Here is a 71,532-nt window from a genome sequence, read left to right on the forward strand (position 1 = left end):
GCACGGAGTGCACCAGGCTCCCAGGGCCCCTGGCTGGGGTCTGCAGCCCCGCACACCCGGAGGCTGATTCCCTGGGAGTCCAGCAGCTGCCTCACACACGTAGCTTCCCTAGCGCTCTCCTCCCCAGCAGAAACGTGTGCAGCTGGTTGGGGCCTGCCCCTGCGTCCCTGGGCTCCCGCCCACAGCCCCAGCTCAGGGCAAGCAGCCCCTGAGCCAAGACCTGCAGGAGGCGCAGAGCGCCCCCACCTGGAAGCCGAGTGAACAGCTGGCGGGGATCCGAGCCTCCTCGAGGGAAGAAGAGGCAGCCCAGCCTCGTTTGGCTCAAGCCCTACTTGGCTGGAGCCGAGTGCGCCTCCAGGACGGCAGAGCTCCAGCTCTGCTCAGAGGCCCGATCTGGCAGAGTTGCTGGCGCGAGGCTGCTCTTCCCAGGGCGAGCCTTGCCCAGACTTGCCTCGCTGCTAGGCTTCCTGCCCAGGAAGGAGCCGGCTGCGCGAGGCTGGGAGACGCCACTGGCGCCTTTCTGGCCTCAGCTCCGCTCCTGCCTTGCCTTTGCACCTAGGCCCCAGGCGTCCATTGGGAGGGCTTAGGGGCCGGTGGCTTGCACACTGCCAAGGGCTCCAGCAGGAAGAGCTCTGTGCGAAGGAAGGGAAGGGCTAGTGCAGGGCTCCTCCAGCGGTTGCTGGGCTGCCCAGACTCAGCGCCGCACGGAGTGCAAAAGGCTCCCAGGGTCCCTGGCTGGGGTCTGCTGCCCCGCACACCCCGACGCTGACTCCCTGGCCCCCAGCAGCTGCCTCACACACGTAGCTTCCCTAGCGCTCTCCTCCCCAGGCGAGACGTGTGCAGCTGGTTGGGGCCTGCCCCTGCGTGCCTGGGCTCCCGCCCACAGCCCCAGCTCAGGGCAAGCAGCCCCTGAGCCAAGAGCTGCAGGAGGCTCAGAGCGCCGCCACCTGGTAGCTGAGTGAAGAGCTGGCGGGGAGGCGAGCCTCCTCGAGGGAAGAAGAGGCCGTCCAGCCTCCTTTGATTCAAGCCCTACTTGGCTGGAGCCGAGTGTGCCTCCAGGACGGCAGGGCTCCAGCTCTGCTCAGAGGCCCGATCTGGCAGAGTTGCTGGCGCGAGGCTGCTCTGCCCTGGGCGAGCCTTGCCCAGACTTACCTCACTGCTAGGCTTCCTGCCCAGGAAGGAGCCGGCTGCGTGAGCCTGGGAGACGCCACTGGCGCCTTCCTGACCTCAGCTCCGCATCTGCCTTGCCTTTGAACCTAGACCCCAGGCGTCCGTGGGTAATGCTTAGGGGCCGGTGGCTTGCATACTGCCAAGAGCTCAGGCAGGGCGAGCTCTGTGAGAGGGAAGGGAAGGGCAAGTGCAGGGATCCTCCAGCGGTTGCTTGGTCGCCGAGACTCAGCGCCGCACGAAGAAACGCACCTCCCAGGGCCACTGGCTGGGGTCTCCATCCCGGCATACCTGGAGGCTGACTCCGTGGGTGCCGATCAGCTGCCTCTCACATGTCGTTCCCTTGCGCTCTCTTCCCCAGCAGAGAAGTGTGCAGCAGTTTGGGGTATGCCCCTGCGTGTCTTGACTCCCGCCCACAGCCCCAGCTCAGGGCAAGCAGCCCCTGAGCCAAGACCTGCAGGAGGCACAGAGCTTCCGCGCCTGGAAGCCGAAGGAAGAGCATTCAAGGTGGCAAGCCTCCTCGAGGTAAGAAGAGGCAGCCCAGCCACGTGCGGCTCAAGCCCTGCTTGGCTGGATCTGAGCGCGCCTCCAGTATGGCAGATCTCCAGCTCTGCTCAGAGGCCCGATCTGGCAGAGTTCCTGGTCTGAGGCTGCTCTGCCCTGGCCGAGCCTTGCCCTGACTTGCCTGGCTGCTAGGCTTCCTGCCATGGAAGGAGCAGGCTCCTTGAGCCTGGGAGATGCCACTGTCGCCTTCCTGGCCTCAGCTCTGCTCCTGCCTTGCCTTTGCACCAGGCGTCCTTGGGGATGGCTTAGGGGCCGGTGGGTTGCACACTGCCAAGGGCTCCAGCAGGGAGAGCTCTGTCAGAGGCAAGGGAAGGGCAAGTGCAGGTCTCCTCCAGCGGTTGCTTGACAGCCCAGACTCAGCGCCGCACGGTGAGCACCAGGCTCCTTGGACCCCTGGCGGGGCTCTGGAGCCCCGCACACCTCGAGTCTGACTCCGTGGGCGCCCAGTAGCTGCCTCACACACGTAGGTTCCCTAGCGCTCTCCTCTCCAGCAGAGACGTGTGCAGGTGGTTGGGTCCTGCACCTGTGTGTCTGGGCTCCTGCCCACAGCCCCAGCTCAGGGGAAGCAGCCCCTGATCCTAGACCGTAAGGAGGGGCAGGGAGCCGGCGCCTGGAAGCCGAGTGAACAGCATGCGGGAATCGAGCTTCCTAGGGGGAAGACGAAGCAGCCCAGCCGCCTTAGGCTGCAAGCCCTGCTTGGGCGGAGTCGAGTGCGCCTCCAGGATGGCAGAGCTCCAGCTCTGCTCAGAGGCCCGATCTGGCAGAGTTCCTGGTGCGAGGCTGCTCTGCCCTGGGCGAACCTTGCCCAGACTTGCCTCGCTGCTAGGCTTCCTACCCAGGAAGGAGCAGCCTTTGCAAAGTTGGGAGACGCCACTGGCGCCTTCCTGGCCTCAGCTCCACTCCTGTATTGCCTTTGCACCTAGGCCCCAGGCGTCCTTTGGGAGGCCTTAGGGGCCGGTGGGTTCCACACTGCCAAGGGCTCCCATAGTGAGAGGTCTGTTCAAGGGAAGGGATGGGTATATTTGGAGTACAATCCTGTATCAGATGTGAGGCCCACACCTTCACCCTGAACGCTCACTCTGAACCCTCACCCCGAACCCTTACCCTCACCCACGCCCTCACCCTGAACCCTCACCCTCACCCTCTCCCTGAACCCTCACCCTCACCCTCTCCCTGAACCCTCACCCTCACCCTCTCCCTGAATCCTCACCCTCATCCTGAATCCTAACCCTCACCCTGAATCCTTACCCTCACCCTCATCCTGAACCCTCACACCTCACCCCTCACCCTAACAAGTTTGGAGGGCTGTTCCACGAACTCTAACCTTTACCCTACCCTAACCGGACCCCCATCCACATCCTAACCCTAACCCACATCATAGTCACGCCCTCAGCCCTATACTTACCCTTGAAGTACCTACCCGCATCTTCTTCATTTTTGACACTTCCCATGCATAACAAAAGACGAGGTTGTAAGGTTTCAAACATGGATCCAAGACCCATTATCCACATAAAAGGGATATAAATACTATGATCACATCATTTAAATCTCTTGCATCACCAAAATACCTCTCCACCACTTATCCAGTCGCCATTGATGGATCACATCTATCTCATACATTTTATAACTTAGCAATCAAATACGCACCAGGACTCTGGGTAATTATAGAGACAAGATTTATTTATACCATAAATATTTCAACAAATTCCACTTTCTACGATGAGTTCAATCTTCACAAAAGTAGGATGAACAGCACCTGTTTCCACTAGGATCCATAGAGCGTGAAAATCTTAATGATGACCACCAGAAAGGTCAGCACGGTTGATATCACAGATTTTTCAGTGTTCCAATACAAGTTCTACCCAAATCCATAAAGAAAGACATACGCATAGGAAACTACAAATTGAAAGCAAGTCTATTGAGATAAATATTGGACATCAATTGTATGAATCTTTAAGGCATAACTGCAGACATTCTTCAGACATTCTTCAAATTCATAGAATGACAACAAAGTATGGCTACGTACAATCCATTCGGTTTTATGAACCACTCATGAATAACCTCACAAGCCATTTGAAACCAGATGACAATTTCAAATAGCTTTGATCTACAAACAAGGCTGTGAGACAGAAAGTTAAAATCGAAATACATGAAGTAAATCCTCAATAGATATGAAAACATCCCATGGTAGTGAAGTCAATTAGCATTAGTTATTAGGGCTTTCATGCACAGACTCATCTCTGATCGATGTGATCCCAATTCATATTTGGCAAAAAATACGAAAGCTGATCTTAACAGTCATATTATTTTTCTTTGTACCCCTAAAAAGAAAAATGAACATGAAAAACTAAATTAAGCTTGGAGGCTCACATTTCCCAATCGGTATACAAAGCAACAGCATGTCAAACTTTCTAATTCACATATGCATTTAAATGAAATTGGATGAAATACCCCTAAATAAACACATACTTCTATGCCCAATGTTTCACAAGGCAGAAAACGCTCAATGAATGAAACTGAGAGGGTAACAGCCAGGAAGGCCAGGGGTCTCCAAAGGGAGGAAATGGGGTGCAAGTGTCAGACAGTTGTTATCTGTCACTTCCGAGGCAGGAGGAAACAAGCTGTTATCTTTTTTCCCCTTCTTGATACAAATTTAAACAGAGATTTTCTCTTACAATTCTGTGTTGCTATAATGACACCTGGTTCCGCCTGAACTTCACTTTTCTCATACTTTGAGCTGACCAAGGCATTTTTCTCATGGAAAGGTTTGCCTTAAGCTATGTGAATGTACTATGTATTTACCCTAGACTCTATCTTCAAGTAGGTTCTGCCTAAAGGCTCAGAACTGACTTGACAAACCAATATGCTTTACTCATACATGGCTCTCCTGATCTATGTGAATGAAGCTATCCATTTGCTCATATCAATCGTTTTATGGCCCAGGATGACTCACCTGGTGCCACGGTCATCTCCATATATCTTGTGGGTGAGGGGTCTGCTGCCATTCCTTTCTCTAATGAGTAGACTGCTAGTAGCTAGATAACATCCAGCCAAAGATGAGTAGGGGGGCACTCTTTCTGCCCCCTTCTGATGTCTATGTCAGAAGCTTTCTCTCTTTTATACTTTAATAAAACGTTGGGACACAAAAGCTCTGACTGATCAACCCTCATCACTGGCCCCGGGTTGAATTCTTCCTCTAAGGAGCCCAAGAATTCAAGCATCTTTCATGGTTAGACAACAACCTTTCCAAACAATGGTCTTTTCAAAAAAAAAAATGATGATAAGTGATGAGTATGCATATGTCTACGAATGAAATGGGACCTATATGTCAAACCACATAAAAATATATCTTCCCTCAACATACATATAACACAACCAGGCCTTCACATGCATCGATTCTCCAACTATCAAGTCATACAAATATGGATGTAAAATATCACAATACATTCCAAAGTTTAAAAGTGATGGATATTGACTTTCGCCCGCTGGTGCTTCTTTTTATGTCATCTCCATTATATTAGCTATGACAACGAATCATGTGCTGTGCGAAGTCACTTACATTGTGTCCAACTCCTTGGGATCATATGGACTAGGCCCCACCAGGCTCCTCTCTCCATGAGATTCTCTAGGCAAAGATACTGGAGGGGGTTGCCATGCTCTCCCTCAGGAGATCTTCCTGCCCCAGGGATGGAATCCATACCTCCCATGTCTCCTGCATGGGTATGTTCTGCATGTTCTTTACCACTAGAACCACCTGGGAAGCCCCAAGACACATGAACATCAGTGGATTTGGGGATCCACGGGGCATATACAGAACCATTCCTCCAACAAAACTGAAGAATGACTTTAAAATCTCAAACAAAACATGAGTATATGTGTTCACAAACTTCATGGAGCAAGGGTTTCTTCGATCTGAAAACTGGCATCGATGAAGGACTGTGTGAAGAATACTTCAAAGTCTATTTGGCAAACACAGCCTACGTTGGCTATATTTAGTCCTCAGTTGAATGGAATGTCATGAGTACTGGTCATTTCAAATAAGTAGCCTATGACGCTGTTTACACTTATTGGGACGCGTGGTATACCACATTCACACATTTCAGTAGCATTGGTGCAAAAACGATACATTTCTCAGGGGAAGCTTCTACATGGACTCCTGGGATCAGAGCTCTAACTCATACACACATACTTTTCCTTTTAAAATGATCCTGCATGATAAGCAAACAAAACACTGGATGAACACCTAGACGGTGAGCTCTGTACTAAATGATTTTAAAGCCAGTAGATGGAATGAGCTGATGAGGAAGACTACAAACGAGTCATCTTCTTCAACTTGGTCAAACCGCTCATAGTCATACAAGTGAATGAAAAGTTGAGCCTGTTGTCATTAAATCTGTTTAAAAGAAATAGAATAATAAAACAAATTAGTAACTCTTATTTTCTTAATAAACATTGTATTATTTCTGCACAGCTTTGTTACTGGCATGAATAGAATATCTACAATAATAACTTGTCACAGTGAAATGGATTCACATTCGATATCGATTCACATCTATAATTGATGCCATAGCTGTTTGATACTATTGCTTGAATGAATGCAACTTATGTGACTTCACAAACTACAAACACGACTAACATAATAGGTATTAAAAAACCTTGAGTGACATGAGCGTGAAGACTTAGTAGAGTTGCTCTCAAGAATAATGATACTATTATTCGCTCTAGCCATAGTACTGGAATCTGTACATTAACACCCCTGCAAAACAAAAGGAAAGGATAGAATAATAATAAAGGAACTTCATAACTATATTCCTACTGTAAACATTCAACACTATGTTTTCTTTTAAACTGACTTTCATATTTGGTCTACTGTAACCTCTTCTGTGTTCATTTTATGCTAAACTTATTGCTAACAGTAAAATTACCATACGAGCTCTAATTAATTTTTTTTTTTACTTGCAAAGCTACTGATAGAACCAAAGGCCAATATCTACATCAAACAGGAGAAACGGAATGGAAACTGTAAACAATTTTATGGAAGAACATTTCCGTGCTCCTATTCAGTCAAATGGGCATTCAAAAGGATGTGATTTTTCTGAAAGTTTATTTCAGAAACTTGGAATTGGATGACTGCAAACAATAAAACTAACAATATATTGATACATAATATTAATAATATACAGTGGGTCATTCTTTTTTTATTCTGCCACAGCTAACAGACAGAAAGTCAGTTGTCATAACTACTACTAACATAAGACCCTCACCGATAAGTGAAGATATATAGGAAAATCCATAATAGCTCTAAAAACCATCAAAGATAAAATGGTAATTAAAAAATACACTGACAGTTTAGCTGGTATAAGAAACAGGATGATTATGAAAGCAAAGCCAACAATCATGGATAGGCCATGGAAGCCCGTGGCTGTCACCAGTGTTGACTTATATCCTTCATCTGAGGTTGTTAAAAGCGCTTGGTAAAATCCAGAGGTTTGCAGCAGTGGTAACCTCCTGAACAGACTGAAATAAAAAGGGTTTCCAGAATATCCTGATGATTTCCATCTACTAGGCTGTGATGAGCTCAAGCAATGCATACTCCAGAGGACAGAAGACAGACAGGTTGGGAACACGTCTACTGCACTTACGGAGAAAGGGAATGTTGCTGCTCAGCCTAGTACAAGTGTAGAAGCAACACCTTGGTGATTCGACCTTTAAAGACTCGATACATATGAGAACGACTGGTATGAATAAACCTTCAGAAGTGCTTTCTCAGACCTCCTCCCATCATAAGCACAAGCATAATGAAAACACTGAGTTTTCATGGTCTCACCCAAAATAAGACTCACTTATGGCTTTGCTTTGAGAATAGTTGAACTACTCATTGTTCAAGAGAAATGATCCTTTCTTCTCTGAAGATTTGTGAATCATTCACAGGGTGTGGTGAATAAACTACTTAAGGGTCTAATACATAAAAATGCAATAGGCTAAGCACAGAGATGTTTTTCTCCCTTTCTCAAAGGATGGAATGGAACATTTTGTATTTGCACTGATTTTATGTCTTGACTTCATGTACAATTATATACTGATTTTTTTAGTTGACATACAATAGGACTAAAAATATTGATATAATACTGATAACTCATGTTGGTATGTGTGGTTGTCACATAGGATTCACAGGAGATTTAAATTCACAGTTGTCAACGTAAAGGATGAATGCTATTTAGCTTCTTCGTGAATCTAGACCACGAATGAAGAGTTTTCCTCAACATATTTCACTGAGAGAAATACAAGGATGATAGGCATAATACTATGCTTCGACTCATGGATATCTAAGCATTGCTCACAATACAGATCTGATTTTCAACATCAGGGTTCTTTCAGTGTCCTTGAACAGCATTTGTTTTTCTGTATACAGAAGAAAAAACTCATGAGTATCAAACTGGTTCACATAAAACATGTGTATGAATTGTTATCTTCCTGAACCAGGGATCAAACCCACATCACTTCCCCCTCCTGCACTGGTAGGCAGATTTTTTATTTATCAACTGTGCCACCTAGGAATCGACATACATTTCAAGGACCACTGCCATCAGCTTCTACTGTTCATGACCAAAGTAGGAGAAACAACATTGGAAGAAGTACTCATAAGGGTACTCATAGGAAGTACTCATAAGTCAAGGAACTGTTATACTGGGTACTCTCGTTGTTACTGGGACAAGTCAGTTCCTCCGATGATGATGGGTATAACTGAAAAATTATTACAAATGCATGGGCTGCGATGTCTACGTGATAAATGTGTTCCTCTTATACTATTGCTTCAGGGATGCCTACTTCAGCATGAAGGAATGCACTTCAAGGGATGCCCGCTATTCCAGCTCAAGCAACAGATAGTGAAGTGCAGATCATTGTCCTTTGTTGAAAATAATCAGCACTTTGTCAACATAGGGAACATGCCAGAGGAACCCTTGGGATGGAACTCTAAAAACAGGTTGGGCCCTCTTTTTGCCAAGCCCTGCGATAAAATACAAATCAGAAAAAGAAAAATAGCATCGGTTTTGTCAGGACTTCCTCATCTTTTCTTTCTTGGTAGCAGGAAGCAGACATTGAGGCCAGAGGACTGCAGGATTTCATTGTGAACTAACGTTGGGTGGGGTGGAAGCTCATCACTCTAGTAAGAATGTGGTTCAAAAAAATGGAATTTCATTCACTTCATGGACATAGAGTTCTATAATCCTTCATTAAGGAATTCAATAAGCTATATTTCCTTACACCTTCACAATCTCTTGGTTTACGAGAACATCAATTGCTAGTCCAGCACTTATACAATGAGTGTTACAGGTAGTATGAATGTATAAATGATGATGAGCAATGACAGGAAGTTTATTTAATCTCTGTTTGAATTCTTGATTTTTTATATAATTTTTTATAATATCCTTACAGATGTGAATATTTTACTGACATGTATAAATACACGTTGAGTAGTGCTATGATAACTCATAGTGTTGGCACAATAAATATCATGGTTACTATGTGCTTTTCATATATTCCTTTTGAGATTCTCTTCCATTATACATTATCATAAGATATTTAATAGTTTCCTAAACTGTACAGTAGGTCCTTGTGGCTTCTTTTATATATAGTAATGTACTTGTTAATAATTCAAACAAAAACTGGTACACAAATACTCATAGTGACATTCACAATAGCTCAAAGGTAGAACTCATTCAAGTGTCCGTTGGTGGGAGACTGAATATGCAACACAAGGTATATTCAGAAGCTTGAACGGTATTCCACCATACGAAAAAGTACATTAAATGGTGCTGCCACTCTGCAAGACATTACAGAAATGACTCCAAAACAAACACATGGAATAAATACATAGTTCGATTCCAATTCAAGCTATGTACCCAAAAGGATTGGGAAAGGGGGCTGAAAAAATGGATACTTCTTCCGTCATACTCACAACAGCATGATTCACACTGGCAAACAAACAGAAGTGATCTAAGTGTCCATGGCAGCCAATTCCATAAACAAACTGTGGTATACACACAATGGAATCTGATTCGGCCCTTCAAAGTCAGTAATTCTGACAATGCGACAATGTGGACAAACCTTATGGTCATTAGATCATGTGAAATAAACCAGACCAAGAAAAGACAAACGTTCTGTGATTCCACTCATATGAGATATCCAAACAAGTCAAATCTGTCAGAAATAGCAGAGAGTGATTCCGACCGATCGAAAAGAGTTCATGTTTCATGGACCTCAGTTTCCCTTGGAAAAACTGACTTCCCGTGATATCTCCAAAACCAATTAGACAAATAATTGGAAGCTATATCCAGTCAAATGAATGTAGACATAATGTTATATACAGTGTACACCAAACTCACTCAAACTTCTTAACAGACAAAAGGCAAAACTGTATCTATGGTACCTCAGCTTAGCTTAAAACTGTATCTACAGTACCTCACTTCTGCTTATAAAATTTAACAACAACAACAACAACACACTAAAGTCTATCCAAAAAAGGATATAAAACATATATAACATTAACTTTAAAGAATTAGACATTTAAACTGTGAAAAACCTTATTCACAAAACTTAAACACAAGCCACAGGAAAATATATTTATAAAATACATATCTGATAAAGGATTGTACTCCAAATATACCAAAAAATCTAGAACAATCTCATAAAAAATGTATACACCTAAACACCTGTCCTACAAAAATATAAAGATAGTAAATAAGCCTATCAAAAAGACTCAAAATCACATATCATTAGGAAATTACAAACTAAAATAACAGTGAGGTAGCACTGCACACCTATTAGATCCAGTAAACTCAAAAAAAAAAAACGGGGGTAGGGCACAACTTCTCCGGTGGCTCAGTGGTAAAGAATCTGCCTGACAATGCAAGACACTCTAGTTTGATCCCTTACCCCAGAAGATCCCACATGCCACAGAGAAACATAGCTGGATTTTTCCACAGCTAAACAAAGCTCACCTGTGACCTGAATACTATATGGCTAGCACTTACTAAACAGCTTTGAAAACGTCCAGACAAAAAGTATCACATGATTATATACAACAGCTCTACTTGTAATAACTAAAAACTTTCAAATATCAGGATGTCTTCAGTAGATGACAGTGTAAACAAATGGGGATACATCCAAAGTGAAGGGGAGCAAATGCTACCACAAAATATACCACCTCAGCATGATAATTAGTGGGACCCAATTAACTTTTTTTTTTAGAGGACACATGATCATCTCTGAAACCCAAGTTCAAGACAGCTCTTCTGTGAGTCACATTTACCAGAGAAATCTCATTTCAAAGGAATCCTCTCTATATGCCAGATAGAAGGATGAGACACAGTCTTTTGAAACTCTTTTTTCTTTTCTATCGATAGGGAAAGCTAAGCCGTAAATCTGCACAACAACCATACCCTTCCTTTCCTTTGGTTGTATCTGTAAAATATTTGTTTCTTTTTTAATTTGGCTGCGCCAGGTCAACCTTCATTGAGGTAAGCCAGATATTTAGCTACAACATGCAAATTCTCCTTGGTGGCATGGGAGATCTAGCTCTTGGATCAGGGAATGAACCTGGGCCTCCTTCTTTGGGAGTGTCCAGTCTCAGCCACTGGACCACCAGAAAGTGCCTGTTTTGTTTTCAGATGAAGATGGAATCTAAGGTGATATCTTGGGCCATTTCAGTCACTGACTCAGTTTCCTGAGTTTCTCCAAAGCACGCACAAGGTGCACATTATTAAACTGGTTTGCAAAACAAGAAAAGGTTGTCTGCTACAACACTGTATGCTTACAAATATCTAAATGGTAAATGGCATATTATTTATTTTTAATTACTATGGGGGGGGGGGAAGAATGCAGGATTCATACATGTTACCACATGAATAAATATTAAAACCATCTTCAGTGAAAAAGAAATCCACATCGAAAAGGCCACCCAGAACCCTTATTCACCATGTCTGCTTTCAATCCATCAAGTTTGTCCAAATAACTGAAAATCTCAGTAACACTCTAAATAAAGAAAAAAGGATGAAGATGGAAACAAAAGATATATTCATACACTTGAACAATTGCTAAAAGTGGAAGTGGGGCAGTGGATTACATTATAATGTAGGTACCATATGATTTCCTGATTTTGGAGATTATGTGCTGGTTCTGCAGAAGGTACCCATTTTGGATAAAACACATAGAGTATTTTAGATGATGTGGCAAATGCTAGCACTTGTTCCCATTGCTAGGCATTTTCTGTACATTTTAAATGACTGGAAAGTATACTAGGTTTCAAAACAACCATGTCAATACCACAAAAGAAATTTAGCGCAGACAGGCAGGAAACTTTCTGATACAGGCCAAGACTTACCCAGATGAAGTTCAAGGGAAGCTGGGATGCTCACTGCCCGTGAAGGAGTCCACGTGGAATGAAGAAGTAGTGTGGGAAGTCTATTAGTAACCACCATGTCTTGGGTCCTCTGGATGACCTACTGCAGGAGAAACAGATCTTACAGATAAAATGTTCCACATCACTTCACAAAAAGTTGTTAGACTACATTCAGTAAAGCTGAATCATTTTGGATTAATTTACAATCATAAAATACTACCCTTTACAGTCCAAAAATCACTTGCATTTCTATACACTAATAACAATCAGGAAAAAAATATTAAGAAAATTCCACTTAAATAAAACATCTAGCAACAAACTTAATCAAGAACATAAAAAACCAGTAGTCAGAAAACTAGAAGGCACTGATAAAGAAACCAAAGAAAATACAAACACACAGAAAATTATTCCACGCTCATGCACTGGAACAATGAGGAATTAAAAGGTCCATTCCAACCAAAGTCATCAACAAATACACGGACTGCAATCACAAAATAATATTCAATGGCATTTTTCACAGAAATAGAAATATTCCTAATATTAGGCTGCTACTGTTGAACAGGACCTTAAACGGCCAAAAAGACTCTGAGAAAGAGGAACACAGCTGGAGGCATCTTCCTATCCCTCTTCAAACTACATCACGGAGCTGTAGTGACCACCACAGTGAGGAACTGGCAGGAACACAGACACATGGACTCCAGGAGAGAATAGAGAGCCCAGAAACGAACCCACCTGTACATGGTCAGTTCCTGAAAATCAAACCAGGAACGAGCGAAGAGGAAAGGACAGTCTTCTCAAGAAACAGTGACAGGAAAATGGCCACCTACACGGAAGAACATCAGTGTTCATCCTCTACATCATCTAACGCAAATCTAACTGAAAACCCACCGCTTTGCACACGGAGCTCTTTCCCCCTGAGTCCTCTGAGATGGACCTCCAGTCAGCCCTCAGCTGGACACAGGAAACGTCTACTCCATCCTCATTTTTCGCTCTTGCAGCGCCTCCCTGCTGGTGGGCACTGAGGCAACCCTGCTCCTCTCAGCCTGGATGCAGCCCTGTTATCCAGAAGCCTGAGCCCTGATGGTCCTGAGGAGACAAAGCTCCCGCCAGCTGCTCACGGAGCAGAGTCTAAAGGCAAAGCGTCCTGCGCCCGCGGGTCAGAGGGGCCTTTGGCGCCCCCTGCGGGCCACAAGAGAAGAGCGGGCAGCCCGGTGCTCACAGACCTCAGAGGGCTCACCCAGAAGCAGCTCTGCTGTGAGCACTCAGACTGGAAGCCCAAACTGAAATGGAGCAGAATAGCTCCATGACCCTCCGCAAAACATGGCTAAGGAACAATCAGAGCCTGCATGGAATGCAGCCATAAAAAGGAACACATTTGAGTTTGTTCTAATAAAGGGGAGGGAAGTCAGTCAAAGAGAGAAAAACATGGAATCTAGAAGGATGGTACTGACGAGTCTGTTCACAGAGCAGCAATGGAGGTGCAGACATAGAGAACAGACTTACAGACGAGGGTGGGGAACAAGAGGGAGAGGGTGAGATGAATGGAGAGAGCAGCATGGATGCAGGTACACCTACATTTGTAAATAGACAACCAATGGGAATTTGCTGTATGATTCAGGGAACTCAAACTGGGGCTCAGTAGTAACCTGGAGAGGTGGGAATGCGTGCGAGGTGGGAGGGAGATTCAAGAGCAAGAGGACATAGGTACACCTATGGTTAATTCATGTGGATGTATGACAAATCAAACCAGTATTGTAAAGCAATGATCAATCAACTAAAAGAAATAACTTTAAAAAAATATGAACATAAACACAAACTTTGCAACAAGGTAACTCCATTTAAAAAACTATAGAATTTTAGAAAACTGCAAAAGTTCTACATGACCGTTGGTCTGGTGATCAGGTCTAACATACACAAAACAAGCCAACTTACCAAATTATGAATATAAATTATTTAAAACATTGCCTTTTATCATTTCATACATTTACCCTGTGGAGGACCTTACTCGAGAGAACCAAAAACAAACTGTTAAATGAACCACGGACCACCCACCCTGGCCAGGCAACAGAGAAAAGAAAACACTTGCAGGAATCATCTTACAACAGGAGGTCCTGGGAAGGAACAAGGAACGAACAAGCTACCACCAACCAGAATTCTGGAGAGGTCAGGAGATGGGAGGCTCCAGTTCAGAGGTCCTACCAACCTCCCAGGATCCACTTCGCTGGAATCCATCTCAGCTGAGTGATGCGTGTGCCCCCAAGAAGGATCCCAATTCAGAATGCCTGGCAAGAGACAAACCAGAAATGAGCCCGATGACCATAAAACCTGAGACTGTGAGCCACGTGACAGAGTGGTTCTCTCCGTTTCCCTCACCCTCCTGCCCTCCACCCTGGCAGCCCTTCCCAATAAAGCCTCTCGCTTGGACAGCACTCCTCTCCTCAGACAACTCATTGCCCAGTGTCAGACAAGAACTCACTCTCAAGCCCTGAAAGGGATCCCCCTTCCTTCATCAAAAGCAATATCCAGGAGAAAATATCTTCAAAACGCTATCTTGCAGAGAAGGAAATCAGAGAAGGCAATGGCAGCCCACTCCAGTACCATTGCCTGGAGAATCCCACGGACAGAGGAGCCTGGTAGGCTGCAACCCCGGGGTCACTAAGAGACGGACACGACTTCACTGAGTGGCTTCACTTTCACTTTTCACTTTCATGCACTGGAGAAGGACATGGCAACCCACTCCAGTGTTCTTGCCTGGAGAATCCCAGGGACAGAGGAGCCTGGTAGGCTGCTGTCTATGGGGTCGCGCAGAGTCAGGCACGACTGAAGCGACGCAGCAGCAGCAGCAGCAGCAGCAGCAGCAGCAGCAGCAGCAGCAGAGAAGGAAATGGCACCACCTGCAGTACTCTGGTCTCAGAAATCCCAGGGACAGAGGAGCTTGGTGGGCTACAGTCCAAAAGCAGGGCATTTCTGATGGGAGGAAACAGTCCCAGGGAAGCTGAGCTGCTCACCAAAGGCCCCAGAGCTTTGGATAGCACACCAGAGCTGGGGCTGAGGATTCCCAGCTGCCATGCCTCTTGATCCTGGCCTCTTTCACTAGATACATGTGTGGAAAACTAGTCTAAAATATGCCCTGGTGGTTCCATAGTAAAGAATCCACCCCCCGGTGCTGGAGATGCATGTGCGATCCCTAGGATGGGAAGATCCCACATCCTATGGAGCCCGTGTGCCACAACAGCCGAGCGAGCCTGTGCTCTAGATCCTGGAAGCCACGATGCCGAGTTCACATGCTGCAGCCACTGAAGCCCGTGAGCCTGTGCCCCTCAACAAGAGGAGACACTGCAGTGAGAAGCCTGCAAACCACTAGTTATGGCCCATGCTCACCAAAACTAGAGAAAAGCCCACACACAAAGAGGCAACACAGCCAACAATCAATAAAACTGTTTTCCTAAAACAATGCATATCTGACAAAGAAACTGTATTCGAATTGTCCAAGAACACTAGAGCAAACAAGCCCATTCATAATTGGTAGCGACTGAAATAGACACCTGGCCACTGAGGGTATACTGATAGTAAACTATCATACAAAAACATACTCAAGATACTGGTGCAATGCATGCAGAGCCCCCTTTGAAAGACAATCTGACAGTTTTTTTTTCAGTAACCACGTGGGACAAGCACTGAATTCTGTGTATGACAAGCGGTGGAAGCCAGGTATCTTACCATTGGAATGCAAAGTTACAGATAAACAAAAGGAAACGTTACAATGTCCATGTCGTGGTGGATCAGGTTGGAGACATCACAAATTACCTTTAACTGAATATGTTCAAAGGTGAGCTGGAATACATGGATATATATATATATATCCATGTATTGTCAGCTGAGCATATTGAGCTCCTACATGTATGTTTTAAATATCATTCTCTAATAAAAGGGAACAGGAAACATCTCCAATGGCCCGGTGGTAAAGAATCTGCCTACCGATGCAGGGAACACGGGTTCAATTCCTGTGTAGGAGATTCCACACGCCCAGGGGCAACGAAGCCCTTGAACAGCTCTTGAAGTTTGCATGCTCCAGAGCCCAAGTTCTGCAAACAGAGAAAGCACTGCAATGAGAAGCCATGGCACAGCAACTAGAGGGTAGCCTCTGCTCACTACAACTAGACAAACGAGCAATAAAGACCCAGCACAGTCAAAAATAATGTAATGTTTAAAAAAAGGACAGTTCTTTGAAGAAATGACTGAGACTAGGGGTGAGACTGTAAATATATGAGACAGGGTCATCTTAAATTATGAGAAATTAAAGAAACTAAAGACAACTATCAAGCTGTCCAAACTGATACAAATGAATGATGACACAGTGTTATCTGTATACACCAGCAAATAACAATCTGAAAAGGAATTTAAACAAACGATTCCCTTTCAGTCATGTCAACATTAATAAAAGACTTTGCTATGGACAGAATGAGGATAACAAGACTGGCACACTGGAAATGATACATGATTGCTGAAAAATACCCTAAAGACATGGACAGATATGCCATAGCGATGAAAAGGCTTCAGTTGGCAATACCATGGAATGCATCTTCAATCTGAAATGAAGATTCAATATGAATTTCAAAAGGCTGAAAGGTGGTTGCTAAACCACAAAAGATGCCAGCATTCTTGGACTCCAGAGGAGAATTCAATCCAGGGCAAGTGACGAAGCTTGATGGCTCAGAGGTTTTCTGTTAAAAAGTTTTATTAAAATATAAAAGAGATCGAGAGAGCTGCTGACGTAGACAGTAAAAGGGGGAAGAGTACCCCCTGCTAGTCTTTAGCCAGATGTTATAGAGCCACTAGCAGTCTGCTAATGAAAGAAAGACAATGTGTCAGAGAATGGCACCAGGCCCCTCACCCACAGCATGCATTGAGATAACATTGGCAGCAGATGAGTCATCCCAGGCCATAAAATGATGGACATGAATCTTGAAGAAAGGCAGATTTCCAAGCAAATATATAGTTTCATTCACATAGATTAAGAGAACAAGGTATGAGTAAAACATACTGGTTTGTCAAGTTTTTTCTGAGCCTTTAGGGGAAACTGACCTGAAGACAGAGCCTTGGGTAAATACATAGTACATTAGCATACCTTAAGACAAACATTTCCATAAGAAAAATGCATTGCTTAGTTCAAGGTTTGAGGAAAGTTAAATTCAGGTGGAGCCAGGAGTGGTCATGGCAACACAGAAATTTCTGAGAAACCTTTTAAATTTGTATCAAGATGGAGAAAAAAAAATGCAGCACTCTTTTGTCTCCTCCGGCCTCTTAAGAGAGAGAAAAAAACGTCTGACACTTGCAGTCTATTTTCTCTGTCTGGAGACCCCTGGCCTTCCTGCCTGTTATCCTCTCCAGGCCTGTAGGAAGCAATACACTAGGCTGCTTGGGAAAACCGCGCGGGTCTGAGCTTTATGCAAAGGGGTAAAGCAGTAAAACCCTTGGCCCCAAAGGCGAGGCTTTTCTGCGACCGCCATTTTAGTCGGCTCCGAGACTGCAAACAAAGAGGGCAGAATACATGGTTCCCTGCTCCGCCCAGTCCGAGTTCCCTTACCTGTGGCCCACAGCCCTGCGCTCTGCTCGCTGGATGCCAATCGACGGGGACCCAGGAGCCCACGAAACGAGCATTCCCAGCTGCAATGGCGAGCCCTGAGAGCCCTGGCCCCCGACGCGCCGCCATGTTCATCCCGCCCCAGACCCGCTCACGTGAGCCGCGCTCCTGACCAGCCGCCCAGGCTCGCCCCGCCCCCGACGCGCTCACGGTGCGCCCCACCCCCACGCCCCCTTCCAGGACAGGCCCGCGGGACCGCGACTGCCTCCAGGTGAAACACAAGGACAAGCAAATCCACCCCACCGAGACAATCCAAGCTTTTTCTCAGCTGATCTGTCTATGATTTAGGGATAAAACTATGACTATAGAAAGCAAAGATGACCTAGGACAGCCATGATAGTCTATAGAGCCAGACCCTGGCGGGCAGAGGCTTGAAGAGGGTCCGGGAGCTCTGTCAGAACAGCAAGCCTCTGTAGCGTAGCGGTTAGGTGCGCTGGTGAGCAGGCAGACGATGGTCTGTAAGTCAGGAGTTCAAGTCTGCAGCTTAACTCTTTTGCTCTTAGGGGGCGGGGGACAGCAACAGGCGGGACTTAGACCAGAAACGTTTATTTTTATTTTAGAGGTTTATTGTTTAGCTTAGGGTTAGGGTTCGGGCAACCCCCCAACTTGTTCAGGTTCGGGTTCAGGGTTAGGGTTAGAATTTGGGGATCCCCCCTCTTCTAAGAGTTCGGGTTTGGGTTAGGGTTCATGTCAGGGTCAGGGTTCGGGTTACGGTTAGGGTTAGCATTAGTGTTGGGGTTACAGCTTAAAGTGAGCCCTACTAGGGCCCATAGTTCTTTATTAGCCTGCCCTGGTGGGCCGAGGCTTGAAGAGGGTTCGGGAGCCCTGCTGGAAGCAGCAAGCCTCTGTAGCATAGGGGTTAGGTGGGCCACTAGGCAGGTAGGCTATGGCCTGTAAATCAGGAGTTCAAGTCTCCAGTCTGACCTTTTCGCTTTTCAGGGGCAGGGGACTGCAAGAGCCAGGGCTTAGACCAGAAAATTTTTTTATTTTAGAGGTTTATTGTTAAGCTTAGGGTTAGGGTTCGGGCAACCCCCCCCCCCACTTGTTAGGGTTCGGGTTCAGGTTAGAATTCGGGGACCCCCCTCTTCTTAGAGTTCGGGTTTGGGTTAGGGTTCATGTCAGGGTCAGGGTTCGGGTTACGGTTAGGGTTGGCATTAACTCTAGGGTTACAGCTAAAGTGAGCGCTAATAGGGTCCATAGTTCTTTATTAGCCTGCAGTGGCGGGGTGAGGCTTGAAGAGCGCCTGGGAGCAAAACAAAACCCAGTAATCCTCTCTAGCGAAGCGGTTAGGCTGACAACCAGTTAAACATCCAACTTGGCTCTGTAGGTCAGGCATTCAAGTCCCAGTTTTGCCTCGTTTGCTTTTAGGGGGTGAGGGACAGCAAGGGGCGGGGCTTAGGCCAGAAAAGTTTATGTTTATGTTAGAGTTTTATTGTTAGGGTTAGGTTTAGGGTTCTGGCATCCCCCCAACTTGTTAGGGTTCAGGTTCAGAGTTCGGGTGCGGGGAATCCCCTCTCTACTTAGGGTTCGGGTTCAGGGTTCGTGTTTGTGGTTTGGGGTTCAGCGTTTGGGGTTAGGGGTTCGCGGTTCTAGTTTGAAGTTTGGGGTTCCGATTAGGGGTTCAAGGTTCAGCTTAGGGGTTTGGGGTTTGGGGTTCGGGTTAGGGGTTCGCGGTTTGGGTTTGGGGTTTGGGGTTCGGGTTAGGGGTTCGCGTTTCAGATTTGGGGATCAGGTTATGGGTTCTCAGTTCAGGTTCGGGGTTCGCAGTTCGGGTTTGGGGTTTGAGGTTCAGGTAAAGGGTTTGGGGTTCGCGGTTTGGGTTTGTGGTTTGAGGTTTGGGTTTGGGGTTTGGGGATCAGGTTAGGGGCTCTCGGATTGGGTTAGGGGTTCACAGTTCGGGTTTGGGTTTGAGGTTAGGGTGAAGGGTTTGGGGTTTGGGGTTCGCGGTTTGGGTTGGAGGTTTGGGATTCGGGTTAGGGGTTTTGGGTTTGGGATTCGGGTTATGGGTTTGGGTTTTGGGGTTCGCGGTTTGGGTTTGGGTTTGGGGTTCTGGTTAGGGGTTCGGGGTTCGGGTTTGGGGTTTGGAGTTCGAGGTTTGGGGTTCGCGTTTCAGGTTAGGGGTTGAGGGTTGGGGTTTGGGGTTCGCGGTTTGGGATAGGGGTTCGCGGATTTGGTTAGGGGTTAGGGATTTGGGGTTTGGAGTCTGGGATTTGGGTCAGGGGTTCGTGGTTTGGGGTTCCAGTTATGGGTTTGGGTTCAGGGTTGTGGGTTGGGGGTTTGGGGTTCGGTTTTTGGGTTTGCAGTTTGGGTTACGGATTAGGGGTTTGGGGTTTGGGTTTGGGGTTCGGGAATTGGGATTCGAGGATTGGGGTTGGGGGTTCCGATTAGAGGTTCAGTAAGTGAGATTTGTGGGTCGGGGGTCAAGATTTGAGGTTTGGGGTTTGGGCTTCGGGGGTTTGGGTTCAGGGTTTGGGGATGGGGGTGTGAGGTGCAGTTTCGAGTTTTGCTGTTCAGGTTAGGAGTTAGGGGTTGGGAGTTCGGGGTTCGGCTTAGGGGGTTGGGGTGTGCGGTTTGGGGTTTGAGGTTTGGGGTTCCGGCTAGGGGTTTGGGGTTCGGATCAGGGGTTTGGAGTTTGGGTTTGAGGGTTGGGTTTTGGGGTTTGGGTTTCGGGGTTTAGAATTCGGGTTAGGTGTTCGCAGTTTGGGTTAGGGGTTTGGGGTTTGGGTTGGGGGTGTGGGGTGTGGGGTACGGGTTAGGGGTTTGGGTTCAGGGTTTGGGGTTCACTTTATGGGTTTGCGTTTCCGGTAAGGCATTAGGGGTGTGCGGTCTGGGTGTGGGGTTCGTGTTAGCGGTTTGGGGTTGGGGGTTCGGGTTCCAGATTTGGGGTTCGGGGTTTGAGTTATGGATTCGGGGTTTGGGCTACATGGTTCGGGGTTTGTGGTATGGGGTTTGGGGGTCGGGGTTTGGGTTTGGGGCTCGGGTTAGGGGTTCGGGTACGAGTTAGGGGTTCACGGATCGGGTTAGGGGTTTGGGGTTCGGCCTTTGAGGTTCGGTTAAGGGGTTCGCTGTTCTGGTTAGGGGTTAGTGACAGGGGCTTCTGTTTTAGGGTAGGGGGTCGCAGTTCAGGTTATGGGTTAGGGGTTTGGTGTTTCGTTTTCGGGTTATGGTAAAGGGTTCAGGTAGGGGATTGGGTTAGGGGATTCGGGTTCAGGTTGGGAGTTCGGTGCTTGGGGTTAGAGATTTGGATTCGGGAAATGGGTTGGGGTTCATGGTATGGTGTTCGAGTTAGGGGTTTGGGGTTCGGAGTTTGGGGGTTCTTGTTCTGATTAGGGGCTTGGGGTTTGGGGTTCGGCTTCGGGGTTAGAGGTTTGCGGTTTGGGGTTGTGGTTTGGAGATTGGAGTTTGGGTTTGGGATTAAGGGGTAGGTGTTTTGGTTTGAGGTCGGGTTAGGGTTAAGGTATCAGGTTTCAGGTTCATTGTTTGGGGATTCGAGCTAGGCATTCAGTTTACAGGTTTGGGATATAGGGTTTTGAGGTCAGGGTGGAGTTCCGGGATTGGAGTCGCGATTAGGGGCTACTGAGTGCCGCAGAGGCAAGGGCTCCAGCAGTAAAAGCAGGCTGCGAGAAGCTGGGAGACGCTACTGGCGCCTTTCTGGCCTTAGCTCCACTCCTGCCTTGCCTTTGCACCTAGGCCCCAGGCGTCCTTGGGAAGGGCTTAAGGGCCGGTGGCTTGCACACTGTCAAGGGCTCCAGCAGGGAGAGCTCTGTGAGAGGGAAGGGAAGGGCAAGTGCAGGGCTCCTCCAGCAGTTGCTTGGCCGCCCAGACTCAGCGCCGCACGGAGTGCACCAGGCTCCCAGGGCCCCTGGCTGGGGTCTGCAGCCCCGCACACCTGGAGGCTGATTCCCTGGGCGCCTAGCAGCTGCCTTACACACTTGGCTTCCCTAGCGCTCTCCTCCCCAGCAGAGACGTGTGCAGCTGGTTGGGGGAATGCCCCTGCGTGCCTGGGCTCCGGCCCACAGCCCCAGCTCAGGGCAAGCAGCCACTGAGCCAAGACCTGCAAGAGGCGAAGAGCGCCCCCACCTGGAAGCCGAGTGAAGAGCTGGCGGGGAGGCGAGCCTCCTCGAGGGAAGAAGAGGCAGCCCAGCCTCGTTTGGCTCAAGCCCTACTTGGCTGGATCCGAGTGCGCCTCCAGAACGGCAGAGCTCCAGCTCTGCTCAGAGGCCCGATCTGGCAGAGATGCTGGCGCGAGGCTGCTCTGCCCTGGGCGAGCCTTGCCCAGACTTGCCTGGCTGCTAGGCTTCCTGCCCAGGAAGGAGCAGGCTGCGCGAGGCTGGGAGACGCCACTGGCGCCTTCCTGGCCTCAGCTCCGCTCCTGCCTCACCTTTGGACCTAGGCCCCAGGCGTCCTTTGGGAGGGCTTAGGGGCCGGTGGCTTGCACATGCCAAGGGCTCCAGCAGGAAGAGCTCTGTGCGAGGGAAGGGAAGGGTTAGTGCTGGGCTCCTCCAGCGGTTGCTTGGCCGCCCAGACTCAGTGCCGCACGGAGTGCACCAGGCTCCCTGGGCCGCTGGCTGGGGTCTTCAGCCCCGCACACCCGGAGGCTGACTCCCTGGGCGCCCAGCAGCTGCCTCACACACGAAGATTCCCTAGCGCTCTGCTCCCCAGCAGAGACGTGTGCAGCTGGTTGGGGCCTGCCCCTGCGTGCCTGGGCTCCCGCCCACAGCCCCAGCTCAGGGCAAGCAGCCCCTGAGCGAAGACCTGCACGAGTCGCTGAGCCCCCCCACCTGGAAGCCTAGTGAACAGCTGGCGGGGAGGCGAGCCCCCTCGAGGGAAGAAGAGGCAGCCCAGCCTCGTTTGGCTCAAGCCCTACTTGGCTGGAGCCGAGTGTGCCTCCAGGACGGCAGAGCTCCAGCTCCGCTCAGAGGCCCAATCTGGCAGAGTTGCTCGCGCGAGGCTGCTCTGCCCTCGGCGAGCCTTGCCCAGACTTGCCCGGCTGCTAGGCTTCCTGCCCGGAAGAAGCAGGCTGCGCGAGGCTGGGAGACGCCATTTGCCCCTTCCTGGCCTCAGCTCTGGTCCTGCCTTGCCTTTGCACCTAGGCCCCAGGCGTCCTTAGGGAGGGCTTAGGGACCGGTGGCTTGCACACTGCCAAGGGTTCCAGCAGGGAGAGCTCTGTGAGAGGGAAAGAAAGGCAAGTGTAGGGCACCTCCAGCGGTTGCTTGGCCGCACAGACTCAGCGCCGAACGGAGTGTACCAGCCTCCCAGGGCCCGTGGCTTTTGTCTGCAGCCCCGCACACCCGGAGGCTGACTCCCTGGGCGCCCAGCAGCTGCCTCACACACGTAGCTTCCCTAGCGCTCTCCTCCCCAGCAGAGACGTGTGCAGCTGGTTGGGGCCTGCCCCTGCGTCCCTGGGCTCACGCCGACAGCCCCAGCTCAGGGAAAGTAGCCCCTGAGCCAAGACCTGCAGGACGCGCAGAGCGCCCCCACCTGGAAGCCGAGTGAACAGCTGGCGGGGAGGTGAGCCTCCTTGAGGGAAGAAGAGGCAGCCCAGCCTCGTTTGGCTCAAGCCCTGCTTGGCTGGAGCCGAGTGCGCCTCCAGGACGGCAGAGCTCCAGCTCTGCTCAGAGGCCCGATCTGGCAGAGTTGCTGGCGCGAGGCTGCTCTTCCCAAGGCGAGCCTTGCCCAGACTTGCCTCGCTGCTAGGCTTCCTGCCCAGGAAGGAGCCGGCTGCGCGAGGCTGGGAGACGCCACTGGCGCCTTCCTGGCCTCAGCTCCGCTCCTGCCTTGCCTTTGCACCTAGGCCCCAGGCGTCCTTTGGGAGGGCTTAGGGCCCGGTGGCTTGCACACTGCCAAGGGCTTCAGCAGGAAGAACTCTGTGCGAAGGAAAGGAAGGGCTAGTGCCGGGCTCCTCCAGCGGTTACTTGGCCGCCCAGACTCAGCGCCGCACGGAGTGCACCAGGCTCGCAGGGCCCCTGGCTGGGGTCTGCAGCCCCGCACACCCGGAGGCTGACTCCCTGGGAGCCCAGCAGCTGCCTCACACACGTAGCTTCCCTAGCGCTCTCCTCCCCAGCAGAAACGTGTGCAGCTGGTTGGGGCCTGCCCCTGCGTGCCTGGGCTCCCGCCCACAGCCCCAGCTCAGGACAAGCAGCCCCTGAGCCAAGACCTGCAGGAGGCGCAGAACGCCCCCACCTGGAAGCCGAGTGAACAGCTGGCGGGGAGGCGAGCCCCCTCGAAGGAAGAAGAGGCAGCACAGCCTCTTTTGGCTCAAGCCCTACTTAGCTGGAGCCGAGTGCGCCTCCAGGACGGCAGAGCTCCAGCTCTGCTCAGAGGCCCGATCTGGCAGAGTTGCTGGCGCGAGGCTGCTGTGCCCTGGCCGAACATTGCCCAGACTTGCCTCGCTGCTAGGCTTCCTGCCCAGGAAGGAGCCGGCTGCGCGAGGCTGGGAGACGCCACTGGCGCCTTCCTGGACTCAGCTCCGCTCCTGCCTTGCCCTTGCACCTAGGCCCCAGGCGTCCATTGGGAGGGCTTAGGGGCCAGTGGCTTGCACACTGCCAAGGGCTCAAGCCAGAAGAGCTCTGTGCGAGGGAAGAGAAGGGCTAGTGCAGGGCTCCTCCAGCGGTTGCTTGGCCGCCCAGACTCAGCGCCGCACGGAGTGCACCAGGCTGCCAGGGCCCCTGGCTGGGGTCTGCATCCCCGCCCACATGGAGGCTGACTCCCTGGGCGCCCAGCAGCTGACTCACACACGTAGCTTCCCTAGCGCTCTCCTCCCCAGCAGAGACGTGTGCAGCTGGTTGGGGCCTGCCCCTGCGTGCCTGGGCTCCCGCCCACAGCCCCAGCTCAGGGCAAGCAGCCCCTGAGCCAAGACCTGCAGGGGGGGAAGAGCGCCCCCACCTGGAAGCCGAGTGAACAGCTGGAGGGGAGCCGAGCCTCCTCGAGGGAAGAAGAGGCAGCCCAGCCTCGTTTGGCTCAAGCCCTACTTGGCTGGAGCCGAGTGCGCCTCCAGGACGGCAGAGCTCCAGCTCTGCTCAGAGGCCCGATCTGGCAGAGTTGCTGGCGCGAGACTGCTCTGCCCTGGGCGAGCCTTGCCCAGACTTGCCTCGCTGCTAGGCTTCCTGCCCAGGAAGGAGCCGGCTGCGCGAGGCTGGGAGACGCCACTGGCGCCTTCCTGGCCTCCTAGGCCCCAGGCGTCCTTTGGGAGGGCTTAGGGGCCGGTGGCTTGCACACTGCCAAGGGCTCCAGTAGGAAGAGCTCTGTGCGAGGGAAGGGAAGGGCTAGTGCACGGCTCATCCAGCGGTTGCTGGGCTGCCCAGACTCATCGCCGCACGGAGTGCAAAAGGCTCCCAGGGTCCCTGGCTGGGGTCTGCAGCCCCGCACACCCTGAGGCTGACTCCCTGGGCGCCCAGCAGCTGCCTCTCACACGTAGATTCCCTAGCGTTCTCCTCCCCAGCAGAGACGTGTGCAGCTGGTTGGGGCCTGCCCCTGCGTGCCTGGGATCCCGCCCACAGCCCCAGCTCAGGGCAAGTAGCCCCTGAGCCAAGACCTGCACGAGTCGCTGAGCGCCCCCACCTGGAAGCCGTGTGAACAGCTGGCGGGGAGGCGAGCCCCCTCGAGGGAAGAAGAGGCAGCCCAGCCTCCTTTGGCTCAAGCCCTACTTGGCTGGAGCCGAGTGCGCCTCCAGGACGGCAGATCTCCAGGTCTGCTCAGAGCCCCGATCTGGCAGAGTTGATGGCGCGAGGCTGCTCTGCCCTGGGCGAGCCTTGCCCAGACTTGCCTCGCTGCTAGGCTTCCTGCCCAGGAAGGAGCCGGCTGCGCGAGGCTGGGAGACACCACCGGCTCCTTCCTCGCCTCAGCTCCGCTCCTGCCTCGCCTTTGCACCTAGGCCCCAGGCGTCCTTGGGGAGAGCTTAGGGGCCCGTGGCTAGGGCTCCAGCAGGAAGAGCTCTGTGCGAAGGAAGGGAAGGGTTAGTGCAGGGCTCCTCCAGCGGTTGCTTGGCCTCCCAGACTCAGCGCTGCACGGAGTGCACCAGGCTCCCAGGGCCCCTGGCTGGGGTCTGCAGCCCCGCACACCCGGAGGCTGACTCCCTGGGCGCCCAGCAGCTGCCTCTCACACGTAGCTTCCCTAGCACTCTCCTCCCCAGCAGAGACGTGTGCAGCTGGTTGGGGCCTGCCCCTGCGTGGCTGGGTTCCCGCCCACAGCCCCAGCTCAGGGCAAGCAGCCCCTGAGCTAAGAACTGCAGGAGGCGCAGAGCGCCCCCACCTGGAAGCCGAGTGAACAGCTGGCGGGTAGGTGAGCCTCCTTGAGGGAAGAAGAGGCAGCCCAGCCTCGTTTGGCTCAAGCCCTACTTGGCTGGAGCCGAGTGCGCCTCCAGAACGGCAGAGCTCCAGCTCTGCTCAGAGCCCCGATCTGGCAGAGTTGCTGGCGCGAGGCTGCACTGCCCTGGGCGAGCCTTGCCCAGATTTGCCTCGCTGCAAGGCTTCCTGCCCAGAAGAAGCAGGCTGCGCGAGGCTGGGAGGCGCCACTGGCGCCTTCCTGGCCTCGTTTCCGCTCCTACCTTGCCTTTGCACCTAGGCCCCAGGCGTCCTTAGGGAGGGCTTAGGAGCCGGTGGCTTGCACACTGCCAAGGGTTCCAGCAGGGAGAGCTCTGTGAGAGGGAAGGAAAGGCAAGTGCAGGGCACCTCCAGCGGTTGCTTGGCCGCCCAGACTCAGCGCCGAACGGAGTGCAGCAGCCTCCCAGGGCCCCTGGCTGGGGTCTGCAGCCCCGCACACCCGGAGGCTGACTCCCTGGGAGTCCAGCAGCTGCCTCACACACGTAGCTTCCCTAGCGCTCTCCTCCCCAGCAGAAACGTGTGCAGCTGGTTGGGGCCTGCCCCTGCGTGCCTGGGCTCCCGCCCACAGCCCCAGCTCAGGGCAAGCAGCCCCTGAGCCAAGACCTGCAGGAGGCGCAGAGCGCCCCCACCTGGAAGCCGAGTGAACAGCTGGCGGGGAGGCGAGCCCCCTCGAAGGAAGAAGAGGCAGCCCAGCCTCTTTTGGCTCAAGCCCTACTTGGCTGGAGCCGAGTGCGCCTCCAGGACGGCAGAGCTCCAGCTCTGCTCAGAGGCCCGATCTGGCAGAGTTGCTGGCGCGAGGCTGCTCTGCCCTGGGCGAGCCTTGCCCAGACTTGCCTCGCTGCTAGGCTTCCTGCCCAGGAAGGAGCCGGCTGCTCGAGGCTGGGAGACGCCACTGGCGCCTTCCTGACCTCAGCTCCGCATCTGCCTTGCCTTTGAACCTAGACCCCAGGCGTCCGTGGGTAATGCTTAGGGGCCGGTGGCTTGCATACTGCCAAGAGCTCAGGCAGGGCGAGCTCTGTGAGAGGGAAGGGAAGGGCAAGTGCAGGGATCCTCCAGCGGTTGCTTGGTCGCCGAGACTCAGCGCCGCACGAAGAAACGCACCTCCCAGGGCCACTGGCTGGGGTCTCCATCCCGGCATACCTGGAGGCTGACTCCGTGGGTGCCGATCAGCTGCCTCTCACATGTCGTTCCCTTGCGCTCTCTTCCCCAGCAGAGAAGTGTGCAGCAGTTTGGGGTATGCCCCTGCGTGTCTTGACTCCCGCCCACAGCCCCAGCTCAGGGCAAGCAGCCCCTGAGCCAAGACCTGCAGGAGGCACAGAGCTTCCGCGCCTGGAAGCCGAAGGAAGAGCATTCAAGGTGGCAAGCCTCCTCGAGGTAAGAAGAGGCAGCCCAGCCACGTGCGGCTCAAGCCCTGCTTGGCTGGATCTGAGCGCGCCTCCAGTATGGCAGATCTCCAGCTCTGCTCAGAGGCCCGATCTGGCAGAGTTCCTGGTCTGAGGCTGCTCTGCCCTGGCCGAGCCTTGCCCTGACTTGCCTGGCTGCTAGGCTTCCTGCCATGGAAGGAGCAGGCTCCTTGAGCCTGGGAGATGCCACTGTCGCCTTCCTGGCCTCAGCTCTGCTCCTGCCTTGCCTTTGCACCAGGCGTCCTTGGGGATGGCTTAGGGGCCGGTGGGTTGCACACTGCCAAGGGCTCCAGCAGGGAGAGCTCTGTCAGAGGCAAGGGAAGGGCAAGTGCAGGTCTCCTCCAGCGGTTGCTTGACAGCCCAGACTCAGCGCCGCACGGTGAGCACCAGGCTCCTTGGACCCCTGGCGGGGCTCTGGAGCCCCGCACACCTCGAGTCTGACTCCGTGGGCGCCCAGTAGCTGCCTCACACACGTAGGTTCCCTAGCGCTCTCCTCTCCAGCAGAGACGTGTGCAGGTGGTTGGGTCCTGCACCTGTGTGTCTGGGCTCCTGCCCACAGCCCCAGCTCAGGGGAAGCAGCCCCTGATCCTAGACCGTAAGGAGGGGCAGGGAGCCGGCGCCTGGAAGCCGAGTGAACAGCATGCGGGAATCGAGCTTCCTAGGGGGAAGACGAAGCAGCCCAGCCGCCTTAGGCTGCAAGCCCTGCTTGGGCGGAGTCGAGTGCGCCTCCAGGATGGCAGAGCTCCAGCTCTGCTCAGAGGCCCGATCTGGCAGAGTTCCTGGTGCGAGGCTGCTCTGCCCTGGGCGAACCTTGCCCAGACTTGCCTCGCTGCTAGGCTTCCTACCCAGGAAGGAGCAGCCTTTGCAAAGTTGGGAGACGCCACTGGCGCCTTCCTGGCCTCAGCTCCACTCCTGTATTGCCTTTGCACCTAGGCCCCAGGCGTCCTTTGGGAGGCCTTAGGGGCCGGTGGGTTCCACACTGCCAAGGGCTCCCATAGTGAGAGGTCTGTTCAAGGGAAGGGATGGGTATATTTGGAGTACAATCCTGTATCAGATGTGAGGCCCACACCTTCACCCTGAACGCTCACTCTGAACCCTCACCCCGAACCCTTACCCTCACCCACGCCCTCACCCTGAACCCTCACCCTCACCCTCTCCCTGAACCCTCACCCTCACCCTCTCCCTGAATCCTCACCCTCATCCTGAATCCTAACCCTCACCCTGAATCCTTACCCTCACCCTCATCCTGAACCCTCACACCTCACCCCTCACCCTAACAAGTTTGGAGGGCTGTTCCACGAACTCTAACCTTTACCCTACCCTAACCGGACCTCCATCCACATCCTAACCCTAACCCACATCATAGTCACGCCCTCAGCCCTATACTTACCCTTGAAGTACCTACCCGCATCTTCTTCATTTTTGACACTTCCCATGCATAACAAAAGACGAGGTTGTAAGGTTTCAAACATGGATCCAAGACCCATTATCCACATAAAAGGGATATAAATACTATGATCACATCATTTAAATCTCTTGCATCACCAAAATACCTCTCCACCACTTATCCAGTCGCCATTGATGGATCACATCTATCTCATACATTTTATAACTTAGCAATCAAATACGCACCAGGACTCTGGGTAATTATAGAGACAAGATTTATTTATACCATAAATATTTCAACAAATTCCACTTTCTACGATGAGTTCAATCTTCACAAAAGTAGGATGAACAGCACCTGTTTCCACTAGGATCCATAGAGCGTGAAAATCTTAATGATGACCACCAGAAAGGTCAGCACGGTTGATATCACAGATTTTTCAGTGTTCCAATACAAGTTCTACCCAAATCCATAAAGAAAGACATACGCATAGGAAACTACAAATTGAAAGCAAGTCTATTGAGATAAATATTGGACATCAATTGTATGAATCTTTAAGGCATAACTGCAGACATTCTTCAGACATTCTTCAAATTCATAGAATGACAACAAAGTATGGCTACGTACAATCCATTCGGTTTTATGAACCACTCATGAATAACCTCACAAGCCATTTGAAACCAGATGACAATTTCAAATAGCTTTGATCTACAAACAAGGCTGTGAGACAGAAAGTTAAAATCGAAATACATGAAGTAAATCCTCAATAGATATGAAAACATCCCATGGTAGTGAAGTCAATTAGCATTAGTTATTAGGGCTTTCATGCACAGACTCATCTCTGATCGATGTGATCCCAATTCATATTTGGCAAAAAATACGAAAGCTGATCTTAACAGTCATATTATTTTTCTTTGTACCCCTAAAAAGAAAAATGAACATGAAAAACTAAATTAAGCTTGGAGGCTCACATTTCCCAATCGGTATACAAAGCAACAGCATGTCAAACTTTCTAATTCACATATGCATTTAAATGAAATTGGATGAAATACCCCTAAATAAACACATACTTCTATGCCCAATGTTTCACAAGGCAGAAAACGCTCAATGAATGAAACTGAGAGGGTAACAGCCAGGAAGGCCAGGGGTCTCCAAAGGGAGGAAATGGGGTGCAAGTGTCAGACAGTTGTTATCTGTCACTTCCGAGGCAGGAGGAAACAAGCTGTTATCTTTTTTCCCCTTCTTGATACAAATTTAAACAGAGATTTTCTCTTACAATTCTGTGTTGCTATAATGACACCTGGTTCCGCCTGAACTTCACTTTTCTCATACTTTGAGCTGACCAAGGCATTTTTCTCATGGAAAGGTTTGCCTTAAGCTATGTGAATGTACTATGTATTTACCCTAGACTCTATCTTCAAGTAGGTTCTGCCTAAAGGCTCAGAACTGACTTGACAAACCAATATGCTTTACTCATACATGGCTCTCCTGATCTATGTGAATGAAGCTATCCATTTGCTCATATCAATCGTTTTATGGCCCAGGATGACTCACCTGGTGCCACGGTCATCTCCATATATCTTGTGGGTGAGGGGTCTGCTGCCATTCCTTTCTCTAATGAGTAGACTGCTAGTAGCTAGATAACATCCAGCCAAAGATGAGTAGGGGGGCACTCTTTCTGCCCCCTTCTGATGTCTATGTCAGAAGCTTTCTCTCTTTTATACTTTAATAAAACGTTGGGACACAAAAGCTCTGACTGATCAACCCTCATCACTGGCCCCGGGTTGAATTCTTCCTCTAAGGAGCCCAAGAATTCAAGCATCTTTCATGGTTAGACAACAACCTTTCCAAACAATGGTCTTTTCAAAAAAAAAAAATGATGATAAGTGATGAGTATGCATATGTCTACGAATGAAATGGGACCTATATGTCAAACCACATAAAAATATATCTTCCCTCAACATACATATAACACAACCAGGCCTTCACATGCATCGATTCTCCAACTATCAAGTCATACAAATATGGATGTAAAATATCACAATACATTCCAAAGTTTAAAAGTGATGGATATTGACTTTCGCCCGCTGGTGCTTCTTTTTATGTCATCTCCATTATATTAGCTATGACAACGAATCATGTGCTGTGCGAAGTCACTTACATTGTGTCCAACTCCTTGGGATCATATGGACTAGGCCCCACCAGGCTCCTCTCTCCATGAGATTCTCTAGGCAAAGATACTGGAGGGGGTTGCCATGCTCTCCCTCAGGAGATCTTCCTGCCCCAGGGATGGAATCCATACCTCCCATGTCTCCTGCATGGGTATGTTCTGCATGTTCTTTACCACTAGAACCACCTGGGAAGCCCCAAGACACATGAACATCAGTGGATTTGGGGATCCACGGGGCATATACAGAACCATTCCTCCAACAAAACTGAAGAATGACTTTAAAATCTCAAACAAAACATGAGTATATGTGTTCACAAACTTCATGGAGCAAGGGTTTCTTCGATCTGAAAACTGGCATCGATGAAGGACTGTGTGAAGAATACTTCAAAGTCTATTTGGCAAACACAGCCTACGTTGGCTATATTTAGTCCTCAGTTGAATGGAATGTCATGAGTACTGGTCATTTCAAATAAGTAGCCTATGACGCTGTTTACACTTATTGGGACGCGTGGTATACCACATTCACACATTTCAGTAGCATTGGTGCAAAAACGATACATTTCTCAGGGGAAGCTTCTACATGGACTCCTGGGATCAGAGCTCTAACTCATACACACATACTTTTCCTTTTAAAATGATCCTGCATGATAAGCAAACAAAACACTGGATGAACACCTAGACGGTGAGCTCTGTACTAAATGATTTTAAAGCCAGTAGATGGAATGAGCTGATGAGGAAGACTACAAACGAGTCATCTTCTTCAACTTGGTCAAACCGCTCATAGTCATACAAGTGAATGAAAAGTTGAGCCTGTTGTCATTAAATCTGTTTAAAAGAAATAGAATAATAAAACAAATTAGTAACTCTTATTTTCTTAATAAACATTGTATTATTTCTGCACAGCTTTGTTACTGGCATGAATAGAATATCTACAATAATAACTTGTCACAGTGAAATGGATTCACATTCGATATCGATTCACATCTATAATTGATGCCATAGCTGTTTGATACTATTGCTTGAATGAATGCAACTTATGTGACTTCACAAACTACAAACACGACTAACATAATAGGTATTAAAAAACCTTGAGTGACATGAGCGTGAAGACTTAGTAGAGTTGCTCTCAAGAATAATGATACTATTATTCGCTCTAGCCATAGTACTGGAATCTGTACATTAACACCCCTGCAAAACAAAAGGAAAGGATAGAATAATAATAAAGGAACTTCATAACTATATTCCTACTGTAAACATTCAACACTATGTTTTCTTTTAAACTGACTTTCATATTTGGTCTACTGTAACCTCTTCTGTGTTCATTTTATGCTAAACTTATTGCTAACAGTAAAATTACCATACGAGCTCTAATTAATTTTTTTTTTTACTTGCAAAGCTACTGATAGAACCAAAGGCCAATATCTACATCAAACAGGAGAAACGGAATGGAAACTGTAAACAATTTTATGGAAGAACATTTCCGTGCTCCTATTCAGTCAAATGGGCATTCAAAAGGATGTGATTTTTCTGAAAGTTTATTTCAGAAACTTGGAATTGGATGACTGCAAACAATAAAACTAACAATATATTGATACATAATATTAATAATATACAGTGGGTCATTCTTTTTTTATTCTGCCACAGCTAACAGACAGAAAGTCAGTTGTCATAACTACTACTAACATAAGACCCTCACCGATAAGATATATAGGAAAATCCATAATAGCTCTAAAAACCATCAAAGATAAAATGGTAATTAAAAAATACACTGACAGTTTAGCTGGTATAAGAAACAGGATGATTATGAAAGCAAAGCCAACAATCATGGATAGGCCATGGAAGCCCGTGGCTGTCACCAGTGTTGACTTATATCCTTCATCTGAGGTTGTTAAAAGCGCTTGGTAAAATCCAGAGGTTTGCAGCAGTGGTAACCTCCTGAACAGACTGAAATAAAAAGGGTTTCCAGAATATCCTGATGATTTCCATCTACTAGGCTGTGATGAGCTCAAGCAATGCATACTCCAGAGGACAGAAGACAGACAGGTTGGGAACACGTCTACTGCACTTACGGAGAAAGGGAATGTTGCTGCTCAGCCTAGTACAAGTGTAGAAGCAACACCTTGGTGATTCGACCTTTAAAGACTCGATACATATGAGAACGACTGGTATGAATAAACCTTCAGAAGTGCTTTCTCAGACCTCCTCCCATCATAAGCACAAGCATAATGAAAACACTGAGTTTTCATGGTCTCACCCAAAATAAGACTCACTTATGGCTTTGCTTTGAGAATAGTTGAACTACTCATTGTTCAAGAGAAATGATCCTTTCTTCTCTGAAGATTTGTGAATCATTCACAGGGTGTGGTGAATAAACTACTTAAGGGTCTAATACATAAAAATGCAATAGGCTAAGCACAGAGATGTTTTTCTCCCTTTCTCAAAGGATGGAATGGAACATTTTGTATTTGCACTGATTTTATGTCTTGACTTCATGTACAATTATATACTGATTTTTTTAGTTGACATACAATAGGACTAAAAATATTGATATAATACTGATAACTCATGTTGGTATGTGTGGTTGTCACATAGGATTCACAGGAGATTTAAATTCACAGTTGTCAACGTAAAGGATGAATGCTATTTAGCTTCTTCGTGAATCTAGACCACGAATGAAGAGTTTTCCTCAACATATTTCACTGAGAGAAATACAAGGATGATAGGCATAATACTATGCTTCGACTCATGGATATCTAAGCATTGCTCACAATACAGATCTGATTTTCAACATCAGGGTTCTTTCAGTGTCCTTGAACAGCATTTGTTTTTCTGTATACAGAAGAAAAAACTCATGAGTATCAAACTGGTTCACATAAAACATGTGTATGAATTGTTATCTTCCTGAACCAGGGATCAAACCCACATCACTTCCCCCTCCTGCACTGGTAGGCAGATTTTTTATTTATCAACTGTGCCACCTAGGAATCGACATACATTTCAAGGACCACTGCCATCAGCTTCTACTGTTCATGACCAAAGTAGGAGAAACAACATTGGAAGAAGTACTCATAAGGGTACTCATAGGAAGTACTCATAAGTCAAGGAACTGTTATACTGGGTACTCTCGTTGTTACTGGGACAAGTCAGTTCCTCCGATGATGATGGGTATAACTGAAAAATTATTACAAATGCATGGGCTGCGATGTCTACGTGATAAATGTGTTCCTCTTATACTATTGCTTCAGGGATGCCTACTTCAGCATGAAGGAATGCACTTCAAGGGATGCCCGCTATTCCAGCTCAAGCAACAGATAGTGAAGTGCAGATCATTGTCCTTTGTTGAAAATAATCAGCACTTTGTCAACATAGGGAACATGCCAGAGGAACCCTTGGGATGGAACTCTAAAAACAGGTTGGGCCCTCTTTTTGCCAAGCCCTGCGATAAAATACAAATCAGAAAAAGAAAAATAGCATCGGTTTTGTCAGGACTTCCTCATCTTTTCTTTCTTGGTAGCAGGAAGCAGACATTGAGGCCAGAGGACTGCAGGATTTCATTGTGAACTAACGTTGGGTGGGGTGGAAGCTCATCACTCTAGTAAGAATGTGGTTCAAAAAAATGGAATTTCATTCACTTCATGGACATAGAGTTCTATAATCCTTCATTAAGGAATTCAATAAGCTATATTTCCTTACACCTTCACAATCTCTTGGTTTACGAGAACATCAATTGCTAGTCCAGCACTTATACAATGAGTGTTACAGGTAGTATGAATGTATAAATGATGATGAGCAATGACAGGAAGTTTATTTAATCTCTGTTTGAATTCTTGATTTTTTATATAATTTTTTATAATATCCTTACAGATGTGAATATTTTACTGACATGTATAAATACACGTTGAGTAGTGCTATGATAACTCATAGTGTTGGCACAATAAATATCATGGTTACTATGTGCTTTTCATATATTCCTTTTGAGATTCTCTTCCATTATACATTATCATAAGATATTTAATAGTTTCCTAAACTGTACAGTAGGTCCTTGTGGCTTCTTTTATATATAGTAATGTACTTGTTAATAATTCAAACAAAAACTGGTACACAAATACTCATAGTGACATTCACAATAGCTCAAAGGTAGAACTCATTCAAGTGTCCGTTGGTGGGAGACTGAATATGCAACACAAGGTATATTCAGAAGCTTGAACGGTATTCCACCATACGAAAAAGTACATTAAATGGTGCTGCCACTCTGCAAGACATTACAGAAATGGCTCCAAAACAAACACATGGAATAAATACATAGTTCGATTCCAATTCAAGCTATGTACCCAAAAGGATTGGGAAAGGGGGCTGAAAAAATGGATACTTCTTCCGTCATACTCACAACAGCATGATTCACACTGGCAAACAAACAGAAGTGATCTAAGTGTCCATGGCAGCCAATTCCATAAACAAACTGTGGTATACACACAATGGAATCTGATTCGGCCCTTCAAAGTCAGTAATTCTGACAATGCGACAATGTGGACAAACCTTATGGTCATTAGATCATGTGAAATAAACCAGACCAAGAAAAGACAAACGTTCTGTGATTCCACTCATATGAGATATCCAAACAAGTCAAATCTGTCAGAAATAGCAGAGAGTGATTCCGACCGATCGAAAAGAGTTCATGTTTCATGGACCTCAGTTTCCCTTGGAAAAACTGACTTCCCGTGATATCTCCAAAACCAATTAGACAAATAATTGGAAGCTATATCCAGTCAAATGAATGTAGACATAATGTTATATACAGTGTACACCAAACTCACTCAAACTTCTTAACAGACAAAAGGCAAAACTGTATCTATGGTACCTCAGCTTAGCTTAAAACTGTATCTACAGTACCTCACTTCTGCTTATAAAATTTAACAACAACACACTAAAGTCTATCCAAAAAAGGATATAAAACATATATAACATTAACTTTAAAGAATTAGACATTTAAACTGTGAAAAACCTTATTCACAAAACTTAAACACAAGCCACAGGAAAATATATTTATAAAATACATATCTGATAAAGGATTGTACTCCAAATATACCAAAAAATCTAGAACAATCTCATAAAAAATGTATACACCTAAACACCTGTCCTACAAAAATATAAAGATAGTAAATAAGCCTATCAAAAAGACTCAAAATCACATATCATTAGGAAATTACAAACTAAAATAACAGTGAGGTAGCACTGCACACCTATTAGATCCAGTAAACTCAAAAAAAAAAAACGGGGGTAGGGCACAACTTCTCCGGTGGCTCAGTGGTAAAGAATCTGCCTGACAATGCAAGACACTCTAGTTTGATCCCTTACCCCAGAAGATCCCACATGCCACAGAGAAACATAGCTGGATTTTTCCACAGCTAAACAAAGCTCACCTGTGACCTGAATACTATATGGCTAGCACTTACTAAACAGCTTTGAAAACGTCCAGACAAAAAGTATCACATGATTATATACAACAGCTCTACTTGTAATAACTAAAAACTTTCAAATATCAGGATGTCTTCAGTAGATGACAGTGTAAACAAATGGGGATACATCCAAAGTGAAGGGGAGCAAATGCTACCACAAAATATACCACCTCAGCATGATAATTAGTGGGACCCAATTAACTTTTTTTTTTAGAGGACACATGATCATCTCTGAAACCCAAGTTCAAGACAGCTCTTCTGTGAGTCACATTTACCAGAGAAATCTCATTTCAAAGGAATCCTCTCTATATGCCAGATAGAAGGATGAGACACAGTCTTTTGAAACTCTTTTTTCTTTTCTATCGATAGGGAAAGCTAAGCCGTAAATCTGCACAACAACCATACCCTTCCTTTCCTTTGGTTGTATCTGTAAAATATTTGTTTCTTTTTTAATTTGGCTGCGCCAGGTCAACCTTCATTGAGGTAAGCCAGATATTTAGCTACAACATGCAAATTCTCCTTGGTGGCATGGGAGATCTAGCTCTTGGATCAGGGAATGAACCTGGGCCTCCTTCTTTGGGAGTGTCCAGTCTCAGCCACTGGACCACCAGAAAGTGCCTGTTTTGTTTTCAGATGAAGATGGAATCTAAGGTGATATCTTGGGCCATTTCAGTCACTGACTCAGTTTCCTGAGTTTCTCCAAAGCACGCACAAGGTGCACATTATTAAACTGGTTTGCAAAACAAGAAAAGGTTGTCTGCTACAACACTGTATGCTTACAAATATCTAAATGGTAAATGGCATATTATTTATTTTTAATTACTATGGGGGGGGGGGGAGAAAGAATGCAGGATTCATACATGTTACCACATGAATAAATATTAAAACCATCTTCAGTGAAAAAGAAATCCACATCGAAAAGGCCACCCAGAACCCTTATTCACCATGTCTGCTTTCAATCCATCAAGTTTGTCCAAATAACTGAAAATCTCAGTAACACTCTAAATAAAGAAAAAAGGATGAAGATGGAAACAAAAGATATATTCATACACTTGAACAATTGCTAAAAGTGGAAGTGGGGCAGTGGATTACATTATAATGTAGGTACCATATGATTTCCTGATTTTGGAGATTATGTGCTGGTTCTGCAGAAGGTACCCATTTTGGATAAAACACATAGAGTATTTTAGATGATGTGGCAAATGCTAGCACTTGTTCCCATTGCTAGGCATTTTCTGTACATTTTAAATGACTGGAAAGTATACTAGGTTTCAAAACAACCATGTCAATACCACAAAAGAAATTTAGCGCAGACAGGCAGGAAACTTTCTGATACAGGCCAAGACTTACCCAGATGAAGTTCAAGGGAAGCTGGGATGCTCACTGCCCGTGAAGGAGTCCACGTGGAATGAAGAAGTAGTGTGGGAAGTCTATTAGTAACCACCATGTCTTGGGTCCTCTGGATGACCTACTGCAGGAGAAACAGATCTTACAGATAAAATGTTCCACATCACTTCACAAAAAGTTGTTAGACTACATTCAGTAAAGCTGAATCATTTTGGATTAATTTACAATCATAAAATACTACCCTTTACAGTCCAAAAATCACTTGCATTTCTATACACTAATAACAATCAGGAAAAAAATATTAAGAAAATTCCACTTAAATAAAACATCTAGCAACAAACTTAATCAAGAACATAAAAAACCAGTAGTCAGAAAACTAGAAGGCACTGATAAAGAAACCAAAGAAAATACAAACACACAGAAAATTATTCCACGCTCATGCACTGGAACAATGAGGAATTAAAAGGTCCATTCCAACCAAAGTCATCAACAAATACACGGACTGCAATCACAAAATAATATTCAATGGCATTTTTCACAGAAATAGAAATATTCCTAATATTAGGCTGCTACTGTTGAACAGGACCTTAAACGGCCAAAAAGACTCTGAGAAAGAGGAACACAGCTGGAGGCATCTTCCTATCCCTCTTCAAACTACATCACGGAGCTGTAGTGACCACCACAGTGAGGAACTGGCAGGAACACAGACACATGGACTCCAGGAGAGAATAGAGAGCCCAGAAACGAACCCACCTGTACATGGTCAGTTCCTGAAAATCAAACCAGGAACGAGCGAAGAGGAAAGGACAGTCTTCTCAAGAAACAGTGACAGGAAAATGGCCACCTACACGGAAGAACATCAGTGTTCATCCTCTACATCATCTAACGCAAATCTAACTGAAAACCCACCGCTTTGCACACGGAGCTCTTTCCCCCTGAGTCCTCTGAGATGGACCTCCAGTCAGCCCTCAGCTGGACACAGGAAACGTCTACTCCATCCTCATTTTTCGCTCTTGCAGCGCCTCCCTGCTGGTGGGCACTGAGGCAACCCTGCTCCTCTCAGCCTGGATGCAGCCCTGTTATCCAGAAGCCTGAGCCCTGATGGTCCTGAGGAGACAAAGCTCCCGCCAGCTGCTCACGGAGCAGAGTCTAAAGGCAAAGCGTCCTGCGCCCGCGGGTCAGAGGGGCCTTTGGCGCCCCCTGCGGGCCACAAGAGAAGAGCGGGCAGCCCGGTGCTCACAGACCTCAGAGGGCTCACCCAGAAGCAGCTCTGCTGTGAGCACTCAGACTGGAAGCCCAAACTGAAATGGAGCAGAATAGCTCCATGACCCTCCGCAAAACATGGCTAAGGAACAATCAGAGCCTGCATGGAATGCAGCCATAAAAAGGAACACATTTGAGTTTGTTCTAATAAAGGGGAGGGAAGTCAGTCAAAGAGAGAAAAACATGGAATCTAGAAGGATGGTACTGACGAGTCTGTTCACAGAGCAGCAATGGAGGTGCAGACATAGAGAACAGACTTACAGACGAGGGTGGGGAACAAGAGGGAGAGGGTGAGATGAATGGAGAGAGCAGCATGGATGCAGGTACACCTACATTTGTAAATAGACAACCAATGGGAATTTGCTGTATGATTCAGGGAACTCAAACTGGGGCTCAGTAGTAACCTGGAGAGGTGGGAATGCGTGCGAGGTGGGAGGGAGATTCAAGAGCAAGAGGACATAGGTACACCTATGGTTAATTCATGTGGATGTATGACAAATCAAACCAGTATTGTAAAGCAATGATCAATCAACTAAAAGAAATAACTTTAAAAAAATATGAACATAAACACAAACTTTGCAACAAGGTAACTCCATTTAAAAAACTATAGAATTTTAGAAAACTGCAAAAGTTCTACATGACCGTTGGTCTGGTGATCAGGTCTAACATACACAAAACAAGCCAACTTACCAAATTATGAATATAAATTATTTAAAACATTGCCTTTTATCATTTCATACATTTACCCTGTGGAGGACCTTACTCGAGAGAACCAAAAACAAACTGTTAAATGAACCACGGACCACCCACCCTGGCCAGGCAACAGAGAAAAGAAAACACTTGCAGGAATCATCTTACAACAGGAGGTCCTGGGAAGGAACAAGGAACGAACAAGCTACCACCAACCAGAATTCTGGAGAGGTCAGGAGATGGGAGGCTCCAGTTCAGAGGTCCTACCAACCTCCCAGGATCCACTTCGCTGGAATCCATCTCAGCTGAGTGATGCGTGTGCCCCCAAGAAGGATCCCAATTCAGAATGCCTGGCAAGAGACAAACCAGAAATGAGCCCGATGACCATAAAACCTGAGACTGTGAGCCACGTGACAGAGTGGTTCTCTCCGTTTCCCTCACCCTCCTGCCCTCCACCCTGGCAGCCCTTCCCAATAAAGCCTCTCGCTTGGACAGCACTCCTCTCCTCAGACAACTCATTGCCCAGTGTCAGACAAGAACTCACTCTCAAGCCCTGAAAGGGATCCCCCTTCCTTCATCAAAAGCAATATCCAGGAGAAAATATCTTCAAAACGCTATCTTGCAGAGAAGGAAATCAGAGAAGGCAATGGCAGCCCACTCCAGTACCATTGCCTGGAGAATCCCACGGACAGAGGAGCCTGGTAGGCTGCAACCCCGGGGTCACTAAGAGACGGACACGACTTCACTGAGTGGCTTCACTTTCACTTTTCACTTTCATGCACTGGAGAAGGACATGGCAACCCACTCCAGTGTTCTTGCCTGGAGAATCCCAGGGACAGAGGAGCCTGGTAGGCTGCTGTCTATGGGGTCGCGCAGAGTCAGGCACGACTGAAGCGACGCAGCAGCAGCAGCAGCAGCAGCAGCAGCAGCAGCAGCAGCAGCAGCAGAGAAGGAAATGGCACCACCTGCAGTACTCTGGTCTCAGAAATCCCAGGGACAGAGGAGCTTGGTGGGCTACAGTCCAAAAGCAGGGCATTTCTGATGGGAGGAAACAGTCCCAGGGAAGCTGAGCTGCTCACCAAAGGCCCCAGAGCTTTGGATAGCACACCAGAGCTGGGGCTGAGGATTCCCAGCTGCCATGCCTCTTGATCCTGGCCTCTTTCACTAGATACATGTGTGGAAAACTAGTCTAAAATATGCCCTGGTGGTTCCATAGTAAAGAATCCACCCCCCGGTGCTGGAGATGCATGTGCGATCCCTAGGATGGGAAGATCCCACATCCTATGGAGCCCGTGTGCCACAACAGCCGAGCGAGCCTGTGCTCTAGATCCTGGAAGCCACGATGCCGAGTTCACATGCTGCAGCCACTGAAGCCCGTGAGCCTGTGCCCCTCAACAAGAGGAGACACTGCAGTGAGAAGCCTGCAAACCACTAGTTATGGCCCATGCTCACCAAAACTAGAGAAAAGCCCACACACAAAGAGGCAACACAGCCAACAATCAATAAAACTGTTTTCCTAAAACAATGCATATCTGACAAAGAAACTGTATTCGAATTGTCCAAGAACACTAGAGCAAACAAGCCCATTCATAATTGGTAGCGACTGAAATAGACACCTGGCCACTGAGGGTATACTGATAGTAAACTATCATACAAAAACATACTCAAGATACTGGTGCAATGCATGCAGAGCCCCCTTTGAAAGACAATCTGACAGTTTTTTTTTCAGTAACCACGTGGGACAAGCACTGAATTCTGTGTATGACAAGCGGTGGAAGCCAGGTATCTTACCATTGGAATGCAAAGTTACAGATAAACAAAAGGAAACGTTACAATGTCCATGTCGTGGTGGATCAGGTTGGAGACATCACAAATTACCTTTAACTGAATATGTTCAAAGGTGAGCTGGAATACATGGATATATATATATATATCCATGTATTGTCAGCTGAGCATATTGAGCTCCTACATGTATGTTTTAAATATCATTCTCTAATAAAAGGGAACAGGAAACATCTCCAATGGCCCGGTGGTAAAGAATCTGCCTACCGATGCAGGGAACACGGGTTCAATTCCTGTGTAGGAGATTCCACACGCCCAGGGGCAACGAAGCCCTTGAACAGCTCTTGAAGTTTGCATGCTCCAGAGCCCAAGTTCTGCAAACAGAGAAAGCACTGCAATGAGAAGCCATGGCACAGCAACTAGAGGGTAGCCTCTGCTCACTACAACTAGACAAACGAGCAATAAAGACCCAGCACAGTCAAAAATAATGTAATGTTTAAAAAAAGGACAGTTCTTTGAAGAAATGACTGAGACTAGGGGTGAGACTGTAAATATATGAGACAGGGTCATCTTAAATTATGAGAAATTAAAGAAACTAAAGACAACTATCAAGCTGTCCAAACTGATACAAATGAATGATGACACAGTGTTATCTGTATACACCAGCAAATAACAATCTGAAAAGGAATTTAAACAAACGATTCCCTTTCAGTCATGTCAACATTAATAAAAGACTTTGCTATGGACAGAATGAGGATAACAAGACTGGCACACTGGAAATGATACATGATTGCTGAAAAATACCCTAAAGACATGGACAGATATGCCATAGCGATGAAAAGGCTTCAGTTGGCAATACCATGGAATGCATCTTCAATCTGAAATGAAGATTCAATATGAATTTCAAAAGGCTGAAAGGTGGTTGCTAAACCACAAAAGATGCCAGCATTCTTGGACTCCAGAGGAGAATTCAATCCAGGGCAAGTGACGAAGCTTGATGGCTCAGAGGTTTTCTGTTAAAAAGTTTTATTAAAATATAAAAGAGATCGAGAGAGCTGCTGACGTAGACAGTAAAAGGGGGAAGAGTACCCCCTGCTAGTCTTTAGCCAGATGTTATAGAGCCACTAGCAGTCTGCTAATGAAAGAAAGACAATGTGTCAGAGAATGGCACCAGGCCCCTCACCCACAGCATGCATTGAGATAACATTGGCAGCAGATGAGTCATCCCAGGCCATAAAATGATGGACATGAATCTTGAAGAAAGGCAGATTTCCAAGCAAATATATAGTTTCATTCACATAGATTAAGAGAACAAGGTATGAGTAAAACATACTGGTTTGTCAAGTTTTTTCTGAGCCTTTAGGGGAAACTGACCTGAAGACAGAGCCTTGGGTAAATACATAGTACATTAGCATACCTTAAGACAAACATTTCCATAAGAAAAATGCATTGCTTAGTTCAAGGTTTGAGGAAAGTTAAATTCAGGTGGAGCCAGGAGTGGTCATGGCAACACAGAAATTTCTGAGAAACCTTTTAAATTTGTATCAAGATGGAGAAAAAAAAATGCAGCACTCTTTTGTCTCCTCCGGCCTCTTAAGAGAGAGAAAAAAACGTCTGACACTTGCAGTCTATTTTCTCTGTCTGGAGACCCCTGGCCTTCCTGCCTGTTATCCTCTCCAGGCCTGTAGGAAGCAATACACTAGGCTGCTTGGGAAAACCGCGCGGGTCTGAGCTTTATGCAAAGGGGTAAAGCAGTAAAACCCTTGGCCCCAAAGGCGAGGCTTTTCTGCGACCGCCATTTTAGTCGGCTCCGAGACTGCAAACAAAGAGGGCAGAATACATGGTTCCCTGCTCCGCCCAGTCCGAGTTCCCTTACCTGTGGCCCACAGCCCTGCGCTCTGCTCGCTGGATGCCAATCGACGGGGACCCAGGAGCCCACGAAACGAGCATTCCCAGCTGCAATGGCGAGCCCTGAGAGCCCTGGCCCCCGACGCGCCGCCATGTTCATCCCGCCCCAGACCCGCTCACGTGAGCCGCGCTCCTGACCAGCCGCCCAGGCTCGCCCCGCCCCCGACGCGCTCACGGTGCGCCCCACCCCCACGCCCCCTTCCAGGACAGGCCCGCGGGACCGCGACTGCCTCCAGGTGAAACACAAGGACAAGCAAATCCACCCCACCGAGACAATCCAAGCTTTTTCTCAGCTGATCTGTCTATGATTTAGGGATAAAACTATGACTATAGAAAGCAAAGATGACCTAGGACAGCCATGATAGTCTATAGAGCCAGACCCTGGCGGGCAGAGGCTTGAAGAGGGTCCGGGAGCTCTGTCAGAACAGCAAGCCTCTGTAGCGTAGCGGTTAGGTGCGCTGGTGAGCAGGCAGACGATGGTCTGTAAGTCAGGAGTTCAAGTCTGCAGCTTAACTCTTTTGCTCTTAGGGGGCGGGGGACAGCAACAGGCGGGACTTAGACCAGAAACGTTTATTTTTATTTTAGAGGTTTATTGTTTAGCTTAGGGTTAGGGTTCGGGCAACCCCCCAACTTGTTCAGGTTCGGGTTCAGGGTTAGGGTTAGAATTTGGGGATCCCCCCTCTTCTAAGAGTTCGGGTTTGGGTTAGGGTTCATGTCAGGGTCAGGGTTCGGGTTACGGTTAGGGTTAGCATTAGTGTTGGGGTTACAGCTTAAAGTGAGCCCTAATAGGGCCCATAGTTCTTTATTAGCCTGCCCTGGTGGGCCGAGGCTTGAAGAGGGTTCGGGAGCCCTGCTGGAAGCAGCAAGCCTCTGTAGCATAGGGGTTAGGTGGGCCACTAGGCAGGTAGGCTATGGCCTGTAAATCAGGAGTTCAAGTCTCCAGTCTGACCTTTTCGCTTTTCAGGGGCAGGGGACTGCAAGAGCCAGGGCTTAGACCAGAAAATTTTTTTATTTTAGAGGTTTATTGTTAAGCTTAGGGTTAGGGTTCGGGCAACCCCCCCCCACTTGTTAGGGTTCGGGTTCAGGTTAGAATTCGGGGACCCCCCTCTTCTTAGAGTTCGGGTTTGGGTTAGGGTTCATGTCAGGGTCAGGGTTCGGGTTACGGTTAGGGTTGGCATTAACTCTAGGGTTACAGCTAAAGTGAGCGCTAATAGGGTCCATAGTTCTTTATTAGCCTGCAGTGGCGGGGTGAGGCTTGAAGAGCGCCTGGGAGCAAAACAAAACCCAGTAATCCTCTCTAGCGAAGCGGTTAGGCTGACAACCAGTTAAACATCCAACTTGGCTCTGTAGGTCAGGCATTCAAGTCCCAGTTTTGCCTCGTTTGCTTTTAGGGGGTGAGGGACAGCAAGGGGCGGGGCTTAGGCCAGAAAAGTTTATGTTTATGTTAGAGTTTTATTGTTAGGGTTAGGTTTAGGGTTCTGGCATCCCCCCAACTTGTTAGGGTTCAGGTTCAGAGTTCGGGTGCGGGGAATCCCCTCTCTACTTAGGGTTCGGGTTCAGGGTTCGTGTTTGTGGTTTGGGGTTCAGCGTTTGGGGTTAGGGGTTCGCGGTTCTAGTTTGAAGTTTGGGGTTCCGATTAGGGGTTCAAGGTTCAGCTTAGGGGTTTGGGGTTTGGGGTTCGGGTTAGGGGTTCGCGGTTTGGGTTTGGGGTTTGGGGTTCGGGTTAGGGGTTCGCGTTTCAGATTTGGGGATCAGGTTATGGGTTCTCAGTTCAGGTTCGGGGTTCGCAGTTCGGGTTTGGGGTTTGAGGTTCAGGTAAAGGGTTTGGGGTTCGCGGTTTGGGTTTGTGGTTTGAGGTTTGGGTTTGGGGTTTGGGGATCAGGTTAGGGGCTCTCGGATTGGGTTAGGGGTTCACAGTTCGGGTTTGGGTTTGAGGTTAGGGTGAAGGGTTTGGGGTTTGGGGTTCGCGGTTTGGGTTGGAGGTTTGGGATTCGGGTTAGGGGTTTTGGGTTTGGGATTCGGGTTATGGGTTTGGGTTTTGGGGTTCGCGGTTTGGGTTTGGGTTTGGGGTTCTGGTTAGGGGTTCGGGGTTCGGGTTTGGGGTTTGGAGTTCGAGGTTTGGGGTTCGCGTTTCAGGTTAGGGGTTGAGGGTTGGGGTTTGGGGTTCGCGGTTTGGGATAGGGGTTCGCGGATTTGGTTAGGGGTTAGGGATTTGGGGTTTGGAGTCTGGGATTTGGGTCAGGGGTTCGTGGTTTGGGGTTCCAGTTATGGGTTTGGGTTCAGGGTTGTGGGTTGGGGGTTTGGGGTTCGGTTTTTGGGTTTGCAGTTTGGGTTACGGATTAGGGGTTTGGGGTTTGGGTTTGGGGTTCGGGAATTGGGATTCGAGGATTGGGGTTGGGGGTTCCGATTAGAGGTTCAGTAAGTGAGATTTGTGGGTCGGGGGTCAAGATTTGAGGTTTGGGGTTTGGGCTTCGGGGGTTTGGGTTCAGGGTTTGGGGATGGGGGTGTGAGGTGCAGTTTCGAGTTTTGCTGTTCAGGTTAGGAGTTAGGGGTTGGGAGTTCGGGGTTCGGCTTAGGGGTTTGGGGTGTGCGGTTTGGGGTTTGAGGTTTGGGGTTCCGGCTAGGGGTTTGGGGTTTGGGGTTCGGATCAGGGGTTTGGAGTTTGGGTTTGAGGGTTGGGTTTTGGGGTTTGGGTTTCGGGGTTTAGAATTCGGGTTAGGTGTTCGCAGTTTGGGTTAGGGGTTTGGGTTTGGGTTGGGGGTGTGGGGTGTGGGGTACGGGTTAGGGGTTTGGGTTCAGGGTTTGGGGTTCACTTTATGGGTTTGCGTTTCCGGTAAGGCATTAGGGGTGTGCGGTCTGGGTGTGGGGTTCGTGTTAGCGGTTTGGGGTTGGGGGTTCGGGTTCCAGATTTGGGGTTCGGGGTTTGAGTTATGGATTCGGGGTTTGGGCTACATGGTTCGGGGTTTGTGGTATGGGGTTTGGGGGTCGGGGTTTGGGTTTGGGGCTCGGGTTAGGGGTTCGGGTACGAGTTAGGGGTTCACGGATCGGGTTAGGGGTTTGGGGTTCGGCCTTTGAGGTTCGGTTAAGGGGTTCGCTGTTCTGGTTAGGGGTTAGTGACAGGGGCTTCTGTTTTAGGGTAGGGGGTCGCAGTTCAGGTTATGGGTTAGGGGTTTGGTGTTTCGTTTTCGGGTTATGGTAAAGGGTTCAGGTAGGGGATTGGGTTAGGGGATTCGGGTTCAGGTTGGGAGTTCGGTGCTTGGGGTTAGAGATTTGGATTCGGGAAATGGGTTGGGGTTCATGGTATGGTGTTCGAGTTAGGGGTTTGGGGTTCGGAGTTTGGGGGTTCTTGTTCTGATTAGGGGCTTGGGGTTTGGGGTTCGGCTTCGGGGTTAGAGGTTTGCGGTTTGGGGTTGCGGTTTGGAGATTGGAGTTTGGGTTTGGGATTAAGGGGTAGGTGTTTTGGTTTGAGGTCGGGTTAGGGTTAAGGTATCAGGTTTCAGGTTCATTGTTTGGGGATTCGAGCTAGGCATTCAGTTTACAGGTTTGGGATATAGGGTTTTGAGGTCAGGGTGGAGTTCCGGGATTGGAGTCGCGATTAGGGGCTACTGAGTGCCGCAGAGGCAAGGGCTCCAGCAGTAAAAGCAGGCTGCGAGAAGCTGGGAGACGCTACTGGCGCCTTTCTGGCCTTAGCTCCACTCCTGCCTTGCCTTTGCACCTAGGCCCCAGGCGTCCTTGGGAAGGGCTTAAGGGCCGGTGGCTTGCACACTGTCAAGGGCTCCAGCAGGGAGAGCTCTGTGAGAGGGAAGGGAAGGGCAAGTGCAGGGCTCCTCCAGCAGTTGCTTGGCCGCCCAGACTCAGCGCCGCACGGAGTGCACCAGGCTCCCAGGGCCCCTGGCTGGGGTCTGCAGCCCCGCACACCTGGAGGCTGATTCCCTGGGCGCCTAGCAGCTGCCTTACACACTTGGCTTCCCTAGCGCTCTCCTCCCCAGCAGAGACGTGTGCAGCTGGTTGGGGGAATGCCCCTGCGTGCCTGGGCTCCGGCCCACAGCCCCAGCTCAGGGCAAGCAGCCACTGAGCCAAGACCTGCAAGAGGCGAAGAGCGCCCCCACCTGGAAGCCGAGTGAACAGCTGGCGGGGAGGCGAGCCTCCTCGAGGGAAGAAGAGGCAGCACAGCCTCGTTTGGCTCAAGCCCTACTTGGCTGGAGCCGAGTGCGCCTCCAGAACGGCAGAGCTCCAGCTCTGCTCAGAGGCCCGATCTGGCAGAGATGCTGGCGCGAGGCTGCTCTGCCCTGGGCGAGCCTTGCCCAGACTTGCCTGGCTGCTAGGCTTCCTGCCCAGGAAGGAGCAGGCTGCGCGAGGCTGGGAGACGCCACTGGCGCCTTCCTGGCCTCAGCTCCGCTCCTGCCTCACCTTTGGACCTAGGCCCCAGGCGTCCTTTGGGAGGGCTTAGGGGCCGGTGGCTTGCAAATGCCAAGGGCTCCAGCAGGAAGAGCTCTGTGCGAGGGAAGGGAAGGGTTAGTGCTGGGCTCCTCCAGCGGTTGCTTGGCCGCCCAGACTCAGTGCCGCACGGAGTGCACCAGGCTCCCTGGGCCGCTGGCTGGGGTCTTCAGCCCCGCACACCCGGAGGCTGACTCCCTGGGCGCCCAGCAGCTGCCTCACACACGAAGATTCCCTAGCGCTCTGCTCCCCAGCAGAGACGTGTGCAGCTGGTTGGGGCCTGCCCCTGCGTGCCTGGGCTCCCGCCCACAGCCCCAGCTCAGGGCAAGCAGCCCCTGAGCGAAGACCTTCACGAGTCGCTGAGCCCCCCCACCTGGAAGCCTAGTGAACAGCTGGCGGGGAGGCGAGCCCCCTCGAGGGAAGAAGAGGCAGCCCAGCCTCGTTTGGCTCAAGCCCTACTTGGCTGGAGCCGAGTGTGCCTCCAGGACGGCAGAGCTCCAGCTCCGCTCAGAGGCCCAATCTGGCAGAGTTGCTCGCGCGAGGCTGCTCTGCCCTCGGCGAGCCTTGCCCAGACTTGCCCGGCTGCTAGGCTTCCTGCCCGGAAGAAGCAGGCTGCGCGAGGCTGGGAGACGCCATTTGCCCCTTCCTGGCCTCAGCTCTGGTCCTGCCTTGCCTTTGCACCTAGGCCCCAGGCGTCCTTAGGGAGGGCTTAGGGACCGGTGGCTTGCACACTGCCAAGGGTTCCAGCAGGGAGAGCTCTGTGAGAGGGAAAGAAAGGCAAGTGTAGGGCACCTCCAGCGGTTGCTTGGCCGCACAGACTCAGCGCCGAACGGAGTGTACCAGCCTCCCAGGGCCCGTGGCTTTTGTCTGCAGCCCCGCACACCCGGAGGCTGACTCCCTGGGCGCCCAGCAGCTGCCTCACACACGTAGCTTCCCTAGCGCTCTCCTCCCCAGCAGAGACGTGTGCAGCTGGTTGGGGCCTGCCCCTGCGTCCCTGGGCTCACGCCGACAGCCCCAGCTCAGGGAAAGTAGCCCCTGAGCCAAGACCTGCAGGACGCGCAGAGCGCCCCCACCTGGAAGCCGAGTGAACAGCTGGCGGGGAGGTGAGCCTCCTTGAGGGAAGAAGAGGCAGCCCAGCCTCGTTTGGCTCAAGCCCTGCTTGGCTGGAGCCGAGTGCGCCTCCAGGACGGCAGAGCTCCAGCTCTGCTCAGAGGCCCGATCTGGCAGAGTTGCTGGCGCGAGGCTGCTCTTCCCAAGGCGAGCCTTGCCCAGACTTGCCTCGCTGCTAGGCTTCCTGCCCAGGAAGGAGCCGGCTGCGCGAGGCTGGGAGACGCCACTGGCGCCTTCCTGGCCTCAGCTCCGCTCCTGCCTTGCCTTTGCACCTAGGCCCCAGGCGTCCTTTGGGAGGGCTTAGGGCCCGGTGGCTTGCACACTGCCAAGGGCTTCAGCAGGAAGAACTCTGTGCGAAGGAAAGGAAGGGCTAGTGCCGGGCTCCTCCAGCGGTTACTTGGCCGCCCAGACTCAGCGCCGCACGGAGTGCACCAGGCTCGCAGGGCCCCTGGCTGGGGTCTGCAGCCCCGCACACCCGGAGGCTGACTCCCTGGGAGCCCAGCAGCTGCCTCACACACGTAGCTTCCCTAGCGCTCTCCTCCCCAGCAGAAACGTGTGCAGCTGGTTGGGGCCTGCCCCTGCGTGCCTGGGCTCCCGCCCACAGCCCCAGCTCAGGACAAGCAGCCCCTGAGCCAAGACCTGCAGGAGGCGCAGAACGCCCCCACCTGGAAGCCGAGTGAACAGCTGGCGGGGAGGCGAGCCCCCTCGAAGGAAGAAGAGGCAGCACAGCCTCTTTTGGCTCAAGCCCTACTTAGCTGGAGCCGAGTGCGCCTCCAGGACGGCAGAGCTCCAGCTCTGCTCAGAGGCCCGATCTGGCAGAGTTGCTGGCGCGAGGCTGCTGTGCCCTGGCCGAACATTGCCCAGACTTGCCTCGCTGCTAGGCTTCCTGCCCAGGAAGGAGCCGGCTGCGCGAGGCTGGGAGACGCCACTGGCGCCTTCCTGGACTCAGCTCCGCTCCTGCCTTGCGCTTGCACCTAGGCCCCAGGCGTCCATTGGGAGGGCTTAGGGGCCAGTGGCTTGCACACTGCCAAGGGCTCAAGCCAGAAGAGCTCTGTGCGAGGGAAGAGAAGGGCTAGTGCAGGGCTCCTCCAGCGGTTGCTTGGCCGCCCAGACTCAGCGCCGCACGGAGTGCACCAGGCTGCCAGGGCCCCTGGCTGGGGTCTGCATCCCCGCCCACATGGAGGCTGACTCCCTGGGCGCCCAGCAGCTGACTCACACACGTAGCTTCCCTAGCGCTCTCCTCCCCAGCAGAGACGTGTGCAGCTGGTTGGGGCCTGCCCCTGCGTGCCTGGGCTCCCGCCCACAGCCCCAGCTCAGGGCAAGCAGCCCCTGAGCCAAGACCTGCAGGGGGGGAAGAGCGCCCCCACCTGGAAGCCGAGTGAACACCTGGAGGGGAGCCGAGCCTCCTCGAGGGAAGAAGAGGCAGCCCAGCCTCGTTTGGCTCAAGCCCTACTTGGCTGGAGCCGAGTGCGCCTCCAGGACGGCAGAGCTCCAGCTCTGCTCAGAGGCCCGATCTGGCAGAGTTGCTGGCGCGAGACTGCTCTGCCCTGGGCGAGCCTTGCCCAGACTTGCCTCGCTGCTAGGCTTCCTGCCCAGGAAGGAGCCGGCTGCGCGAGGCTGGGAGACGCCACTGGCGCCTTCCTGGCCTCCTAGGCCCCAGGCGTCCTTTGGGAGGGATTAGGGGCCGGTGGCTTGCACACTGCCAAGGGCTCCAGTAGGAAGAGCTCTGTGCGAGGGAAGGGAAGGGCTAGTGCACGGCTCATCCAGCGGTTGCTGGGCTGCCCAGACTCATCGCCGCACGGAGTGCAAAAGGCTCCCAGGGTCCCTGGCTGGGGTCTGCAGCCCCGCACACCCTGAGGCTGACTCCCTGGGCGCCCAGCAGCTGCCTCTCACACGTAGATTCCCTAGCGTTCTCCTCCCCAGCAGAGACGTGTGCAGCTGGTTGGGGCCTGCCCCTGCGTGCCTGGGATCCCGCCCACAGCCCCAGCTCAGGGCAAGTAGCCCCTGAGCCAAGACCTGCACGAGTCGCTGAGCGCCCCCACCTGGAAGCCGTGTGAACAGCTGGCGGGGAGGCGAGCCCCCTCGAGGGAAGAAGAGGCAGCCCAGCCTCCTTTGGCTCAAGCCCTACTTGGCTGGAGCCGAGTGCGCCTCCAGGACGGCAGATCTCCAGGTCTGCTCAGAGCCCCGATCTGGCAGAGTTGATGGCGCGAGGCTGCTCTGCCCTGGGCGAGCCTTGCCCAGACTTGCCTCGCTGCTAGTCTTCCTGCCCAGGAAGGAGCCGGCTGCGCGAGGCTGGGAGACACCACCGGCTCCTTCCTCGCCTCAGCTCCGCTCCTGCCTCGCCTTTGCACCTAGGCCCCAGGCGTCCTTGGGGAGAGCTTAGGGGCCCGTGGCTAGGGCTCCAGCAGGAAGAGCTCTGTGCGAAGGAAGGGAAGGGTTAGTGCAGGGCTCCTCCAGCGGTTGCTTGGCCTCCCAGACTCAGCGCTGCACGGAGTGCACCAGGCTCCCAGGGCCCCTGGCTGGGGTCTGCAGCCCCGCACACCCGGAGGCTGACTCCCTGGGCGCCCAGCAGCTGCCTCTCACACGTAGCTTCCCTAGCACTCTCCTCCCCAGCAGAGACGTGTGCAGCTGGTTGGGGCCTGCCCCTGCGTGGCTGGGTTCCCGCCCACAGCCCCAGCTCAGGGCAAGCAGCCCCTGAGCTAAGAACTGCAGGAGGCGCAGAGCGCCCCCACCTGGAAGCCGAGTGAACAGCTGGCGGGTAGGTGAGCCTCCTTGAGGGAAGAAGAGGCAGCCCAGCCTCGTTTGGCTCAAGCCCTACTTGGCTGGAGCCGAGTGCGCCTCCAGAACGGCAGAGCTCCAGCTCTGCTCAGAGCCCCGATCTGGCAGAGTTGCTGGCGCGAGGCTGCACTGCCCTGGGCGAGCCTTGCCCAGATTTGCCTCGCTGCAAGGCTTCCTGCCCAGAAGAAGCAGGCTGCGCGAGGCTGGGAGGCGCCACTGGCGCCTTCCTGGCCTCATTTCCGCTCCTACCTTGCCTTTGCACCTAGGCCCCAGGCGTCCTTAGGGAGGGCTTAGGAGCCGGTGGCTTGCACACTGCCAAGGGTTCCAGCAGGGAGAGCTCTGTGAGAGGGAAGGAAAGGCAAGTGCAGGGCACCTCCAGCGGTTGCTTGGCCGCCCAGACTCAGCGCCGAACGGAGTGCAGCAGCCTCCCAGGGCCCCTGGCTGGGGTCTGCAGCCCCGCACACCCGGAGGCTGACTCCCTGGGAGTCCAGCAGCTGCCTCACACACGTAGCTTCCCTAGCGCTCTCCTCCCCAGCAGAAACGTGTGCAGCTGGTTGGGGCCTGCCCCTGCGTGCCTGGGCTCCCGCCCACAGCCCCAGCTCAGGGCAAGCAGCCCCTGAGCCAAGACCTGCAGGAGGCGCAGAGCGCCCCCACCTGGAAGCCGAGTGAACAGCTGGCGGGGAGGCGAGCCCCCTCGAAGGAAGAAGAGGCAGCCCAGCCTCTTTTGGCTCAAGCCCTACTTGGCTGGAGCCGAGTGCGCCTCCAGGACGGCAGAGCTCCAGCTCTGCTCAGAGGCCCGATCTGGCAGAGTTGCTGGCGCGAGGCTGCTCTGCCCTGGGCGAGCCTTGCCCAGACTTGCCTCGCTGCTAGGCTTCCTGCCCAGGAAGGAGCCGGCTGCTCGAGGCTGGGAGACGCCACTGGCGCCTTCCTGACCTCAGCTCCGCATCTGCCTTGCCTTTGAACCTAGACCCCAGGCGTCCGTGGGTAATGCTTAGGGGCCGGTGGCTTGCATACTGCCAAGAGCTCAGGCAGGGCGAGCTCTGTGAGAGGGAAGGGAAGGGCAAGTGCAGGGATCCTCCAGCGGTTGCTTGGTCGCCGAGACTCAGCGCCGCACGAAGAAACGCACCTCCCAGGGCCACTGGCTGGGGTCTCCATCCCGGCATACCTGGAGGCTGACTCCGTGGGTGCCGATCAGCTGCCTCTCACATGTCGTTCCCTTGCGCTCTCTTCCCCAGCAGAGAAGTGTGCAGCAGTTTGGGGTATGCCCCTGCGTGTCTTGACTCCCGCCCACAGCCCCAGCTCAGGGCAAGCAGCCCCTGAGCCAAGACCTGCAGGAGGCACAGAGCTTCCGCGCCTGGAAGCCGAAGGAAGAGCATTCAAGGTGGCAAGCCTCCTCGAGGTAAGAAGAGGCAGCCCAGCCACGTGCGGCTCAAGCCCTGCTTGGCTGGATCTGAGCGCGCCTCCAGTATGGCAGATCTCCAGCTCTGCTCAGAGGCCCGATCTGGCAGAGTTCCTGGTCTGAGGCTGCTCTGCCCTGGCCGAGCCTTGCCCTGACTTGCCTGGCTGCTAGGCTTCCTGCCATGGAAGGAGCAGGCTCCTTGAGCCTGGGAGATGCCACTGTCGCCTTCCTGGCCTCAGCTCTGCTCCTGCCTTGCCTTTGCACCAGGCGTCCTTGGGGATGGCTTAGGGGCCGGTGGGTTGCACACTGCCAAGGGCTCCAGCAGGGAGAGCTCTGTCAGAGGCAAGGGAAGGGCAAGTGCAGGTCTCCTCCAGCGGTTGCTTGACAGCCCAGACTCAGCGCCGCACGGTGAGCACCAGGCTCCTTGGACCCCTGGCGGGGCTCTGGAGCCCCGCACACCTCGAGTCTGACTCCGTGGGCGCCCAGTAGCTGCCTCACACACGTAGGTTCCCTAGCGCTCTCCTCTCCAGCAGAGACGTGTGCAGGTGGTTGGGTCCTGCACCTGTGTGTCTGGGCTCCTGCCCACAGCCCCAGCTCAGGGGAAGCAGCCCCTGATCCTAGACCGTAAGGAGGGGCAGGGAGCCGGCGCCTGGAAGCCGAGTGAACAGCATGCGGGAATCGAGCTTCCTAGGGGGAAGACGAAGCAGCCCAGCCGCCTTAGGCTGCAAGCCCTGCTTGGGCGGAGTCGAGTGCGCCTCCAGGATGGCAGAGCTCCAGCTCTGCTCAGAGGCCCGATCTGGCAGAGTTCCTGGTGCGAGGCTGCTCTGCCCTGGGCGAACCTTGCCCAGACTTGCCTCGCTGCTAGGCTTCCTACCCAGGAAGGAGCAGCCTTTGCAAAGTTGGGAGACGCCACTGGCGCCTTCCTGGCCTCAGCTCCACTCCTGTATTGCCTTTGCACCTAGGCCCCAGGCGTCCTTTGGGAGGCCTTAGGGGCCGGTGGGTTCCACACTGCCAAGGGCTCCCATAGTGAGAGGTCTGTTCAAGGGAAGGGATGGGTATATTTGGAGTACAATCCTGTATCAGATGTGAGGCCCACACCTTCACCCTGAACGCTCACTCTGAACCCTCACCCCGAACCCTTACCCTCACCCACGCCCTCACCCTGAACCCTCACCCTCACCCTCTCCCTGAACCCTCACCCTCACCCTCTCCCTGAATCCTCACCCTCATCCTGAATCCTAACCCTCACCCTGAATCCTTACCCTCACCCTCATCCTGAACCCTCACACCTCACCCCTCACCCTAACAAGTTTGGAGGGCTGTTCCACGAACTCTAACCTTTACCCTACCCTAACCGGACCCCCATCCACATCCTAACCCTAACCCACATCATAGTCACGCCCTCAGCCCTATACTTACCCTTGAAGTACCTACCCGCATCTTCTTCATTTTTGACACTTCCCATGCATAACAAAAGACGAGGTTGTAAGGTTTCAAACATGGATCCAAGACCCATTATCCACATAAAAGGGATATAAATACTATGATCACATCATTTAAATCTCTTGCATCACCAAAATACCTCTCCACCACTTATCCAGTCGCCATTGATGGATCACATCTATCTCATACATTTTATAACTTAGCAATCAAATACGCACCAGGACTCTGGGTAATTATAGAGACAAGATTTATTTATACCATAAATATTTCAACAAATTCCACTTTCTACGATGAGTTCAATCTTCACAAAAGTAGGATGAACAGCACCTGTTTCCACTAGGATCCATAGAGCGTGAAAATCTTAATGATGACCACCAGAAAGGTCAGCACGGTTGATATCACAGATTTTTCAGTGTTCCAATACAAGTTCTACCCAAATCCATAAAGAAAGACATACGCATAGGAAACTACAAATTGAAAGCAAGTCTATTGAGATAAATATTGGACATCAATTGTATGAATCTTTAAGGCATAACTGCAGACATTCTTCAGACATTCTTCAAATTCATAGAATGACAACAAAGTATGGCTACGTACAATCCATTCGGTTTTATGAACCACTCATGAATAACCTCACAAGCCATTTGAAACCAGATGACAATTTCAAATAGCTTTGATCTACAAACAAGGCTGTGAGACAGAAAGTTAAAATCGAAATACATGAAGTAAATCCTCAATAGATATGAAAACATCCCATGGTAGTGAAGTCAATTAGCATTAGTTATTAGGGCTTTCATGCACAGACTCATCTCTGATCGATGTGATCCCAATTCATATTTGGCAAAAAATACGAAAGCTGATCTTAACAGTCATATTATTTTTCTTTGTACCCCTAAAAAGAAAAATGAACATGAAAAACTAAATTAAGCTTGGAGGCTCACATTTCCCAATCGGTATACAAAGCAACAGCATGTCAAACTTTCTAATTCACATATGCATTTAAATGAAATTGGATGAAATACCCCTAAATAAACACATACTTCTATGCCCAATGTTTCACAAGGCAGAAAACGCTCAATGAATGAAACTGAGAGGGTAACAGCCAGGAAGGCCAGGGGTCTCCAAAGGGAGGAAATGGGGTGCAAGTGTCAGACAGTTGTTATCTGTCACTTCCGAGGCAGGAGGAAACAAGCTGTTATCTTTTTTCCCCTTCTTGATACAAATTTAAACAGAGATTTTCTCTTACAATTCTGTGTTGCTATAATGACACCTGGTTCCGCCTGAACTTCACTTTTCTCATACTTTGAGCTGACCAAGGCATTTTTCTCATGGAAAGGTTTGCCTTAAGCTATGTGAATGTACTATGTATTTACCCTAGACTCTATCTTCAAGTAGGTTCTGCCTAAAGGCTCAGAACTGACTTGACAAACCAATATGCTTTACTCATACATGGCTCTCCTGATCTATGTGAATGAAGCTATCCATTTGCTCATATCAATCGTTTTATGGCCCAGGATGACTCACCTGGTGCCACGGTCATCTCCATATATCTTGTGGGTGAGGGGTCTGCTGCCATTCCTTTCTCTAATGAGTAGACTGCTAGTAGCTAGATAACATCCAGCCAAAGATGAGTAGGGGGGCACTCTTTCTGCCCCCTTCTGATGTCTATGTCAGAAGCTTTCTCTCTTTTATACTTTAATAAAACGTTGGGACACAAAAGCTCTGACTGATCAACCCTCATCACTGGCCCCGGGTTGAATTCTTCCTCTAAGGAGCCCAAGAATTCAAGCATCTTTCATGGTTAGACAACAACCTTTCCAAACAATGGTCTTTTCAAAAAAAAAAAATGATGATAAGTGATGAGTATGCATATGTCTACGAATGAAATGGGACCTATATGTCAAACCACATAAAAATATATCTTCCCTCAACATACATATAACACAACCAGGCCTTCACATGCATCGATTCTCCAACTATCAAGTCATACAAATATGGATGTAAAATATCACAATACATTCCAAAGTTTAAAAGTGATGGATATTGACTTTCGCCCGCTGGTGCTTCTTTTTATGTCATCTCCATTATATTAGCTATGACAACGAATCATGTGCTGTGCGAAGTCACTTACATTGTGTCCAACTCCTTGGGATCATATGGACTAGGCCCCACCAGGCTCCTCTCTCCATGAGATTCTCTAGGCAAAGATACTGGAGGGGGTTGCCATGCTCTCCCTCAGGAGATCTTCCTGCCCCAGGGATGGAATCCATACCTCCCATGTCTCCTGCATGGGTATGTTCTGCATGTTCTTTACCACTAGAACCACCTGGGAAGCCCCAAGACACATGAACATCAGTGGATTTGGGGATCCACGGGGCATATACAGAACCATTCCTCCAACAAAACTGAAGAATGACTTTAAAATCTCAAACAAAACATGAGTATATGTGTTCACAAACTTCATGGAGCAAGGGTTTCTTCGATCTGAAAACTGGCATCGATGAAGGACTGTGTGAAGAATACTTCAAAGTCTATTTGGCAAACACAGCCTACGTTGGCTATATTTAGTCCTCAGTTGAATGGAATGTCATGAGTACTGGTCATTTCAAATAAGTAGCCTATGACGCTGTTTACACTTATTGGGACGCGTGGTATACCACATTCACACATTTCAGTAGCATTGGTGCAAAAACGATACATTTCTCAGGGGAAGCTTCTACATGGACTCCTGGGATCAGAGCTCTAACTCATACACACATACTTTTCCTTTTAAAATGATCCTGCATGATAAGCAAACAAAACACTGGATGAACACCTAGACGGTGAGCTCTGTACTAAATGATTTTAAAGCCAGTAGATGGAATGAGCTGATGAGGAAGACTACAAACGAGTCATCTTCTTCAACTTGGTCAAACCGCTCATAGTCATACAAGTGAATGAAAAGTTGAGCCTGTTGTCATTAAATCTGTTTAAAAGAAATAGAATAATAAAACAAATTAGTAACTCTTATTTTCTTAATAAACATTGTATTATTTCTGCACAGCTTTGTTACTGGCATGAATAGAATATCTACAATAATAACTTGTCACAGTGAAATGGATTCACATTCGATATCGATTCACATCTATAATTGATGCCATAGCTGTTTGATACTATTGCTTGAATGAATGCAACTTATGTGACTTCACAAACTACAAACACGACTAACATAATAGGTATTAAAAAACCTTGAGTGACATGAGCGTGAAGACTTAGTAGAGTTGCTCTCAAGAATAATGATACTATTATTCGCTCTAGCCATAGTACTGGAATCTGTACATTAACACCCCTGCAAAACAAAAGGAAAGGATAGAATAATAATAAAGGAACTTCATAACTATATTCCTACTGTAAACATTCAACACTATGTTTTCTTTTAAACTGACTTTCATATTTGGTCTACTGTAACCTCTTCTGTGTTCATTTTATGCTAAACTTATTGCTAACAGTAAAATTACCATACGAGCTCTAATTAATTTTTTTTTTTACTTGCAAAGCTACTGATAGAACCAAAGGCCAATATCTACATCAAACAGGAGAAACGGAATGGAAACTGTAAACAATTTTATGGAAGAACATTTCCGTGCTCCTATTCAGTCAAATGGGCATTCAAAAGGATGTGATTTTTCTGAAAGTTTATTTCAGAAACTTGGAATTGGATGACTGCAAACAATAAAACTAACAATATATTGATACATAATATTAATAATATACAGTGGGTCATTCTTTTTTTATTCTGCCACAGCTAACAGACAGAAAGTCAGTTGTCATAACTACTACTAACATAAGACCCTCACCGATAAGTGAAGATATATAGGAAAATCCATAATAGCTCTAAAAACCATCAAAGATAAAATGGTAATTAAAAAATACACTGACAGTTTAGCTGGTATAAGAAACAGGATGATTATGAAAGCAAAGCCAACAATCATGGATAGGCCATGGAAGCCCGTGGCTGTCACCAGTGTTGACTTATATCCTTCATCTGAGGTTGTTAAAAGCGCTTGGTAAAATCCAGAGGTTTGCAGCAGTGGTAACCTCCTGAACAGACTGAAATAAAAAGGGTTTCCAGAATATCCTGATGATTTCCATCTACTAGGCTGTGATGAGCTCAAGCAATGCATACTCCAGAGGACAGAAGACAGACAGGTTGGGAACACGTCTACTGCACTTACGGAGAAAGGGAATGTTGCTGCTCAGCCTAGTACAAGTGTAGAAGCAACACCTTGGTGATTCGACCTTTAAAGACTCGATACATATGAGAACGACTGGTATGAATAAACCTTCAGAAGTGCTTTCTCAGACCTCCTCCCATCATAAGCACAAGCATAATGAAAACACTGAGTTTTCATGGTCTCACCCAAAATAAGACTCACTTATGGCTTTGCTTTGAGAATAGTTGAACTACTCATTGTTCAAGAGAAATGATCCTTTCTTCTCTGAAGATTTGTGAATCATTCACAGGGTGTGGTGAATAAACTACTTAAGGGTCTAATACATAAAAATGCAATAGGCTAAGCACAGAGATGTTTTTCTCCCTTTCTCAAAGGATGGAATGGAACATTTTGTATTTGCACTGATTTTATGTCTTGACTTCATGTACAATTATATACTGATTTTTTTAGTTGACATACAATAGGACTAAAAATATTGATATAATACTGATAACTCATGTTGGTATGTGTGGTTGTCACATAGGATTCACAGGAGATTTAAATTCACAGTTGTCAACGTAAAGGATGAATGCTATTTAGCTTCTTCGTGAATCTAGACCACGAATGAAGAGTTTTCCTCAACATATTTCACTGAGAGAAATACAAGGATGATAGGCATAATACTATGCTTCGACTCATGGATATCTAAGCATTGCTCACAATACAGATCTGATTTTCAACATCAGGGTTCTTTCAGTGTCCTTGAACAGCATTTGTTTTTCTGTATACAGAAGAAAAAACTCATGAGTATCAAACTGGTTCACATAAAACATGTGTATGAATTGTTATCTTCCTGAACCAGGGATCAAACCCACATCACTTCCCCCTCCTGCACTGGTAGGCAGATTTTTTATTTATCAACTGTGCCACCTAGGAATCGACATACATTTCAAGGACCACTGCCATCAGCTTCTACTGTTCATGACCAAAGTAGGAGAAACAACATTGGAAGAAGTACTCATAAGGGTACTCATAGGAAGTACTCATAAGTCAAGGAACTGTTATACTGGGTACTCTCGTTGTTACTGGGACAAGTCAGTTCCTCCGATGATGATGGGTATAACTGAAAAATTATTACAAATGCATGGGCTGCGATGTCTACGTGATAAATGTGTTCCTCTTATACTATTGCTTCAGGGATGCCTACTTCAGCATGAAGGAATGCACTTCAAGGGATGCCCGCTATTCCAGCTCAAGCAACAGATAGTGAAGTGCAGATCATTGTCCTTTGTTGAAAATAATCAGCACTTTGTCAACATAGGGAACATGCCAGAGGAACCCTTGGGATGGAACTCTAAAAACAGGTTGGGCCCTCTTTTTGCCAAGCCCTGCGATAAAATACAAATCAGAAAAAGAAAAATAGCATCGGTTTTGTCAGGACTTCCTCATCTTTTCTTTCTTGGTAGCAGGAAGCAGACATTGAGGCCAGAGGACTGCAGGATTTCATTGTGAACTAACGTTGGGTGGGGTGGAAGCTCATCACTCTAGTAAGAATGTGGTTCAAAAAAATGGAATTTCATTCACTTCATGGACATAGAGTTCTATAATCCTTCATTAAGGAATTCAATAAGCTATATTTCCTTACACCTTCACAATCTCTTGGTTTACGAGAACATCAATTGCTAGTCCAGCACTTATACAATGAGTGTTACAGGTAGTATGAATGTATAAATGATGATGAGCAATGACAGGAAGTTTATTTAATCTCTGTTTGAATTCTTGATTTTTTATATAATTTTTTATAATATCCTTACAGATGTGAATATTTTACTGACATGTATAAATACACGTTGAGTAGTGCTATGATAACTCATAGTGTTGGCACAATAAATATCATGGTTACTATGTGCTTTTCATATATTCCTTTTGAGATTCTCTTCCATTATACATTATCATAAGATATTTAATAGTTTCCTAAACTGTACAGTAGGTCCTTGTGGCTTCTTTTATATATAGTAATGTACTTGTTAATAATTCAAACAAAAACTGGTACACAAATACTCATAGTGACATTCACAATAGCTCAAAGGTAGAACTCATTCAAGTGTCCGTTGGTGGGAGACTGAATATGCAACACAAGGTATATTCAGAAGCTTGAACGGTATTCCACCATACGAAAAAGTACATTAAATGGTGCTGCCACTCTGCAAGACATTACAGAAATGGCTCCAAAACAAACACATGGAATAAATACATAGTTCGATTCCAATTCAAGCTATGTACCCAAAAGGATTGGGAAAGGGGGCTGAAAAAATGGATACTTCTTCCGTCATACTCACAACAGCATGATTCACACTGGCAAACAAACAGAAGTGATCTAAGTGTCCATGGCAGCCAATTCCATAAACAAACTGTGGTATACACACAATGGAATCTGATTCGGCCCTTCAAAGTCAGTAATTCTGACAATGCGACAATGTGGACAAACCTTATGGTCATTAGATCATGTGAAATAAACCAGACCAAGAAAAGACAAACGTTCTGTGATTCCACTCATATGAGATATCCAAACAAGTCAAATCTGTCAGAAATAGCAGAGAGTGATTCCGACCGATCGAAAAGAGTTCATGTTTCATGGACCTCAGTTTCCCTTGGAAAAACTGACTTCCCGTGATATCTCCAAAACCAATTAGACAAATAATTGGAAGCTATATCCAGTCAAATGAATGTAGACATAATGTTATATACAGTGTACACCAAACTCACTCAAACTTCTTAACAGACAAAAGGCAAAACTGTATCTATGGTACCTCAGCTTAGCTTAAAACTGTATCTACAGTACCTCACTTCTGCTTATAAAATTTAACAACAACACACTAAAGTCTATCCAAAAAAGGATATAAAACATATATAACATTAACTTTAAAGAATTAGACATTTAAACTGTGAAAAACCTTATTCACAAAACTTAAACACAAGCCACAGGAAAATATATTTATAAAATACATATCTGATAAAGGATTGTACTCCAAATATACCAAAAAATCTAGAACAATCTCATAAAAAATGTATACACCTAAACACCTGTCCTACAAAAATATAAAGATAGTAAATAAGCCTATCAAAAAGACTCAAAATCACATATCATTAGGAAATTACAAACTAAAATAACAGTGAGGTAGCACTGCACACCTATTAGATCCAGTAAACTCAAAAAAAAAAAACGGGGGTAGGGCACAACTTCTCCGGTGGCTCAGTGGTAAAGAATCTGCCTGACAATGCAAGACACTCTAGTTTGATCCCTTACCCCAGAAGATCCCACATGCCACAGAGAAACATAGCTGGATTTTTCCACAGCTAAACAAAGCTCACCTGTGACCTGAATACTATATGGCTAGCACTTACTAAACAGCTTTGAAAACGTCCAGACAAAAAGTATCACATGATTATATACAACAGCTCTACTTGTAATAACTAAAAACTTTCAAATATCAGGATGTCTTCAGTAGATGACAGTGTAAACAAATGGGGATACATCCAAAGTGAAGGGGAGCAAATGCTACCACAAAATATACCACCTCAGCATGATAATTAGTGGGACCCAATTAACTTTTTTTTTTAGAGGACACATGATCATCTCTGAAACCCAAGTTCAAGACAGCTCTTCTGTGAGTCACATTTACCAGAGAAATCTCATTTCAAAGGAATCCTCTCTATATGCCAGATAGAAGGATGAGACACAGTCTTTTGAAACTCTTTTTTCTTTTCTATCGATAGGGAAAGCTAAGCCGTAAATCTGCACAACAACCATACCCTTCCTTTCCTTTGGTTGTATCTGTAAAATATTTGTTTCTTTTTTAATTTGGCTGCGCCAGGTCAACCTTCATTGAGGTAAGCCAGATATTTAGCTACAACATGCAAATTCTCCTTGGTGGCATGGGAGATCTAGCTCTTGGATCAGGGAATGAACCTGGGCCTCCTTCTTTGGGAGTGTCCAGTCTCAGCCACTGGACCACCAGAAAGTGCCTGTTTTGTTTTCAGATGAAGATGGAATCTAAGGTGATATCTTGGGCCATTTCAGTCACTGACTCAGTTTCCTGAGTTTCTCCAAAGCACGCACAAGGTGCACATTATTAAACTGGTTTGCAAAACAAGAAAAGGTTGTCTGCTACAACACTGTATGCTTACAAATATCTAAATGGTAAATGGCATATTATTTATTTTTAATTACTATGGGGGGGGGGGGAGAAAGAATGCAGGATTCATACATGTTACCACATGAATAAATATTAAAACCATCTTCAGTGAAAAAGAAATCCACATCGAAAAGGCCACCCAGAACCCTTATTCACCATGTCTGCTTTCAATCCATCAAGTTTGTCCAAATAACTGAAAATCTCAGTAACACTCTAAATAAAGAAAAAAGGATGAAGATGGAAACAAAAGATATATTCATACACTTGAACAATTGCTAAAAGTGGAAGTGGGGCAGTGGATTACATTATAATGTAGGTACCATATGATTTCCTGATTTTGGAGATTATGTGCTGGTTCTGCAGAAGGTACCCATTTTGGATAAAACACATAGAGTATTTTAGATGATGTGGCAAATGCTAGCACTTGTTCCCATTGCTAGGCATTTTCTGTACATTTTAAATGACTGGAAAGTATACTAGGTTTCAAAACAACCATGTCAATACCACAAAAGAAATTTAGCGCAGACAGGCAGGAAACTTTCTGATACAGGCCAAGACTTACCCAGATGAAGTTCAAGGGAAGCTGGGATGCTCACTGCCCGTGAAGGAGTCCACGTGGAATGAAGAAGTAGTGTGGGAAGTCTATTAGTAACCACCATGTCTTGGGTCCTCTGGATGACCTACTGCAGGAGAAACAGATCTTACAGATAAAATGTTCCCCATCACTTCACAAAAAGTTGTTAGACTACATTCAGTAAAGCTGAATCATTTTGGATTAATTTACAATCATAAAATACTACCCTTTACAGTCCAAAAATCACTTGCATTTCTATACACTAATAACAATCAGGAAAAAAATATTAAGAAAATTCCACTTAAATAAAACATCTAGCAACAAACTTAATCAAGAACATAAAAAACCAGTAGTCAGAAAACTAGAAGGCACTGATAAAGAAACCAAAGAAAATACAAACACACAGAAAATTATTCCACGCTCATGCACTGGAACAATGAGGAATTAAAAGGTCCATTCCAACCAAAGTCATCAACAAATACACGGACTGCAATCACAAAATAATATTCAATGGCATTTTTCACAGAAATAGAAATATTCCTAATATTAGGCTGCTACTGTTGAACAGGACCTTAAACGGCCAAAAAGACTCTGAGAAAGAGGAACACAGCTGGAGGCATCTTCCTATCCCTCTTCAAACTACATCACGGAGCTGTAGTGACCACCACAGTGAGGAACTGGCAGGAACACAGACACATGGACTCCAGGAGAGAATAGAGAGCCCAGAAACGAACCCACCTGTACATGGTCAGTTCCTGAAAATCAAACCAGGAACGAGCGAAGAGGAAAGGACAGTCTTCTCAAGAAACAGTGACAGGAAAATGGCCACCTACACGGAAGAACATCAGTGTTCATCCTCTACATCATCTAACGCAAATCTAACTGAAAACCCACCGCTTTGCACACGGAGCTCTTTCCCCCTGAGTCCTCTGAGATGGACCTCCAGTCAGCCCTCAGCTGGACACAGGAAACGTCTACTCCATCCTCATTTTTCGCTCTTGCAGCGCCTCCCTGCTGGTGGGCACTGAGGCAACCCTGCTCCTCTCAGCCTGGATGCAGCCCTGTTATCCAGAAGCCTGAGCCCTGATGGTCCTGAGGAGACAAAGCTCCCGCCAGCTGCTCACGGAGCAGAGTCTAAAGGCAAAGCGTCCTGCGCCCGCGGGTCAGAGGGGCCTTTGGCGCCCCCTGCGGGCCACAAGAGAAGAGCGGGCAGCCCGGTGCTCACAGACCTCAGAGGGCTCACCCAGAAGCAGCTCTGCTGTGAGCACTCAGACTGGAAGCCCAAACTGAAATGGAGCAGAATAGCTCCATGACCCTCCGCAAAACATGGCTAAGGAACAATCAGAGCCTGCATGGAATGCAGCCATAAAAAGGAACACATTTGAGTTTGTTCTAATAAAGGGGAGGGAAGTCAGTCAAAGAGAGAAAAACATGGAATCTAGAAGGATGGTACTGACGAGTCTGTTCACAGAGCAGCAATGGAGGTGCAGACATAGAGAACAGACTTACAGACGAGGGTGGGGAACAAGAGGGAGAGGGTGAGATGAATGGAGAGAGCAGCATGGATGCAGGTACACCTACATTTGTAAATAGACAACCAATGGGAATTTGCTGTATGATTCAGGGAACTCAAACTGGGGCTCAGTAGTAACCTGGAGAGGTGGGAATGCGTGCGAGGTGGGAGGGAGATTCAAGAGCAAGAGGACATAGGTACACCTATGGTTAATTCATGTGGATGTATGACAAATCAAACCAGTATTGTAAAGCAATGATCAATCAACTAAAAGAAATAACTTTAAAAAAATATGAACATAAACACAAACTTTGCAACAAGGTAACTCCATTTAAAAAACTATAGAATTTTAGAAAACTGCAAAAGTTCTACATGACCGTTGGTCTGGTGATCAGGTCTAACATACACAAAACAAGCCAACTTACCAAATTATGAATATAAATTATTTAAAACATTGCCTTTTATCATTTCATACATTTACCCTGTGGAGGACCTTACTCGAGAGAACCAAAAACAAACTGTTAAATGAACCACGGACCACCCACCCTGGCCAGGCAACAGAGAAAAGAAAACACTTGCAGGAATCATCTTACAACAGGAGGTCCTGGGAAGGAACAAGGAACGAACAAGCTACCACCAACCAGAATTCTGGAGAGGTCAGGAGATGGGAGGCTCCAGTTCAGAGGTCCTACCAACCTCCCAGGATCCACTTCGCTGGAATCCATCTCAGCTGAGTGATGCGTGTGCCCCCAAGAAGGATCCCAATTCAGAATGCCTGGCAAGAGACAAACCAGAAATGAGCCCGATGACCATAAAACCTGAGACTGTGAGCCACGTGACAGAGTGGTTCTCTCCGTTTCCCTCACCCTCCTGCCCTCCACCCTGGCAGCCCTTCCCAATAAAGCCTCTCGCTTGGACAGCACTCCTCTCCTCAGACAACTCATTGCCCAGTGTCAGACAAGAACTCACTCTCAAGCCCTGAAAGGGATCCCCCTTCCTTCATCAAAAGCAATATCCAGGAGAAAATATCTTCAAAACGCTATCTTGCAGAGAAGGAAATCAGAGAAGGCAATGGCAGCCCACTCCAGTACCATTGCCTGGAGAATCCCACGGACAGAGGAGCCTGGTAGGCTGCAACCCCGGGGTCACTAAGAGACGGACACGACTTCACTGAGTGGCTTCACTTTCACTTTTCACTTTCATGCACTGGAGAAGGACATGGCAACCCACTCCAGTGTTCTTGCCTGGAGAATCCCAGGGACAGAGGAGCCTGGTAGGCTGCTGTCTATGGGGTCGCGCAGAGTCAGGCACGACTGAAGCGACGCAGCAGCAGCAGCAGCAGCAGCAGCAGCAGCAGCAGCAGCAGCAGCAGCAGAGAAGGAAATGGCACCACCTGCAGTACTCTGGTCTCAGAAATCCCAGGGACAGAGGAGCTTGGTGGGCTACAGTCCAAAAGCAGGGCATTTCTGATGGGAGGAAACAGTCCCAGGGAAGCTGAGCTGCTCACCAAAGGCCCCAGAGCTTTGGATAGCACACCAGAGCTGGGGCTGAGGATTCCCAGCTGCCATGCCTCTTGATCCTGGCCTCTTTCACTAGATACATGTGTGGAAAACTAGTCTAAAATATGCCCTGGTGGTTCCATAGTAAAGAATCCACCCCCCGGTGCTGGAGATGCATGTGCGATCCCTAGGATGGGAAGATCCCACATCCTATGGAGCCCGTGTGCCACAACAGCCGAGCGAGCCTGTGCTCTAGATCCTGGAAGCCACGATGCCGAGTTCACATGCTGCAGCCACTGAAGCCCGTGAGCCTGTGCCCCTCAACAAGAGGAGACACTGCAGTGAGAAGCCTGCAAACCACTAGTTATGGCCCATGCTCACCAAAACTAGAGAAAAGCCCACACACAAAGAGGCAACACAGCCAACAATCAATAAAACTGTTTTCCTAAAACAATGCATATCTGACAAAGAAACTGTATTCGAATTGTCCAAGAACACTAGAGCAAACAAGCCCATTCATAATTGGTAGCGACTGAAATAGACACCTGGCCACTGAGGGTATACTGATAGTAAACTATCATACAAAAACATACTCAAGATACTGGTGCAATGCATGCAGAGCCCCCTTTGAAAGACAATCTGACAGTTTTTTTTTCAGTAACCACGTGGGACAAGCACTGAATTCTGTGTATGACAAGCGGTGGAAGCCAGGTATCTTACCATTGGAATGCAAAGTTACAGATAAACAAAAGGAAACGTTACAATGTCCATGTCGTGGTGGATCAGGTTGGAGACATCACAAATTACCTTTAACTGAATATGTTCAAAGGTGAGCTGGAATACATGGATATATATATATATATCCATGTATTGTCAGCTGAGCATATTGAGCTCCTACATGTATGTTTTAAATATCATTCTCTAATAAAAGGGAACAGGAAACATCTCCAATGGCCCGGTGGTAAAGAATCTGCCTACCGATGCAGGGAACACGGGTTCAATTCCTGTGTAGGAGATTCCACACGCCCAGGGGCAACGAAGCCCTTGAACAGCTCTTGAAGTTTGCATGCTCCAGAGCCCAAGTTCTGCAAACAGAGAAAGCACTGCAATGAGAAGCCATGGCACAGCAACTAGAGGGTAGCCTCTGCTCACTACAACTAGACAAACGAGCAATAAAGACCCAGCACAGTCAAAAATAATGTAATGTTTAAAAAAAGGACAGTTCTTTGAAGAAATGACTGAGACTAGGGGTGAGACTGTAAATATATGAGACAGGGTCATCTTAAATTATGAGAAATTAAAGAAACTAAAGACAACTATCAAGCTGTCCAAACTGATACAAATGAATGATGACACAGTGTTATCTGTATACACCAGCAAATAACAATCTGAAAAGGAATTTAAACAAACGATTCCCTTTCAGTCATGTCAACATTAATAAAAGACTTTGCTATGGACAGAATGAGGATAACAAGACTGGCACACTGGAAATGATACATGATTGCTGAAAAATACCCTAAAGACATGGACAGATATGCCATAGCGATGAAAAGGCTTCAGTTGGCAATACCATGGAATGCATCTTCAATCTGAAATGAAGATTCAATATGAATTTCAAAAGGCTGAAAGGTGGTTGCTAAACCACAAAAGATGCCAGCATTCTTGGACTCCAGAGGAGAATTCAATCCAGGGCAAGTGACGAAGCTTGATGGCTCAGAGGTTTTCTGTTAAAAAGTTTTATTAAAATATAAAAGAGATCGAGAGAGCTGCTGACGTAGACAGTAAAAGGGGGAAGAGTACCCCCTGCTAGTCTTTAGCCAGATGTTATAGAGCCACTAGCAGTCTGCTAATGAAAGAAAGACAATGTGTCAGAGAATGGCACCAGGCCCCTCACCCACAGCATGCATTGAGATAACATTGGCAGCAGATGAGTCATCCCAGGCCATAAAATGATGGACATGAATCTTGAAGAAAGGCAGATTTCCAAGCAAATATATAGTTTCATTCACATAGATTAAGAGAACAAGGTATGAGTAAAACATACTGGTTTGTCAAGTTTTTTCTGAGCCTTTAGGGGAAACTGACCTGAAGACAGAGCCTTGGGTAAATACATAGTACATTAGCATACCTTAAGACAAACATTTCCATAAGAAAAATGCATTGCTTAGTTCAAGGTTTGAGGAAAGTTAAATTCAGGTGGAGCCAGGAGTGGTCATGGCAACACAGAAATTTCTGAGAAACCTTTTAAATTTGTATCAAGATGGAGAAAAAAAAATGCAGCACTCTTTTGTCTCCTCCGGCCTCTTAAGAGAGAGAAAAAAACGTCTGACACTTGCAGTCTATTTTCTCTGTCTGGAGACCCCTGGCCTTCCTGCCTGTTATCCTCTCCAGGCCTGTAGGAAGCAATACACTAGGCTGCTTGGGAAAACCGCGCGGGTCTGAGCTTTATGCAAAGGGGTAAAGCAGTAAAACCCTTGGCCCCAAAGGCGAGGCTTTTCTGCGACCGCCATTTTAGTCGGCTCCGAGACTGCAAACAAAGAGGGCAGAATACATGGTTCCCTGCTCCGCCCAGTCCGAGTTCCCTTACCTGTGGCCCACAGCCCTGCGCTCTGCTCGCTGGATGCCAATCGACGGGGACCCAGGAGCCCACGAAACGAGCATTCCCAGCTGCAATGGCGAGCCCTGAGAGCCCTGGCCCCCGACGCGCCGCCATGTTCATCCCGCCCCAGACCCGCTCACGTGAGCCGCGCTCCTGACCAGCCGCCCAGGCTCGCCCCGCCCCCGACGCGCTCACGGTGCGCCCCACCCCCACGCCCCCTTCCAGGACAGGCCCGCGGGACCGCGACTGCCTCCAGGTGAAACACAAGGACAAGCAAATCCACCCCACCGAGACAATCCAAGCTTTTTCTCAGCTGATCTGTCTATGATTTAGGGATAAAACTATGACTATAGAAAGCAAAGATGACCTAGGACAGCCATGATAGTCTATAGAGCCAGACCCTGGCGGGCAGAGGCTTGAAGAGGGTCCGGGAGCTCTGTCAGAACAGCAAGCCTCTGTAGCGTAGCGGTTAGGTGCGCTGGTGAGCAGGCAGACGATGGTCTGTAAGTCAGGAGTTCAAGTCTGCAGCTTAACTCTTTTGCTCTTAGGGGGCGGGGGACAGCAACAGGCGGGACTTAGACCAGAAACGTTTATTTTTATTTTAGAGGTTTATTGTTTAGCTTAGGGTTAGGGTTCGGGCAACCCCCCAACTTGTTCAGGTTCGGGTTCAGGGTTAGGGTTAGAATTTGGGGATCCCCCCTCTTCTAAGAGTTCGGGTTTGGGTTAGGGTTCATGTCAGGGTCAGGGTTCGGGTTACGGTTAGGGTTAGCATTAGTGTTGGGGTTACAGCTTAAAGTGAGCCCTAATAGGGCCCATAGTTCTTTATTAGCCTGCCCTGGTGGGCCGAGGCTTGAAGAGGGTTCGGGAGCCCTGCTGGAAGCAGCAAGCCTCTGTAGCATAGGGGTTAGGTGGGCCACTAGGCAGGTAGGCTATGGCCTGTAAATCAGGAGTTCAAGTCTCCAGTCTGACCTTTTCGCTTTTCAGGGGCAGGGGACTGCAAGAGCCAGGGCTTAGACCAGAAAATTTTTTTATTTTAGAGGTTTATTGTTAAGCTTAGGGTTAGGGTTCGGGCAACCCCCCCCCACTTGTTAGGGTTCGGGTTCAGGTTAGAATTCGGGGACCCCCCTCTTCTTAGAGTTCGGGTTTGGGTTAGGGTTCATGTCAGGGTCAGGGTTCGGGTTACGGTTAGGGTTGGCATTAACTCTAGGGTTACAGCTAAAGTGAGCGCTAATAGGGTCCATAGTTCTTTATTAGCCTGCAGTGGCGGGGTGAGGCTTGAAGAGCGCCTGGGAGCAAAACAAAACCCAGTAATCCTCTCTAGCGAAGCGGTTAGGCTGACAACCAGTTAAACATCCAACTTGGCTCTGTAGGTCAGGCATTCAAGTCCCAGTTTTGCCTCGTTTGCTTTTAGGGGGTGAGGGACAGCAAGGGGCGGGGCTTAGGCCAGAAAAGTTTATGTTTATGTTAGAGTTTTATTGTTAGGGTTAGGTTTAGGGTTCTGGCATCCCCCCAACTTGTTAGGGTTCAGGTTCAGAGTTCGGGTGCGGGGAATCCCCTCTCTACTTAGGGTTCGGGTTCAGGGTTCGTGTTTGTGGTTTGGGGTTCAGCGTTTGGGGTTAGGGGTTCGCGGTTCTAGTTTGAAGTTTGGGGTTCCGATTAGGGGTTCAAGGTTCAGCTTAGGGGTTTGGGGTTTGGGGTTCGGGTTAGGGGTTCGCGGTTTGGGTTTGGGGTTTGGGGTTCGGGTTAGGGGTTCGCGTTTCAGATTTGGGGATCAGGTTATGGGTTCTCAGTTCAGGTTCGGGGTTCGCAGTTCGGGTTTGGGGTTTGAGGTTCAGGTAAAGGGTTTGGGGTTCGCGGTTTGGGTTTGTGGTTTGAGGTTTGGGTTTGGGGTTTGGGGATCAGGTTAGGGGCTCTCGGATTGGGTTAGGGGTTCACAGTTCGGGTTTGGGTTTGAGGTTAGGGTGAAGGGTTTGGGGTTTGGGGTTCGCGGTTTGGGTTGGAGGTTTGGGATTCGGGTTAGGGGTTTTGGGTTTGGGATTCGGGTTATGGGTTTGGGTTTTGGGGTTCGCGGTTTGGGTTTGGGTTTGGGGTTCTGGTTAGGGGTTCGGGGTTCGGGTTTGGGGTTTGGAGTTCGAGGTTTGGGGTTCGCGTTTCAGGTTAGGGGTTGAGGGTTGGGGTTTGGGGTTCGCGGTTTGGGATAGGGGTTCGCGGATTTGGTTAGGGGTTAGGGATTTGGGGTTTGGAGTCTGGGATTTGGGTCAGGGGTTCGTGGTTTGGGGTTCCAGTTATG

General features: G+C 48.8%; 3 long non-coding RNA genes across 3 annotated transcripts; all 3 read right to left on the minus strand.

The window, feature by feature from the left end:
* Positions 1–3,386: 3,386 nt before the first annotated feature.
* LOC138447110 (uncharacterized) lies at positions 3,387–17,874 on the minus strand. Its single transcript, XR_011259670.1, has 6 exons — positions 17,721–17,874; positions 16,112–16,218; positions 14,282–14,415; positions 12,116–12,236; positions 5,291–6,124; positions 3,387–4,052 (listed from the first exon to the last, which is right to left on the minus strand). It is a non-coding gene; the product is annotated as an uncharacterized lncRNA (long non-coding RNA).
* An 11,267-nt stretch (positions 17,875–29,141) lies between these two features.
* Positions 29,142–43,623, minus strand: LOC138447111 (uncharacterized). Its single transcript, XR_011259671.1, has 6 exons — positions 43,470–43,623; positions 41,861–41,967; positions 40,028–40,161; positions 37,862–37,982; positions 31,047–31,880; positions 29,142–29,807 (listed from the first exon to the last, which is right to left on the minus strand). It is a non-coding gene; the product is annotated as an uncharacterized lncRNA (long non-coding RNA).
* Positions 43,624–54,894: 11,271 nt separating this feature from the next.
* On the minus strand, positions 54,895–69,401 carry LOC138447112 (uncharacterized). Its single transcript, XR_011259672.1, has 6 exons — positions 69,231–69,401; positions 67,622–67,728; positions 65,786–65,919; positions 63,620–63,740; positions 56,800–57,633; positions 54,895–55,560 (listed from the first exon to the last, which is right to left on the minus strand). It is a non-coding gene; the product is annotated as an uncharacterized lncRNA (long non-coding RNA).
* Positions 69,402–71,532: the final 2,131 nt, after the last annotated feature.

Source organism: Ovis canadensis, chromosome 11, assembly GCF_042477335.2.
Source record: "Ovis canadensis isolate MfBH-ARS-UI-01 breed Bighorn chromosome 11, ARS-UI_OviCan_v2, whole genome shotgun sequence".
Taxonomy (NCBI): Eukaryota; Metazoa; Chordata; class Mammalia; order Artiodactyla; family Bovidae; genus Ovis; species Ovis canadensis.